Raw genomic sequence first — 72,089 nt, forward strand, 5'->3', positions numbered from 1 at the left:
TTTCGACATATTTGGGTATGAATATAGTTTTATATCATTATTTAATTTTACCTAGTAGTAAAGTTGAATGATGTGACGTAAGCATTAAGATACAATTTTCGTATTCATAAAAAATATATAATCAAAATGATAATAATTCATTGCTAAAAATGATTTTACTCGAATTACGTAAAGTTATTTGAATTGCAACAATTTTAATCTAAATTGTAACTTAATTTTATGGCTAGGAATAAAAATTTTATACCACCAATAATTGAGTTAGCACAATTTGTATAATATAAAAGTATTTTTTTTCCAACTTCATATAATTTATCATTTTCTAAATTTTCATTGGATAATGATATGAAATTATTTTATCTTGTTATTATATGAAATTCTTTTTTTAGATAAATATATTCAAGTAATGAGTATAAATAATTAGTTTTCATTGATATATTGATTGTTTTACTTTTTCTAAACAACTCGCACAACAAAAATACAAGTCCAATAAATATTCAATTTGCTTTTTAATTATTCTTTCTTATAGACAGTCACATCCTAACTAAAATAAAATAATAATTTTTTCTAATTACAAAAAGTGCAAGATTGATCAGCCATTGATAATTTATTTTCATGATTAAGAGTTGAGTTGTAATTTATTTTGTTTAGAATAAAAAATGGTTAGAAACTAAATCAAGCATTTACTTTTATTTGTTATTATTGTTAACAATGGATATAGTGTTCTTAACAAAGACAAAAATTAAATTATAAAATAATTCTAAGATTTTCACATATTAATAATATAAATTTTTGTGTGTAAATATTTAGTAGTCTATTGTACATTATTAGCCCTTATTAGTAATAGCTCAACAAATTATTTAAACTTATAAATTTAATTGATGGTCATATAAAATATTTTATACTATTAATATATAAAAAAATTAAATTTTAATATACTATTAACATAAAATAATTTTATCTATATATTCAATCATGTAATATTATATTAAACAAAATAATATTTTTTATTTATTACATAAATAATTATTCAAAAAATATATGTAATTAAATAATTATATAAAATATTATATTTTATATTATGAATACCAATTTTATAAAATAATATAAAATTAAATAAAAATTCACATATAATTAATTATTTTTAAATAAAATTAATATTAAAAATGATTAGATAATAATTTAGTTAAAGAGAATAAATTATTGAATCCCGCTAGAAAGTCAATGGATTATTTGTACAATGTGTATAATGGGCTATTTATTTGGCTTAGTATGAGTTAAAAAATGAATATTCAAAATAAAATATTACTAATTTCTCAAACATATTATACCTATACTATCCAGAATAACCATCAAAATACCATAGATAATAAACATATGATATCCTACGGAATAGAATCTCTCTAAACTCTATTCTACACATTATAGTATTGTACGGATACTCTATTCTTGAATATAAAACTTCACGAGAAGATAATAGTGAATTTTTGCCAAAAATTAAATTTAAAATTTATAATAATATAAAAAATTAATTATTACGATACATTATGCATTATTCACATACACATTCTGTGTCTGAGACACCTCTTTCTTGTTGAGAAAGGCTGTACTCTCTCTCTCTCTTCTCACCATTTTCAGATCTATCTATCTCTATCACTCTTTCTCTCTCTCTATATATATAGGTAGAGAGAATCACAGGACCCAATTACCGAAAGCGTTCTTTTTGTGAGTGCGTTTTTCTTATTTCTGCCGTGACATTTTGGTCAGATCACTCAGTCTTCGCTTACAGTTACAAACTATGCATCTCTACAATGCATGGCTTCCACCGCCGCTCGCCGCCCAAACCGCCGCCGAGAGGGACTCATTCCGCCGTGTCATCTCCGACGTCTCCGCCTCCTTCCGCCCTGACGATCCCGAATCCGTCTTCTCCACTCTCAAATTCATCTCTGTCCTTGACCTGTCAGTTCCATTTTTTTCCCTCTCTTATCTCTTTCTTCTTCCACTTCCTTAGTTCCAATTTTTTACACCTCAATTTCTCTCTCTGTCACTCACTTCAATCAAATTCGGGTTTTTGTGGTTGTTTATTCAGCTTTTCGATTCAAGTGTGTGTCTTTCTCTATCTTTGACCTTAAATCACTGCTAATTTTCATTTTTTGTTTGTTTGAAGTTGTTCTTATTATTTTTGTGGATGCCTTAACTAAGAAAATCTTGTAATCTTGGTTTGATGCATTTGGTTTTTAAGAGATTTATCATTTATGCTGTTGCTCTGTGTAGTTTTGTGTCTTTTTTTGTTGATTTAGTTATATATTTTGGTGTTTTAGGCATAAGTAAAGGGGGGGGGGGAAGAAAAGGCAAAAGGTTTTGCTTGTGATCGTGGTTATAAATTATTTGAGTTGGAGATGTAAGTCACTGGAGAGGAAATGATTGTGTTTGTGTTTTTCTTATGGTTCTAGGAGTGTTGGATTTATGGTTGTGTAAGCTAGTTGCAATTTTGTTAGGGGGAGAATGATGTATGTTGGAGTTGTTTATGGATATGAGTTTTTCTGTTTTCTCTGTCTTGCGGTGGTACAGGATTTCTGTTTGTGGTGGGTTTTGCAAAGTGAAGCAATAAGTTGAAGAGAGAGAAGGAATTATTGGTCTCAATATGTGATAATGTTTTTTATTGTTATGTTTAGCTAGTTGAGTGGGAATTGAGATGATGAAATTGGACAAATTGAAATGAGAAGTGCAAGAAATGCTGTTACCACTTACTAGTCAATAAGACCCTCAACGTTTTCATCCAAGTCATGTTGCAATTATACTAATTACATACAAAAGAAAAAGTTTTGAGCTTAAAAAGGAATCTGCTAGTGAATCACTCTGTTTGAAAGTTATATGCTTGATACTGTTGTCACCTAAACTTTAACTAGCTGTGAATAGGCAAAAGGTGACCTTGTTTAGCAAGTGTATAATACTGTGTACTGCTTATCTGCTATCGAGTATCGACTAGTCCTGTGAGATTCTTATTTTCATCCATTGCTTATTTATCGTTTCAAAAGCTACGGTATAACTAGACAACTATTTTTATTTATTTATTTTCCCAGTTATGGCTTGTATCTGGGTGGAGTTAGTTGCCGGATGGAGGGGAATGAAACCTGACTTTTGCATGTCTTGTGCAGTTTTATAAAGGCCAAAAGTGATGTAGCTTTGGAAGATGTCGAAGCCCTTATTCAGATGGGCCTTGAACTATTTCACTTGTCCCGTAACAAGCTTTATGCACAGGTGCTGCATTCTGTCTCAGAGATGTGGAGTTTTTGCATTTCAATACATCTCTTCATGCTCTTAAACGATAATCTCATTTTTTTGTCCATTAGGTTAGATGGGGAAATTTGTTAGTCAGACTACTCAACAAATATAGGAAAAAGATTGCATTGAGTATTCAGTGGCGGCCTTTGTATGATACGTTGATCAGCACACATTTTACTAGGTAAGTTCATATGAATATTGTTTATTAGTTGTTTAAGAATATCCTAGAACCGGAATCTGTCATTTCTTAGTTAACTACTTAACTCATTGAAAGCAAAGGATAATAAAAGAAAGGAAGCAGAGTCTTAATACTTAATCACCGATATGTGGATGAACACCTAAATTAGCTGATTTGAAATACTAGGATATATATTAAACGATTGATTCTTTTGTATTTATAGTAGATTATATTAATATTTGGTGCTGATCGCTTTTATTGTTTTCTTGTTACAGAAGTACAGGTCCAGAAGGTTGGAGAATAAGACAACGACACTTTGAAGCTATAACTACCCTTGTTCAGTCCTGCCGGAGATTCTTCCCATCAGGTTCTGCCTTTGAGATATGGTCTGAGTTTAAGTGAGTGCTCTGGCATTGTTTCTGTATAACGTTGATTTATCCTCATGAAAGCTTTCTCATTCTGATTTTATTTTTGTATTCTATGTTGATGCTTAGCTAAAATTGTTATTAAAGTGAATTGCCTTGTTTGAGCCATCAGCCACATAAGGATTTATTATTCATTTATTTGTTTTTTAAGGTTGTTTTTTTACTATATTATTTATTATCTAATGATGAATTTTCTTGTGCTTAATGAATAAATTTATAGATCTTTATTGCAAAACCCATGGCATAATTCATCCTTTGAGGGATCTGGGTTTGCAAGACTATTCCTTCCTATGAATGTGGACAATCAGGATTTTTATTCACAGTAAGAAGCATATATTTCCTTCTTTCTTTTTTTCTTTTTAATTTTTTTTATTGGCTTTCTGCGGAATTAACTTTTATAATTGAGTTGGCAGTGGTTGGATTGAAGAATGTATAGACTTGTGGGGATCTATACCAAATTGCCAATTCTGGAACAGTCAATGGGCAGATGTGGTAGCCCGGGTCATAAAAAATTACCACAATCTTGATTTGGAGTGCTTTCTGCCTTTGCTTTTTGCCAGATACTTGAATATGTTTGAGGTGAGCATATAAATTCGACTAGCAATGCTTGTCTTATGTCTTATTAACATTAGGTTAATACTGGCACTAAGCAGATTAATTGAGAATGATCACAAAGTATATATACGCCATCTCTGTCTCACACTATGGAGATTGTTTCTTGTTTTATCCTTTTTTAACTTATTGATAATCTCTCTGTTATTACAACTAAGTTATCAACTACAGAACACATAAAAGATGCTTTATACCTTCCTTTATGTGTTATTTTGATATTGCAAAAAAAAAAAAAAATCTTGGTGGTCTTTTTTATCCGTTGTTCTCATGGCAATAAAGAATTTCACTATTCAATTGTACCTTGTATGCTATTCATACCAAACTTTTAAAGGTATTTAGTGAAAGTTTTTCATAATTAAGTTATAGATAAATGGACCAGTGGGAGTAACACTTTGAAGCTGTGAAACGATTAATTTTATTCAAGTGTTGGTTGTGAATATATATGTATATAGATTTCTTGTAGGGGTTAATGCTGAATGCCACGTCTTTGGATGATTATGTGTTCCAATCAGTAAATTGGGTGTACCTGCCATGAATTAATACAGGTTATGTCATGGTAGATACTCCTTGTGATCTGACAGTTACCCACACAAATTGTATTAATACACCAAGGACACACTAAGCAAATTCCCTATATTTCACTCCCCAAAACTCCAAAATTATCCCAAGGTTGCCAGACTGCCTGTCTGCTCTCCTGACCACGATCTCCGACAACATAACTTAATCTCAACAGAAATCAGTATGCTCAGTATACAAAACAAGCTTTGAACCCACTTCAATCACAATCTTTTATTATTCTCTACTCGGCTTCCTTTGCTACCACCTTGGAGTAACTAATAATTTCACATTTTGCAACCTAGATTTTTATTTACTATATTTTTCTTGTTTTGAGAAGAAAAGAAAAAAGAATAGGCCTTAAAACAAAACCAGAATGGCGTAGCCTTCAGTACCAGCCCAAAACCAAGCACACCATACATGGAGGATTAACATTGTTACACCGAAGAATGTCGTAGAAGCTAATGGAATTTGCGACCCGTGTTTTATTTTGTGAAATAGAGGGAGTAGTAGAACTTGAAGAACAGCTAAGAGGGGCAAAGGGGTGGAGTGAAGTGGTTATTGTTTGCCATTTCCCATGAGTGGAACTGCGGCTACAGGTTGTGGATGGGGGAGTGAAATTATGGAATAGTGGATTTTGGGGGGTTGGGCATTGGGAGTGGAGGGGAGGGGCAGGGACTGTGTGGACTTCAGGAGAGAGGGGTTCTGGGTTAGAGAGGGAAGAAAAACTTTACCATGAATCACATGTGATTTGGTGTACCTATACTCTATCATATCTTCTCAGTTGGATAAGGTGGTTCATCAAGCTCCATTTTTAACTTGATGCATGGCATCACTATCCTTGACTGCTAGATTCTTTTACTTAATTTCTGATTACATCGAGGGTAAAAACAAAAATGCACAGTTTCAATATAGCATTGTTGACTGTTGGCATGTGTCACCATGCTACTGCATCTGCCAAAGGCCATGAAACAAACATAGTTGTACTGCAGCAGATACTATAATTAGCTTCTCGAGTCCTCCACAATCCTTCTCATGCATATATGCAAGCATCGAAAGACAATGAGTCTTGTGATGTATCATTATGCCAATAGGAATTCCAATACTGTTTCTGAATTACATGACCAAGAAATGCTAATCTTAAACTTGTGCAGTTATTATGTTTCTCCTCTGTTGGATATAAAAATAATTCATCTGTCTCCCCCCTGTAGCTTAGGCTTTTGGGAGAGAGTTTATCGGGTTGTGTTAGAGCTTTTCTATTAAGAGGTCTCAAGTTAGATTCTTTTTGTTCCCCTGATTTTCTAAATAACAGTCAAAATTTTAACACATGAATTTGGTTAGTTTTTGGCATTAGCTGATTGCTCGTTTTATGCAAACTTGTAGTTGGTTCATTTGCACTGCTCCCTACATTTCATGTTTGTACTTTGAATCACAGGTTCCTGTGGCAAATGGCAGCGGATCTTATCCCTATTCATTGGATGTCCCAAGGAACACGAGGTTCTTGTTCTCCAACAAAAGTTCCACTCCTGCAAAGGCTATAGCCAAAACAATTGTAAGCAAATATACTGCAGCATACTTTTGTACGATTCTAATATTTGAAGTTTTGAACCGTGATACCACTTTCTTTTATTATTTTGATCTCTTGCATTTGCGATTTCAGGTATATTTATTAAAACCTGGTAGTTCATCACAACAGCACTTTGAGAAGTTGATCAACATTTTGGAGCAGTTAGTTTACTCACTCAGTGCTCTCATTATTCTGGTTTATTCAAGTTTTCCTTATTTTCTTCAGTTTGTTCTAAGTGTTGTTGTCGCCCCCCACCCTCTCCTTTTTTACCCTGCATCTATTTGTTCAGATACTATCATCCCTCGAATGGTGGTCGATGGACTTACTCATTGGAGCGATTTTTGTTTCATTTGGTGCTTCAGTTTCAGAAGCGCCTGCAGAACGAACAGTTGTAAGAATGAAGTGTGGTTTATCATCTGTTCTTCTATTACTGTGACATGCCTGTTTTATGCAACTGGACAAGTTCTGTTTGCAGGGGCACAAAAAATAGCAAACCAATTGAACAACATCTTGGGAAATCAGAGAGGGTCTTCTTTGTTAATTCTGTGCTAAAGTTAATTGATCGGGGACAATACAGCAAGAATGAGCATCTCTCTGAGACAGTAGCTGCAGCAACTTCGATATTATCCTATGTGGAACCCTCTTTGGTTCTACCATTTGTGGCATCTCGGTTCAGAATGGCCCTTGAGACGGTTAGTAGTGCTGGATGTGTTTCTTCTATGGTCAAATTTCATGTTATTTTTGGTCAATGATTTGTCCAAAGTACGTCATTCTTCAAACAAACAATATTTTATATTAGCCTGCCTTTCTGACCACATTCATTCTTCATTGCTAGATGACTGCCATCCACCAGTTGAAAATTGCAGTTATGTCAGTGGCATTTGTTGGGCGTTCACTATTTTTTACGTCCGTATCAGCTTCCTCAATGAAACAAGTTGATCTTGGTGGTGATGATGAAACATTAATTGATCTTATGGGGGTTTCATTATCGAATGCATTACTTGGCATGGATGCTAATGACCCTCCGAAGACCTTGGCTACCATGCAGTTAATTGGTTCCATCTTTTCAAATGTGAGCTTTCAACTTTTAGATATATTGGATAAACAGCTTTTTATTACTACAAAGAATATTTAATCGGCCCACACTGTAATTGCAGTTGGCTTTATTGGATGATAAGATTGATGACTTGTCATTTATGCCGATGATACGTTTCTCTGAATGGCTGGATGAGTTCTTATGCCGTCTCTTTTCCTTATTTCTACACTTGGAACCAAGCAGTGTTATGTAAGTAAAGGTGCAATATGTTTCTTTATTTGGCAATGATATTGTTTAACTGTATTTTGTGTATGTTCCTTGTATAATTGGATAAATGGTTTTGGTATATTAGAAATGAAGGTCTGCACTCTTCAGCAGCATCAGCGACTTTTCTGGTTGATGATGGTCCATACTACTTCTGTCTGCTTGAAATTCTGCTTGGGAGGCTTTCAGAATCACTTTATAATCAGGTTCTTAAAAGTATTATAATACCTAGTTTTTGTGGAGGAATATATTATTAGCTTACACATCATTGTTAAACAGGCTTTGAAGAAAATTTCCAAGTTTGTGAGGACAAATATTCTTCCTGGTGCTATTACTGAGGTTGCACTGCTCTGTTGTGCATGCGTACACTCAAACCCAGAAGAAGCAGTTAGTCAACTCGTTGAGCCAATATTAGCATCTGTGATATCCTCCTTGAAAGGAACACCACACACTGGATTTGCAGGAGGAACCTTTTATGCTTCTTCAACCAAGGTATCCTTTTTTGTTTGAAGTGATTACTTCCTCTGCAATTTTGCTGCAGGATTCTTTTGAAATCTGAAACAGTGAGAATTCTCTTCTCAGAATAGATCCACAATTTCACCAGCTCTTGAGGCTGCAATCGACTATCAATTAAGAATAATATCAGTTGGCATCATTTTTGGCGGTCCGGCAATACTCCGCTATAAGGATCAATTTAAAGAAGCTGTCTTCTTGGCTTTTGACTCACCATCCTGGAAGGTTTTATTCTCTCTCAACCTTGTTAATAATGGTCTACTAGTACATATCTGACCTTGGTTATTCTTATTCTCAATGACAGGTTAATGGGGCTGCTGATCATCTTCTCCGATGCCTTCTTGGAAGTCAGGTTTATTATTATCCAATAGATCAGTACAGGTATGTATATAGCTGGTTGTGTGAGTTTTGTTGTGTTTTATTAGGGTGTGTTTGCGAATTCTAGGGGAAGGAAAGTGCATGTTTGGTTGGCATTTCTGTTTCTATTTTCAGTTTTCATTTTCAATCTTCTTTATTTTTAAGATTTGTGAAGGAAAAAGTGAAATCAGAAAACAGGATTTTAGGGCCTGTTTGGTTGCAATTTCAATTCTATTTTCATTTTCTGTTACATTTCGAGTGTTTTTTGTTTTTAGAATTTTGTGAAGAAAAAAAAAATGAAAGCATGAAATGGGTTTTATTGTTTTCACAAACAGACCCTTATTGTTTTCACTGTTTTTTATTCTTTTTCCACAAAATTTGGAAACCAGAGAACACTGAATATGAAAACAAAAAATAAAAAACACAAACCAAACAGGTTTAGAGGAGAAGTTGGGGAAGTGAAGGAAAGTCAGCAGGTGTTTAAACCTCCTTTTGTTCATGATTTTAATATAAATAAGGAGGAAAATGAACGGTTTTATCATATATATCTCTTACGATTCTATCGATGACTAAAATTTATTGTAATTAATATATATGGATATAGATGATATTACAATAATTTGTTAAGGATAAAAGGTTAAATTAAATTAAAATCTAATGAAAAACTCACCAATTTTGAGGAACTTGAAAATAGGGGCCTTGGGGTGGCAAATTGGGGTTGGAGGGTTAATACTTACTAGAACCTCCAAAACACTCCCCCACCAAATAATAGAACTCATGAACAAGGTCAAATAATTGAAAGGGTTTCCCTCTGCTTCTAAACCAAACCCGCAAAGACACCCTTAGTTTTCTTTTTCCTTATTCTGTGGTTTTGTTTTTCTTTTATCTGAATGTTATACATTTGGTTTTGTAGATGTGTTCTCAGTCATCCTGATGCTGCTGCTCTAGAAGAATGGATTAGTACAAAAGATTTTACTGCAGATGAAAGATTGACCCCGAAGTGGCATATTCCTTGTGATGAAGAAGTTCAGTTTGCAAATGAGCTTTTAGACATTCACTTTAAGTTAGCTTTGGATGATCTGTTAAGAATATGTGAAACTAAAATGCATGTGGATCAAGGTATATTACACATGCACTTACCTCGATTAGTTATGCATCATTCTTAGCTCATGATTCAAGATTTCTTATTTGCATTCCTTTTTGACAGAGTCAGAAAATTAGCACAATAACTCATATTATGTATTCTCAGTTTTTAAAATTGTGGAGTTTGTTGAAATATAATGAGAGATTTTAATGTTAAATAGTGGTTAGTAGTTTAGATTGTGCGTTTATGGAGAATATTTGAGTAGGTGTTCCACATTTATTACTCTTCTTTCTATATATGTTAGCATTCTCTCATGTAACAATACAATCTGCATACAATCTACACACATCACATAGGAGGAATGTATTTTTCCTCTCATTTCCCGAGCTACTATTTACTCTATTATTTTCATAGAAAATCATGGATTTTAACAGAGTTGCTTTTTTTACTCCTTGAGAGATGATGCTTTGCTGGTTACTCGACTTGATTGGATACTGGTTATTGTTATGGAAGTGGCTAATAAGTCTATCTATTACTTTTCCCACTGTTATCTTGAATGTCATGTCTTGTGCAGGGGATGAGAAAGAGCACTTGAAAGTGACTCTCTTACGAATTGAGTCATCATTGCAAGGACTTTTTTCTTGCTTGCCTGATTTTGTCCCAAATTCAAGGAATGGGATGGCTGATGATTCAGATCATAAGTTTCTAATTGCTGGAGCAACAGGTTGTACTGTTGGCAGTACCGCTTTGCGAGAAAAAGCTGCCGAGATTGTACATACAGCCTGCAAGTAAGGATCAACATTGACGCACCTCTGTACAGTGTACACTATTCCTTCAACTTGTGTGCTTGTACTTTTTCATATATCCCATTGATCTCGTTTACTTAACAGGTATATTCTGGAGAAAAAATCAGATGACAGCATCCTTTTGATACTCATTATACGCATTATGGATTCTTTAGGAAATTATGGTACTCAATGTTTCATTTCTGATTACTTATCAAGCACTTCCCAAATTCTGTGGTATACGCACGCCTAACTTATTCTGCTTCATTTTATAAACAGGTAGTTTGGAATATGATGAGTGGTTGAGTCACAGGCAGGCTTGGAAGTTGGAATCTGCTGCCATAGTAGAACCTCCGGTTAATTTCATTGTGTCAAGTCGTTCTAAAGGAAAGAAAAGGTTTAATACTTTCACACACTTTGATTTGATCACTGGAACTATGTGCTATGAACATTTCTAATAAAACTCTTGATTTCCTTCCCAGACCTAGGTGGGCTCTTATTGACAAGGCATTCATGCACAATACGTGGAGATCTTCACAAGCATCCTATCATCTTTATAGAACAAGTGGGAATTTCAGCCCATCAGATCATGTGACCCTTTTGGTGGATGATTTGTTGAGTCTCTCTTTGCATAGCTATGAAACAGTGCGCCTGTAAGTGAGCAACTTCCATTACTAACTATAATATAAAGGTTTTTATGTTCTAATTTTTGTTTTAGCAATTGATTTAGGTTGGATCATATTTATACTTTTTTTTTTTTAGTTTGGTAACCTATCTTTGATTATCTAACAAATTAGAATTCTATTAAAAGAGTAAAATAGAAGAATGAAATCATTTAACATTTTGTTCATTTACTACTAACTAGCCTTAGAAAGTTTTACAATGTCGATCATGGGTGCTTAGTATGATGTCTTCACTATTCTTCTTGTTGTTTCCTTATCTTCTCTGTTAAAATTGTGGTCTAACAAAAGTAATATAGAAAAGAATATTATGCCCAATGACATCATTGTAAAATTCAAAGTATGTTTTGATGAGCTTGTTAATGTTTATCTTGATCTAAAACTTTAGTCCAACAATTTTTTACTGTTACTTGATGTCACTAGTGTTTTTGTGGCTGATTTAATTTGATATATGGTGCTAGGCTTGCAGGAAAAGCTCTAGTGAAGCTAATCAAGAGATGGCCGTCTATGATCTCTAAGTGTGTTATCACCCTTACCAACAAGTTGCAGGATTCCAATGCCGAGGAATATGCAGTGCTGGGTTCTTGTTCGGTCCTTGCCTCACAAACGGTTCTTAAACATTTGACTACGGTGATGATCGAGCATTTTCTTTAAATTGTCTTTCTGGGTGGTTATTAGTTTCATGTCTCTTATATGCTTTATTTGATTCCAGGATCTGAAGTCATTCTCTTCATTTATCATGGCCATTCTCTCAAGGTATTTCCATTTTCATTGTTTCCCATTGTAGTTAGAAATTGTTGTGCTATGGGTAATTTGAGAGACTAATACGTTGCTGGTTTCTCCTTGAAGTTCTCATCATGAATCCTTGAAAGCTCAGAAAGCAATTAATGAGGTAGACTTATCCCCTTCAGATGATTGTTGACTTGTATTGTAGTTTTATTGTCTTGATATAATTTAATAGTTCCTGATTTTCAACAGCTTTTTGTAAAGTACAACATCCAATTTTCTGGAGTATCTAAAAGCTTTTTTAGGATATCAGACAAAGACAACCATACTTGTGGGCTGGGATTTTCAGATTTGGTTTCTCAGATTGGCTCTATGAGTTTTGATTCCACTGGCTTGCATTGGCGGTAAATGGCAACTCATTTGGCCTTCTTTCTTTTCATATTTGACTAGGTTTTAAAGTTGTTTAACACTCACGATAGATTGAGATGGCCTGACACATGCTTTAGGCTCTGTTTCTTCTCTACTTTTGTTTTATCTTATTCATCTTTAGTTTGCTTTCTGCTTTACATCTTTTTGACTTGTATATGCTTTCTATTTTATAATTTTGCACATTCAAAGCCTTGGCTCAATAAAATACTTTTCTCTTTCAGGTATAATTTAATGGCTAACAGAGTTTTGCTCTTGCTAGCTTTGGCTTCTCGGAACCACCCAAATTCATCAACTAGAATCCTGAGTGAAACAGCTGGTTTGTATTGCTTGTTATATACTTTTGAATCCTCCTTTGTGCTATCTTTTGTGCATTGTGTTTACTATTTATGCTTTTGCTCGTATAGGCCACTTTTTGAAGAATTTGAAAAGTCAACTTCCTCAGACAAGGATACTTGCAATTTCGGCTTTGAATACACTCTTAAAGGAATCACCGTACAAGCTGTCACCTGGTGAGAAATCTGCTGTACTCGAGGATTTGCAAGGCAATGCCAAGTCATCCCTTGAAGAAGCTTTAACTCACACCTTTCAGGAAGAGGGTTTCTTCAACGAGACACTCAATAGTCTTTCTCATGTTCATATCATAAGTGATTCTGAAAGTGCTTCTAGAGGAGGTCATGGAGATTCCAGTTTCCAAAGCTTGGCTGACAAATCTATAACCCGCTTCTACTTTGAATTCTCGGCTTCATGGCCACGCACTCCAAGTTGGATCTCATTTTTTGGGAGTGATACATTCTACTCAAGTTTTGCACGTATTTTCAAGCGGCTTGTACAAGAATGCGGCATGCCAGTTGTAGTGGCGCTAAAAGGCGCTGTAGATGAGTTTACAACTGCCAAGGAGAGGTCTAAACAATGTGTAGCTGCTGAAGTATTGGCGGGTGTGTTACACTCTGATGTTGATGGTCTATTGGGAGAGTGGGAAAGCTGGCTCATGCCTCAGTTGAAGAATATCATTCTAGCACAATCTGTTGAATCAGTTCCTGAATGGGCCACTTGCATACGGTATGCAGTTACTGGCAAAGGGAAATATGGAACAAGAGTTCCTCTGCTGAGGCAGAAAATTCTTGATGCTTTGATGACACCTTTACCTCCAACAGTAGCTACCACTGTAACAGCCAAGCGATATGCTTTTCTGGCAGCTGCGCTGATAGAAATATCCCCACAGAAAATGCCAGCTGCTGAAATCCAGCTCCACAATATACTCTTGAATGAAGTTCTTGGTAATATGTGCCACTCATCAGCCCAAGTAAGCATTCCCTCTGGTTCTATTTAATTAGTTGATCACCTGATTAAATTTTCCCTTATGTAATTGTCCTAAATTCTTTTCTTTTCTTTTGGTGAGAAAATTTCTTCTATTTACTTTTTCAGAGTTCTCCCTTCTTTACAGTATATGTACTTCAACTATGTAATTGATCTTTTGTGGTTGTCCGTGCAATTTTAAAGCTCGGCTTATTTATTCTGTAGTTTTAGGAAAATCATGCCACTTTTTAATAACTCCACATCTTGTTATGCCAGCAGTTGATATATTGGTATATTTATTAAACCCCTAAGCTCAATATATTCTTAGTATTTATTCATTTATTTATTTATTCATGATGATGTTCTTAGTATTTAATTTAGGACAAGGATGAATAGCTAATATTTTACAAGCATATTCAGTCAGTCATTTGGTTGGTTATTCAGCCAATATGGTAAACAAGTTACCTTAGGATTGTAATTCTAAGTCTTGTATATTTCACAATGCTATCTCTTTATAAAACTGAATATCGTGTTATCCAGTTTGATGTAATTATATGTTTTTGAATTTGATATATTTTTAATTTTATACCATGCTGTTGAGGTGCCTTCACTTTTTTTATACCAAAGCATGGTCAGGTTTTATGCGAACATATGAAATGTCTCTCTTTTACAGCTCCTCCATGTTTTAAGTTGGGGATCATGGTAGAAACTGGAATGGGTGTAATATGTAATTAATGTGAAGTGCAATCAAATTTTGTGAGTTGGTTGTGTTTATGATCTATTTCAATTTGTATATGTAACAGGTGAGGGAAGCTCTAGGTGTTACCCTATCTGTTTTGTGCTCAAACATTCGACTATATCATTCAAGTCATCATGATGATACAAGCAGCAATGTTGATACTCCGATGAAAGATGAAAGCTGGGTTCAGCTTCTTACTGAACGAGCTGCTGAAGCAGTTGTTAACATTCAGAATGTTAGCCAATCAGACAAAGTAACCAATCCCATAGATACGAGATCTCAAAATGGGCATGCAGACAATGATTCTCAAGATGATACGAAGTGGATGGAGACGGTACTAATGGAATCATATAGCTGAATTTTGCTTGTATTCGTCATTCCATTCACTAATTATTTAAATTTTGAAATTTGTGCAGCTACTATGCTTCATCATCTCATCATTGAAGTCTGGGAGATCCTCTTATCTACTTGATGTTATTGTGGGGCTTCTTCATCCTGTTATTTCTTTGCAGGTTTGTTGTATAGATTTGACTGTACTATAACATTTTGTTTTATATCTTTCATTTGTATGGTTGCTTTGTATGCTTTTAATTGTGTTTGAACTCATGATCATCTTGGTTGTATTAGGATTTAATTGCATTTTCTTAGCATCTGTCTGATCAGAGTATTACTGAAAACACTGACCTCAATTTTGAGGTTGTCATCAACTTTGCAAGAGTTAATTGTAGCATGATATATATTGAATTGGTCTCCAGTCATCCTTAATTTTCTTCCAAAACTATGGGTTCCTCTTCTTTGGGAAAACAGTAGTATGATTGCCACTTAATTATATAACCAAATCTAGACTACAAGCATCTGAAATTCATTAATTTAAAATTTGATCCCCATTTGTGTTTGTGCTACGCAAGGATTCCCTGGGACTTCCGTTCTTTTTTTTTTTTTTTTGGTCGTAACGTGAGTGAAAAATATTCTCGAGACCAACAATCTTTCGTCTTACTTCTATACAATGTTGATCTTTTTCTTATTCTATTAGACCCTTGGTTGTGTTTATACTTGTGCATCTCATTTTCATTTCTTAACTCAGTTTCCTTTCACATAGAAGGTTTCACTTGAAATTTTTGTTTGGAAACCTAAAGCTCCTTAGCTGAAGTCTCAGAAATTTTCTCACTTTAATGAAGGCTACTATGCTTCTTGTAATGCACTTTAATATTTATTTAGATTTTTGAGAAGCTGTATTGGGAAAGTCATATAAGATTTTAGAGAAAATGACAAATAGGTCCCTGACCTTTTGTCCCGCGGACATTTTCGTCCCTGACCATTGAAAAATACTTTTAAGTCCCTGACCTTCACAAAACTTGGACGGATCAGTCCCTCCGTCCAAATGCCTCCGTCAGGGACTGATCCGTCCAAGTTTTGTGAAGGTCAGAGACTTAAAAGTATTTTTCAATGGTCAGGGACGAAAATGTCCGCGGGACAAAAGGTCAGGGACCTATTTGTCCTTTTCTCAAGATTTTATTTTTATTTTATATATATATTTGATTCCCTTGTCAATCAAATAAGAAGCATGTCAATGATCAAAATTCTGAGTAATTTTATTTTTTTTGTAAGGAAACCTCAAATAAAGATTTAGCAACAGTAGCAAAGGCAGCTTTTGAATTGCTAAAATGGATGATTGTCTGGGAACCTCACCTCCAGAAGGCTATCTCTGTGATTCTTTCTGCTGCCAGTGATCCTAATTGGCGAACTAGATCTGCTACTTTGACATATCTGCGCACTTTCATGTACAGGTATGATGATCTTCTGACAGATTTGCTGTGGCTTATAGCCATGACTAGTAATTATAATTATTCATTGATCATGTTTTTCAAGTTTTATTAAGATTGAAATTTACAAGACTATGTAGGACAAGTGATCCCTTATAGAAGAACAAAAACTATTAATGAAGCATACCTTTCGGGTGTCTCATCTTGCTCATTGATGATTATTTTCTATGATAGGCACACTGGTGTCATTTACTTAATGTAATTGATTCTACCTAGTGGTGTAAAACTTAGTTGTTATTGTAATTTATCTAGTCCTCTGGTTTCAGCTTGTAGGGTATGTTATTTTACTTTTTGGTCTTTCATGAAGCAAGCACAAATGAAAATTTATCTTTCTGTAACAGGCACACTTTCATTCTCTCAAGTCCGAAGAAACATGAAATTTGGGGTACTGTTGAGAAGTTACTAGTAGACAACCAAGTTGAGGTAAGCTCTCGCCTAAATGTTATCGAATATTGCAAAATATCTACTTGTGTAACATCAATCATTGATGGCTGCAATTGATAATTTACTATTGTTATTTTGATTGTCTCTTTTTAAATTGTCTCATTATGGAAGATTTGATCTTTGATCTAGGTAAGAGAACATGCGGCAGCAGTCTTAGCAGGATTAATGAAGAGTGGAGATGAAGATATAGCTAAGGATTTCCGCAATAGAGCTTATGTAGAGGCAAATAATGTATATAAGAGAAGGAAGTCAAGGTCATTCTTTTCCCTATGTTCCTGGAAAGATTAGTTGTTTTGTAGGAAACTTAGCTGCTAAAATGGCACCAGATCATTTCTCTGAATCAAACTTTCTTTATCTAATGTGCATGGTCTTGCAAAGTAATATATAGCTTTCACCTTTAAACATACATGAGCGTTATATATAGTGAGATATATAGTGAGATGGGAGTCACTGCAGTTTGTGCTGTAAAAAAATGTGTTACTTGTATAGGTGTGAAGTGAGTATGTTCAAGGTGATATTTGCATATTTTATGAGTTATGATTTTTTGTATTAAATAACTAAATGCTAATGTTTATGTGTAACATGATGTGAAAATTTCGTGAAGCAGAAAATCAAGTTCTGGTTCATCCATGGCCTCTGTTCATGGTGCTGTACTAGCTTTGGCAGCTTCTGTATTATCAGCTCCATATGATATGCCCAGGTTTGTCCTGCTATAATATCCATGTGATATGACATGCTTAATGCTTTATTTAAGTAAAGTGATGAATTGATTTAATTGAACTTAAAACTGATAGTGAACTAGGAAAATTCAATAAATTTTCACCAAATCTTAAAGCACCTAATATAATTAACTATTTTTTCAGTTGGTTGCCTGAGCATGTTACATTGCTGGCTCGTTTCAGTGGGGAGCCCTCCCCTGTGAAATCTACTGTTACAAAAGCTATAGCAGAGTTCCGGCGCACTCACGCTGATACATGGAATGTTCAGAAAGAGTTATTTACAGAAGAGCAACTCGAGGTAATTTATTTTTTCTAAATATTCTGAAGAGTGCCTTTCAGAAAAAATATTTTATTATTTCCGCTTCTCATATTTTTTTTTACCTTATTTCCATATATTTACAGATCTTGGCAGATACATCATCTTCATCATCGTATTTTGCTTGACCTTACAGTCCAAAGATATTGCTGTGATAATACTAAAAATATCAGTTAGAGGAAAAAATACTTTTCATTTTGGTGTAACTATAATCTGTAAAAATAGCTCTTATTTACATTTGTACGATTGATTATCTTAATAATTTTATTTCTTATTCCAGTTTCCATAAGTTGAGTTTTTTTGACTTCCTCAGTTCTGTAATCTTTCTTACACCATTGGGTTCATTAGATCATCTGCTTGTAAATCCCACAAGACACAATCTGAGTTAAAAATATTGGATAAGTTTCTAATTTCTTTTGTAGCTTCGGAATCATCGCCATTTTCTTCAAGCTTTTCATGTAACTGGTTTTGCTGATCCACAGCTGTGCATGTGCTCCCAGTGCATACACTTTGGCTCCATGGTGAAGCATCCCCTTTACTCCCAAAAGGTACTGGGTTATACTGAAACCCGGGCATGGGTGGGAATACGCTGTATGACATTGCATAGCTTGCAGATGTAGCTGCACTGGAATCCCAATGCTTATTTGAGGGCATCATTTCAGGTTCTTCCTGTATTGCCTTTGATAATCCAAGCTTAATCTTTTCAACAGTGTCATCCTTTTCTTCCGGTTTACAGTTAATATAATCTGTGATGTTATTCCCTTGTGTCATAGTTGAGTGTTGGCCTTGGAAGCTAATTGGCTTCTTGGTCAGAAGGTGAAGTACCTCATCCTTGAAGCAGCCAAGTGCTGCTTCGGCAAGGTGCGCTGCCTGTGGCGGTGCCAAGGTTGTGGCGATTTCAGCCATTAGGTGTGAGAATGGCTTGTGTGTCACAGGGTCAATTCCCATGCCTGAAAGCTTCTTCTTCAGCTTGGTATTCCAGTGGTTTTTCACATCATTGTCGGTGCGTCCCGGCAGCTGTGCTGCTATCAGTGACCACCTGAAACATCAATTTAAGTAGATTATTTGTGGGCTTAAAGTATGATTAAGCTAAATCACCTGAGTTAAAGATAACCTTGATGCACATGTTAAACGTTCAATGTACCTGTTGCCAAAAACTGAGTGAAGCTTCACAATAGTTTGTTCTTCAGAATCAGAGAATTGGCCATGTTTGAGATCAGGACGAAGGTAGTTTGTCCACCTTAGCCTGCAGCTCTTTCCACATCTCTGGAGACCTTTATACATAATCAATTAACTATTAAAAGGGTTGTTTACATCAACATTATTACATGTTAATACCAAATCATTTGTTTTGTTAAGATTTTAGAACAGATAATTCATGACAACACGAATGGATTTAAGATAAGAACTAACCAGCATTCTTGGGGATAAGGCGCCAATTGCGGGTGCCATGTTGAGCAATGTAGGAGGAGAGCTTGTTATCTTCCTCCGGAGTCCATTGTCCCCTTTTCACATTGTCCTTCTCACAGCATGGAATGCGTCCCATTATTTTCTGTATTGGAATTTGTTAAATTGTTTTGAGAAGGGGCAGGTAAAGGGACTATAATAATGATAATGATAAATAATAATAACAATAATAATGGGAAGTGTCAAAAAGTTATAAGAATTGTCTTTCTTTGTTTCCCACACCAACCTCTTAGAGAAACACACTCTACCAGTCTTTCAATTCTTTGAGACAAGGCAAAAAGGAAATATTTTCTTTTGCTTTTTGTTTTCTTGTGTGCATATTTTTGGTTGTAGCTCCCTATTCTTTTTATATATAAAGGGGGTTATGTTATGGCAATTGAAATTGCATGCAATAGGGGTAACATGGGTAAAGAGGCCCAAAGAGCATCCATCAAAGGCGCATGATTATATTAAAGAATTCAACGCTATATTGTGCGTGTGAGAGAGGCAGGTAGCTCACCCACAAGATGCCGCAGTCAACACCTCCCTTTCTCTTTCTTTCTTTGTTGACCGCTTTGTGATCATAGTTTGTGCGCTTTTTTCAATGCACATGTTGGGTAGGTTTCTGCTTTGATCACACAAAACCACCTCATCTTTCGGTTCTTCATTAGCAAGAGTGGCATGGCAGGGTTAGATCCAATCCCCATGCTTGTTAAGGTTGTTTCACGTGCGCTGTCTCAATCATTCTTTGAGCAAACTCCTAGTTATGGTTTTGGATTTTTTTTTTAAGTGGTCATCCTATGCTTGCTCGTGTGTTGGATGATTGGATCTCACAAGTAGGGTTACGTTGACATGCATATCACTTCTCGATATATCTTGGATGTTCATTTTCACCATTAATTGCTTAGTGCTTACTACCTTGTAGCTTGTAGTGTAGGCTCGTGTTTTACATCTTATGTATACTTTTAAAATGATTGCCATTTGCCAAAGGATTCCAATAAAGTCGTTAGTTAATTTTGTTCAAAATTATATTTTTATGTAATGACTATGTTGAAATACAAGATACATTAAAAATGGCTTAAACAATATATGTATATACCTATGAAGTATGGACATTTCGCTGAGTTGCCGTGTTTGGGTGTCGGATATATTTCAAACACGACATTTACCGACACTCGTCCGACACGCGTGTTTGTTGTATTCCGTGTCTTAAAAAAAATAGAAAATTTTTTTCCAGACACGTAGTCTAGTCTTATTTTTAACATATATTTTTTAAATAAATTTAGATAATATAGTATATATTATTAATTATTAAAACAAAAAATATTTTAAATATTTGATATAATTAAAATAAGACATTAAAAATAATTTAAAAAAATTAATTTATATTTTAATATCAATAAAATATTATTACGATTTATCTAAAAAATACTTTACATTTTACATTTTATATGTATACGTGTCTCTGTATCTTATAAGATTTTAAAATTTGCGTGTCGACGTGTCCCGTATCTACAAATCTACAGTAATTGGTTGACTGATTTTTAGTGGGCACATATTTATTTGAATCGATAAAGATCTTTAACTATGGTTTTGGCTCGAAACTACATTTGGGATTAAGTAAACTCCCTAAATATTCCGTACAAGCGACAAATATTCAAATATGAGAGGAGGTCTGTTTTTAACAGAGTCATTGATTCACCTAATTTTTCTTTCAGAACATTTTAAAGCATAAGATCTTTGGAAGTAATAGGGGACTTGCGGAATCGATGTATAAGTAAAGCGATAAGTTTTGATATTAACCGCTGAATCGTGACCCTATATTGCAAATTTGCCATGTTAAAAATAATAATAGCTTATAATATGCCATTTCTAAATCAAGATGCTTGGTGTAATTGGCGTTTGGCTGGGTTTCTTAACCATCTAGTTAACGGGTTTAAAATTGTGTATAGAAATAGTTATTAATTTTTTACTAGTAGTCATGTTCTTTTACTGGTTGAAAAGAAAAATACTAGGTGTACAAGTATTTCTTAAATCAAATTTTTAACAAAATTTTCGTGGAATTTTTTATTTTTATAAATAAAATAAATGTGATAATTATCAAAATAAATAATTTAAAAATTATTTACCGTTTTAAATTTTAGGTGTAAACGAGATGGCATTGCGTGTATCTCGTTTACATTGTAACCGAGATAGGACACGTCAGCTGCCACGTATGTATTTCGTTTACACTATAAACAAGATACATGAAATGCTCATCTCGTTTATAATGTAAATGAGATAGATAGAAAACAAAGTGGCAGCAACTATAAAAGAATGTGTAATCCTTAGTATTTTTTACGAACATTTTCTATCCTTTTTTTATCTGATTTTTCTCACGAAAACAAGCTATTAATGGCCAGTAATAGTCCATACATAATTGTGCTTGTTTATGTCGTATGAGAAATGGGGACAACGAGGTGACCTTTGAGTGCGAGGATCCGATATTGTTTCGCACTCAGCGTGTGAATACATTGTCGGAATTGAAGAGTTTGATATTGAGCAAGTTCAGTGGTACAAAAGTGAGGAAGATCGGAAGGATAGCGTATAGGTTGCTGGCACCCATGGGTAACGGAGTCTTTCGGTTTTGGCTATTCGGACTTTAAGGGGACGAGCATGTGCGCCTGATGTTTGACATCCATGGGAGGATCATGGTGGAGCAGGTAATGGAGCTTTCCACCGAGGTGGGACATAGTGGTGGTGGTGGTTCGGTACACGCGACCTATGTACAAGACGACCGACCTCTCGCACTACCGTCGATTCATGTTGCCATTCCAGTGGATGAGACAGAAGAGGGCGAGGAGGAGTCGGACGAGGATTACGTGGCGGACAGTGCGAACGAGAATTATGGTGCGGACATGCCTTATCTCATTTACACTACGTGGCAGCTGACGTGTCCTATCTCGTTTACAATGTAAACGAGATAAGATCCTGAAATTTAAAACCGTAAAATATTTTCAAATTATTTATTTTGATAATGATCACATTTATTTTATTTATAAAAATAAAAAATCTAATTTTTGTGTGCTTTTTTTTCAATCCTCTTCCTCTTTTGTTATTGTCGTCATCATGTTCTTTTTTTTGTACGCTTCTTTCTTTAACGTCGTTGTCGCTGCCGCCACCGTTGTCTTGTTGTTTAATTTTTTCTTTTTTTTCTCTTCATCCTCTTTTATTATTGGTCCTCGTTGTTTTCATCTTCTTCTTCTCTTATAAATGTTTAGAAAAATAGAGTATAGAAATTTGTGCGATGTGCAAAAAATTGTATTATATACAGAAATTTGTACACTATACCAATAAAATATATACAACACATAAATTTTAATGTATAGTACAAAAATCTTGGTGTATAGTATAAAAATTTTGATGTGCAGCATATAAACGTTTGGAGAACTACATACAAAATATTGACTCATCCATCTAATAAAATATATTCACAATAAAAATTTGTGTACTATGTGCAAAAATTTATGTCTAGGATTAGATACCCAATAGTAGCTGGGTTGTAGTGAAATTAGAGTATGTGTGTGAGTGGGGGTGTGTGTTTGAATAAAAAAAGGTTATTTATCATCTCCTCTAATCATCTCTATGGTGGTCATTGCTGTTCTCTACTGAATCCACAGTTCCACACAAAAGGGGTGGTTTTTCTCTTTGATCTTGCCTCGCTTTGTCACTTAGTATCCTTACAAGTTAACTAAGATCTTAAGTTTTTAGTTTATTTCTGAAATACATTCTAAGAAACTAGATGGGATCAAGGTGACACATGCTCATTGCAATGAGCACTCAACAGATCCAGCAAATACAACTACAACTGCCATTTACCATTGTTTTGTATGCCTCAAGTATACACCTTGCCCTTTGATATTAGAAGACAAACTTTTTGTATTCTATTTTTTCTTAACTTTCAGTTTAAATACTTAGAAAAGAAAGGTACACAAAAGTTTGTGCATATAAACATTCTTCCTTTCAATTTGTTACCACAATGCTAAGAGTGAAGTGGAAGTGGAAGTAGGGTCATTTCTTTTTTTTTTTTCAGTTAAAGACTTAGAGCCCTACAACGGGTCTCATTTCCAGGCTTCTGAGAGTGACATTTATAACATTGGGCATGTTCAACCTTATGCTTCTTCCATCACATAAAAAAAATGCATCTTATATCTATCTTTCAGTATTACAGGTGAAACTAACTAATTTCCCAAGACCAATCCAAAAAAAAAAAAACAATGTAATTTTAAGTTCCAGCAGCTCAATCATACATATTAATGAGACAAAAGCATCAAAACCTTCAATTCAATACTCTCTCTAATCATAATGCTTTATGCTTTCTAGTCCTATGTCTAATGACTAATGTTTTTTTCATATGAAAAGTAACGGGAAGAAATTTCCAATTTTGGGGAAAGATTCTCTCAGCTTAATTTTGCACTTATTATTCCTTCAATGGATCCAACAAGAGTAAACATTCCCACCACAAAACAAACAATGCTAAAAGTTCTAAGCAAGACCCACTTCGTTGTCCATGGTTGAATGTTGCCCTGACTCAAGTACATTTCCACTGGAAAATATATCGTTAATGGCCAAAAGATTATGCCACCAAGAACCCCCAAGATCTGATTGAAATAGGGAAAGAGCATCCCAATGATGGTTGTGGACACAACATAAGCAGTTCGGAAAGTAAGCCGAAGGAAGTTTAACGGAAAAGCTGGCAGAAAAGGAAGTTTCAAGTTATATGTTTGATTCACAAAATCGCTGTCCGGGAATTTGAACCGAAGCCAATTTTCAACATTGGCGAAGAGTGGCTGGCTATACACCTGCAACAGATCAACATAAATGTTGAAGAATGTGGGATAACAGATGTATGAAATGGAAGCACCATAATAAAAACTTTGGGGGTGCTATCTTTATATGTACCTGATATGCACCAACAAGATGAACAACTATACAAGCATTGGCAAAGTCTACTAGCCAGTGAGGCCTTGCAAATTCAAACCCTGTTAAAAGGTTTCCCGGTGTGTCATTGCCGAAAGCTGCATATCCAGCACAGCCGCAACAGAGGTAGAAAAACGTCGTGATAATGACTGCTATTAGCGAGGCCCTCCTCATGGTTACGTTTTCAGGAGGAGGTGACTTCAAGGTATCCTTCAACAATTGTACGGATTCACATTAGCCTTTTATAATCATCAAGTTCTGCTAAAGGTAGCATGTTTTGTTATTGTCCTGAGACAAATGGGACTCAGATATTTGGGACAAACATGTTTGAAAAATCAATCATGCTACATGTACACAAAAAATTAGCTACCAAATTAGCCATCCATATAGAATATATGTTGGAATACAAAATACACACACACACACACACACACACACACACACACACACACAAATACATGGTAGCTGATTTTTGGTGTGTACATGGTATTTTTGTTGAACAATAAGAAAGACAAAGGGTTGTCCTTTTCTCAAAACAACTTTGAAGACAATCTCTGTACATTCAAAATAGAGGGAGATAAAAGACATGTCCTAGGGGCAATTTGAACTGAATTTATGAGCCCCAAAATAGAAGGGACATGAAGGTAACATCTCTACCATCCCACTGTCTCTGTTCTTTCTGTTCCAAACGCTACCCTAAGGATATTGTAAAGTTACATTCTGAGCATCTGATTTCATAAGGTGCGTACCTGTACTTCTATAAGAATTACTGAGAATGGATAGGAGAATGCTATGTCACCAAGAGCTTGAGCAACCAGCCACATCTTTTGAACATCAGTAGAAGTAGGAATTCCTTCAATGGTACCCTCAGCATATCCTTTTTCTGATCCCAATGTAATGGTTCAAGACAAATGTCATAAAGGGAGTCAAAGTAGAAGAAATTATTACTAAGAAAGATTGAATTCTAAATGGGCTAAACAAAAATATGATTTATGATAGGGCACTATTTGATCTATGTAGCCTACCCATTTAATGGTACAAGGCTTAATTGTTGTTGTATTGGTTCAAAACAAAATAACAAATAAATACTGATGAGCATACCTACGGTTTGCTTGATGGCGAACCCCATTCCTATGAAGGCATAAGCAAAGGACATAACCGCCGCGACAACCGAAAGCCACTGAATGTTATGGAAGTTTGGTATCTGTGAAAGAAGAATCTGGATAACTCCAAATATAAGCATGTAGTATGAATCCCCAAACTCACATGCACCATTCCCGTTCTTAATGTGACAGTTTGATTCTTGGATTGCTCTGCAGCAACAAATACAAAAAGCAGTCTAAATCAATAAAATTATTGTTTAGCATTTAGCAATATTGGTAGTCAGATTCTGTTGGAGTATAAATAACATATCATGCTTAAAATAAGTGGCACTAGCAAGGTTAACTGCATTTTATTCCCTGAACTTTACACCATGTGCACTTTAACTCCCAAATCAAAAATGTAAATTTGGGTCCCTTAACCTTTGCCAAATATGCAGATTACCCAACATAAGTGCATTATACTTCTTTTAAACTTTGAATTATGTGCAAATTGCTCCTCGGAGCTTTTCCTATATTTGCAACTTTGATACCTTAAATATGTGTTATTTTTGTTAACAATCAATAGAAAAATTACCAACATGGTTAAGTTGTACACCTTGAAATGTTTAAGGGATCACTTTATACTTTTGAAATCAAGGTTAGAATGTACTTGATGTAAATTTGAAAGAGGTAAACGCAATCAACCCGGCATTCGCATTCCTTGATTAAACGTAGGAAAAGTAAAGTAGAAGCAAGGAAATATGACAAAACAAGAGGAACCAGTATGATTAACCAAAGGACACACCTCATGCTGATAGCTGAAGTAATAATGTAGGCGATTCCAAAACCATATAAGCTCACATTCACGAAAACACCACAGAGCCTTCCAGTTCCAACTCCTGTAACCACAAAATGATCATCATTTCATGGTAATTTTGTATATACAGTTAAGAGACTCTTCTAAATGTTCTGTGACATTTTATCAAACATAATGTGTGCACTCAATAGTTCAAAAAGTTTACACTTGATACATTGAGACACAATGTTCTTGTTCTTCAGCTTATTGGTATTGATTAAAGAGGTCAAACGTAGAAGAAAACTTTGCTAATTGAATAGGAACACATAACCTACCATAGCTCCATCACTATAAATATCACCATGGTTCATCTACCATTGCTATCATCACCATTCACCAATTTCACCATGATGTCTTTCACTGCTACCTTTCCTTAATCATGTAATCTCAATGTTAAACTATATTAATAGAGCAATGATATTTATCATTATTAGATTAGCAGAGATAAATTGTATATTTATCATACTACTACTTTTTCTTGGTATCAATATGTGATTATTGAGAGTGTTAATATTATTATTATTTTCTTCCTTTTGTAAATAAAAACACACAATTATTTATATTACACCTTACAACATTATTCCTACTGTATAATTGCATCATTGAGGAATTATTGAATCTAATTCTAATAGTTCATGAATATATTTTATCTATAACATGAGCAAAAGAAATATTTGGAGGAAACATTAATCTCTAAGAGATAAATCAGAGGGAGAATAGAACTTCAAAAAAAAAAAAAAAAAAAAAACTGTATATTCTAATATTCTATCATAAAAGGACTAACACTTGATAGTTTAGAGTTGAATTTTTTTTCTTAAAAAAAATAATTGTACGCAGACAGATCGGAAATCAGAAATATATATACACACATAAAATTTTCACGTGACATGACCATGTGCATAGATTTGTGTTGATTATATTAGATTAGTCATATTAACGGCATAAAGGTTCTATCTTATAAATCAATTATAAAAAATGTACACATAATATAACTTAAGCCATACGAACAATTAATCTGAATCATAACAATCATTCATTTGGGTTTTCTTTTTTTATATATAAAGTGCTGTAACTTTCCAATATACTTTCGTAAGGAGGAGGAGAACTGTGAAGGCAGGGTCATGATCCATGTGGCAGTATTTAATATTATTAAAATTAAATAAAAATAAAAATAAAAATGAGAAAGAGACCGATGAAAAAAGTAAAACAACAGAAGCTGAAGAAATGGTTGCCGTGACATTAACGCATTAGGCGGAAAAAAGAAAAGAAAAAAAAAAGAGATAATTATTTTATATTCTTGCTGGAAAACTTGTTCTTCCTCCCGCTTATTTATAGCCATCCGATACGGCGATACCAAAATTAAAATGCCAAGTCAAAGGGCAGATTCGTAGATAACTATAATTTAGGCATTTAGCTTCGTGTTATATATTCTTTTAAAATAAAACTAACTAAAAATAGGTAACGGAGATTCACAAAAAAAAAAAAAAAAAGCTTTTAATCCAAAGTTAAATGAAAGTAAAATTAAAATTTTAATGATCTAATACATATAAAAACCAACCATAAATTAAAGTCCGTAACACTTGATAAAATTTATTTAGATGATACGAAAAAGCGAAGGTTCACGGGTCTTGATTAAGAAGGGAATAAGCTTAGGTATGAAGATGAAATGGTAAAAGTAACAGCATGGAAGTGAAAGCATACCCTGATGAATATTAACGGCGTCAAGATAAGAAGAACTCCGTTTGGGTCCATATTCAGGGTCAGGGGAGCGATAAGTGTTGCTGAGAAGAAAAGAGGAAAGAAGAGTGATGGAAGCGAAGAGAAGCATTGCGAGAGGGCCTCCGATCCATCCAAGCTGGGCTATGCTCCATGCGAGTGAGAGGACTCCTGAGCCTATGACACCTGTCACTATGTGCGCCACTGCTGTCCACACTGTGCCTGTTCTTTTCGGCTCCGATTCCGCATACTGGGTTTGCAGCAGTGGTGTGCTGTCGTTTGATGCACAGTCATCTGCCATGGCGTTTGATGTTGTTAGTTACAACTGATTCATTCAGAATCGCTGGTTCGTGGAATTTGGGGATTGGAAGCACAGACTCCAATGGGTTACAGAAACGTGCAATAGCCCAACTCCAAAACTTATATATTATACTAACATCTCTTCTCTTATCATTCCTTATGGTTGCGTTGCGCTTGCTTTATTATTATTATTATTAGAGTAAAGTAATATTTCGGTATCAAAATTTTGGTTAAATTTTAATTTAATTTTTAATGTTATTTCATTTAAAATTAATATAAATAATTAACATATTTAAGAGTTATAAAACATAAACATTTTATGAATTATCAGGCGCGGAATAGCCTCCTAATTTTAATTTTTTACATGTAAATAGGGCTGGAAGTGAGTTAAGCCAGCTCGAGCTCGACTCGTTAACAGCTCGATAAGCTAAGCTCGTGAGCTGGTGAGCCAAGTTTGAGCCTGAAATTGAGCTCATAAATTAAATGAGTCGAGCTTGAGCTTGGATAAGCTCAGCTCATTAGCTCGTGAGCTGGCTCGATTATACATATATATAATAACAATCTTAATTATTTAATATTTATATTTATTTTTTACATATAATTTTAATATAGGACATAAATAAAAAAATTATAATTTATTGATAGATAAACAATATATAAAATTGATCTTTTCAAATATTTTTAAAAATATATAAGTTATAATTTATTGATATAAAATTATAGATTATGTATCTATGTTTCTCTTATTTGAGCTAGCTCGTGAGCTCGAGCCAGCTCGTGAGCTTTTGGTGAGCCGAGCTTGAGCTTAAGAAATAAGCTCGATTGTTAATGAGTCGAGCCGTGAGCCAAGCTCAATTTTTGTGAGCCGAGCTTGAGCTTGGTTTAGCTCGGCTCACTTCCAGCCCTACATGTAAATTATATGTAAATTTCAGTTCAGCCCTCTTTAAAATTTTATTTTAGTCTTATTTTATTGTATAAATATTTTTGGCCCCCTCTAATATTTTATCTAGCTCTGTCTCTATGAATTATCGTATCTGCATGTTGGACACATTTCAGACATAATACTCGTCGATATTCGTTCGATACGCATATTTGTCATATTTAGCCGTATGTTAATAAAAAATAAATGAATTTTTTCGGACTTTTTTGGACACATCTAAATACTATTACGTATCGACGTATCTAACCTTATTCTTAACATATACTTTTGAAATAAATTTAAAAATAATATATTATTATTTATTAAAAAATATTTTAAATGTTTTATATAATTAAAAATATTAAAAATAGTTAAAAAATTATTTTATGTAATATTAACTTAATTCGATTTACTTCTTTTTTTTTTTTTGGTGACTTATTCGATTTACTTCTAATATAACATATAAATGCAAATCGAATTTATTTGATTCGATTTACATTGAAAAAGTGTAAATTAAATTTACATAAAAAAATCAAATAAAACATACATATAACGAAAATTAATTTAAAATATTTGTGTAATTTTTTTCTCATGCAATTTATCTAAATAAATTACCCTTATTTAATGGGTGGAGTATTTTTGTTGTGCATGTGGTGTTATTATATCAATTATGTTCAATTATATTATATAGATCCTAAAAATCAATCACCAATTATCTACCATATAAAATTATATATTTGAAATTTTTTTAAAAAGTTTGATTATGTTGTAAATATATTTGATTATTCTATTATTATTATTATTATTATTATTATTATTATTATTATTATTATTATTATTATTATTATTATTATGTTAAACATTTAATTGTTCTAATAGCTGATAATTACTTTATATGAAGTGTGTAAAATAACATCTATGAATATTCAAAAATATAAAAGAACTCTTTTTTTGTATTCGTGAAGGATTTTAATTATGTTTATGATATTTAAACCAATACGTGAATTTGAATCCATTTGTAATTTTACAATAAATCAAAATTAAATTTTAAAATTAACTTCGATTGTTAATGAATTAAGTGATCATCCAATATATATCCAGCTTGGCCATCACACTAGACTCAATTTTCATTCTTATCCATAGTATCATCATGTTCATGTCAGCATTTAGCAAAATAAACTAACAATAAAAATTAAAATCAAAACTTTGAAATATGTTTAGGATTTAGTAGGAACTAAAATAAAAATTTAACTCATTTTATGATGATTATAAATTTATTTAAGCCTAAATGGAATTAGTATCAAACATTAAACATTAGTATAAATGTTCAAACCCAAGCTCCTATATATATATATATTATTATTATTAGAAACATTTGGGAATTCCATGAAGATCAAACATATATAAACAGAAAATGAAGCCGTTAATAATAACCGAAATAGGGGTGCACATGGGTCGGTCAAACCGGATTTGATGTGACTTATATTCGATCCGAAATATACACTGGGTCTATTTATTAGACCCGAACCCGATCATAGACCCGATGAAACCAACACACTTTCGGGCCATAATTATACCGAGTGAAAATCGGGCCGTTAACGTTACATTACGTTGATACCTTCTTGTAAGTTAGGGTGTAAAAATATCCAAATTTTCAAGACTCAACCATTATTTGACATGGTAAAATTCACTTAGAAAAATATAACAAGAACCAACATTTCTTCAAAATTAAACCATAACCACAATCAATATTAAAGCATAACCACAATCAATACTAATATTGTCTAATAACACCAAATATTTACATCAATACAAATAACACAATATTATGCATTAGTCTAAAGTCTTATGCATTCTAAACATAAAATATTAACTTATAGTTTTATAATGACTAATAATACAAAATATTAAAGTTTACAATACTTAAATTCCACATAAGAATAGTCATGATCCATCACTAATAACACAAAATATTAATTGTGTAAGATGACCGGGCCACCGGACCAAATTCGAGTGACCCGAACTATGGCACGGATCCGACCCGAAATAATGATTGGGTCTATTTTTGAGACCCTTATCTGATTCTAAACCCAATAAAATCACACTAAATTAACTTCTAAAGTGTTCATAACCGAACCGAATCTTTAAATCGGGCTGACTATGTACACCCCTAAACCGAAATATGATGAATTGCAAAATTTAGAATTAATGTTTCACTTCTCTTCTTCATGATTGTGGAACATTGCAGAAGCATCTATCCTTTATAAATGCCATTCAAACATGTTAAAACCTGGAACATACTCATTGGTTGATGTTCCTTATCAATTTGTTTTGTCTGCTCTACGATGTGGCATTATTTGCCTCGTCACCATATTCTCTTTGTCAATCAACAATCATAATTAATAATAATTATACAATTGGTGGCTATAGTGTTACTTAATTCAATGAACCTCAAGGCTCTTCACATACTTTCTGATCACACTCATCAGATCCCATGTTTTGAATCTCGATAATAGATTCTTTCAAAATTTTATACTTTAGTTTAATCATCTATTTTCGTACGTTAGGATCTAGGAGTTTAATTTTAATATAAAGATTGATAAAATTGAATAGATCTAACCTAAAAAATAATATTAGGGATCTAGTTCAAATTTAGTATAATGATTAATATAATTTAACCTGAAAAAATTGTTTATAAATAATGTTTACCATTTCATGTTTCATATTTTTATTTTTTTTATTTTATGTAAAATTTTAGTTTTAAGTTTTAACCACTTTATTCCTCATATGTATACAGAAACGGACAAAACAATGGGAAGATAGTAAATAGTTTGGCTTTTGCTTCAGATAGGTGCATGATTGGAGTTGCTTTTTTTTTAATTTTCTTCAATTTATTTGGAGGATCAAAGTTTTGAATTTGGCTTCTAAATAGAGGGTTTCAGTTTCTGATAAGGATCTCTAACTCCAACGTGTTATTTTAGGTCACAAATTATGTAATATTAATGGGACCCTTTCAGTGATAAGTTCTTCAAAGTTACCAACAAAGCAAAACAAAACAAATCTCAAACAGTAGTGTTAAAGAATATAATTTGTAATTATTAATTAATTATTATTAATATTTTTAATAGTATAAAATTATATCTAATAATATAAAATTATATATTTTTTATAATTAAATGTTAGTTACATTTTAATAAAAGTACTGATCTAAAAAATTGTGCAAGTATTATTGATTAGTCGAGTTCTTTTCAGTTATATAGACTATTTGGCGATAGAATGATGTCATATTTCAAAACAAGATAATAGGGGGTAAATAATTCATACTATTGATGGCTATGTTGGAGATGACACAAGAATTCGTTTGTTTTTTATAGTTCTTGTCTGTCTTTTTTTGCTTTACTTTAGTGTTTTGATCTTTTTTTCAAAAAAATAAAAAAAAAATAAAAGTACTGACCTAAAACTTTCAAAAATTATTTTTAACGTGGGAGTGGAGATAATGTTTTAGTTAAATATTGATATTTAAAATATTACCGTATTATAAAAATATTTATCACGTCTTATATATTTACTAGGATATTGCTACGTATTCAACACGTCCTCACTTATTAATTATTACAACACATCCTTCACATATTAACTTCTCCTTTACAAAATTCATCCACATATAATTACGTCAAATAATTCTATTTCTAACAAAAAATACTAATATTTTTTTCATATAAAAAAAATAGTGTAAAACTTTTCCAATCTCAAATTAATGAAATTATGTTTCACTGCGATACGCAATTGTAGTTTTCAATTGCCATGTCAGGGTGTTCATCGTTGTTTAGTTTCGTTTTTCACGAATTCTGTGAAAGTGGAAAAAGAAAATTAAAATATTTTTAATTATTCTACCCTATTTGGGTTAAGCATAATTAATTAGTTCATGAAACAGTAATTCTTTCTTAATTACGAAAATAGGATGAGCGTGTTTTGTTAATTTTTAATTATAATGCATGTTATGGTGTTTATATTATAGTGGTTATAGTATTTAAATATTGTTAAAATTAAAATTATTTTATTTTATTATTATTTTAAAAAAAATATGATTTTAATTTTAATAAAATTTGTATAGTCACTGTAATTATTATTATTATTATTTATGAATTACAATTTTTTTAATTCGATAGGTTAAAGATTAAGTCGTCGTAAATCTAAATTTTATTTAAAAAATTTTTGTTTGTTAATAAATTATAAGATATAAAGTGAAATTCAAAATTCTAACATTTATTTAAACGAAAGAATAAATTAATCATTGGACTAATTAGATGAGCTTGTATAAACTTAGCTTTTCTTTTTGTGGTATTGGGACAGAATTGGAGTCCAGAACTATAGAATTACAGTTTTACAAGATAAAAGTTTCATTTGGTTAAATATGACTGACTTGTTATTATTGTCCATTAAGATAGTGTTAGATTTATCAATAAGTTAAGACATAAACACAGAAATATAGATATTAAAAATATAGATGCAAATTATCAGTGTATATGTATTGTGTTTGATAAAAATTGAACAAGACACAATAAAAATTGTAAAAAATCTATATTAATCCCATAATAAATTTTTTTAGAAAAAAACCATTCACCATCGCTGTCAGTAATCACTCTCTCTATCACCATGAATTCATCATTAGACACATTACCAAAAATCAATTAGCGGAAAATAACTAAAAAATTTCACAACAATCAGTATTTGGGAGTAAAGAGAAAGACAAGAATCTCATTTTTTTTAATAAACAGAACGAAAAACAAAAGGGGACAAATCAATAGTGAGGTAAAAATTAAGATAGATTGCATAATACAGAGTGACAAAAAAGAAAAAAAGACAACGCGAGAAGAATGTATAGTGGCGCATTATAATAAACAAAAAAGATGAATCCAGTAGTACTCATAATTATGTTATCGAACAAGCAACAATAATAGCACGTTGTGATCGACAACAAACAAGATAAACCTAAATTTGATAATAAGTAGAAGCGAAAAAGAGAGATATAAGGAATGATGGTTTGAAAAAGAAAAGAGAAGAAAGAAGAAAACAATACAAAGAAATAAAAAAAAAAAAAAGAGAAAGGAAAAGAATATATCATGCAAGAAAAAAGAGAATTAAAATGAAAAAGAAGAGAAAAGGGTCTGAATCTCCGAATAACAAAGAATAAGAATAAAATTAATTTGTCTCATATATTGTGTTTTTGTGTTTTACATTTAATCTACTACACAAAATTTGTGTATTTATATATACTCGTATTTATTTCTGTCGTAAAATATTTTATGTCTTAACTAACAAAATAATATTCATGTACTACCGTCTATAAACACTAATCAAACGTGGCCTAAAGCCCTTTATTCTTCTTGTTGTCCGTTGGTTTTTTGGACACGTTTTAGTTGTCCATTAAAAGCCCAATAAAAATCACTAAATATGACTGAACCTTTTGTTGATCAAAACAATAAGACTTTGATTGGATATTGCAAAAAATAAAAAAAATAAAAAAAATAAAAAAATAAAAAAAAAGTTGAATTATTTATATGTTATTTGAATGAATAGAAAATAGATAGAAAAAAAATAAAGAATTTTTTTTTTTGTTTAGATGAAAAGAAAAATAAGAAAAAAGAAAATCATAATAATATAAAATTATATTAATATCTTTATCATAAAATAAAGTATAAATATTTGTATTTATTCATATTTTATTATATTTTATAAATATTATAAAATATTATAATTTTATATATTTTGTAAATCATGTTGCTTGTATGCGAAGTTTGTATTCATAGGTTTTGATGAATGACAAACCAACAAACGACATGAAAGACAAACCAACAAACAACTTGAATAAACAAGCATATTGAAAGATCAACCAACATTCAACGTTGAGGAATGAAGAGTTGAAAGCAACACAACAACAACAAGAAACTCAAGTCCACAACATTTGAAGACAAGTATAGTGTCTTAGGACTTAGGTAACTTCCTGTTAAGAACCAATTGCTAAATCTCTCAACACACACTCACAAAATGTTTTGATGCATATCTTGCAATTCGATGCTAGCCAAATGGTTTAAAAACTTGTTTTCAAAGGTACAAAAGCATAGGAATTGACTCCAACAAGTTTGAGATCAATCCTAAGTAGTTTGAAGTGATTTTAAGCCATTCTTTAAGGTTTGCATCGATGCACACTCATCTTGCATCGATGCAAAGCATGCAACGACTTGTTGCATCGATGCAAAGATGTTTGCATCGATGCAACCTAGCTGAAAATTCAAATTTCAGCTTCAAAGACACATTTGCATCGATGCAAAGTGTTATGCATCGATGCAAAGTGTTATGCATCGATGCAAATGATTCAAAAACATAAAAAACGGCTAGTTTTAACAAAACGGCTCCATCCCATTAACTCCCAAACGTTTCTAAGGTTTGGGAAGTCTATAAATAGATGGATTAAAGCCTTATTTTATAAATGTGAATTTTTGCAAACTATCTTGTTCATATTCTTTCATTCTACACATTTTTAAGGTGTTATAATACACAATTTGAGAGAGCAATATCAATTGGTTCAATAGTGCTAAACTTGTAATCATACACTCTTCTAGAGAGTACTCATTTCATCTCAACAATTCTTTGAGAATTGTTTTCTTGTAACACTTTGTAAGTTGGAGTGTGATCTCCAAGGTTGAGTCAAGAGTTATAAACACTATAGTCGGTGAGGATACCAAAGAAGTATACTAAGTACTCAAGGCAAATCTTAGAGAAGGAGTCTCTAAGTGGAGTGGGTTAGTATACGAGTGGTGATCATATACCGTGAGGTGTTAGAAACTAAGGACTCGGATTGTAAAAGGTTTTGCGCGAGCACCTTGAAGCTTGGCAATAGTGGAACTTCTCAATAGCGATTGAGAAAGAAAGTGGACGTAGGACAAGGATTGTGCCGAACCACTCTAAATAGCGTTTGCATCTCTCCAAACTCATCTCTTCTATATTATTGTCTTTTACCTTTGAGCAAATAAATTGTGATTGAAAAGTAGCTTCGTAAGTACTTAAGAAATAGCTTAAGTCCGATTGGTGAAAAGCTTGATCAATTTATTTGAGTTGGTGTCTATTGGAAAGTAAAAGCTCCTTATAAATGCTTAGCAATTGAGTTAAGCTCTTGGAAAAATACTAGTACAATAACACTTTTGTATATTGTCTTTAACTTTCGCAAAAAGATTCATTGTTGTTGCAATACTCAATTCACCCCCCCTCTTGAGTAATTGTGCATAGGTTCTACAAGTGGCATCAGAGCTTAACCCTTTGAAAGACTTAACCGTTTAAGGGAAAAGATCATGGCAAGCACAAGCTTTAACAACAACAACACTAGTGAAGGTAACTCAACCGCTAGACCTCCTCTTTTTAGCGGAACAAATTACTCTTATTGGAAAAATAAGATGAGAATTTGGATCCGTTCTCAAGATGTGAGAATTTGGAAAGTGATTGAGAATGGAAATCACATTCCAACAAAGACAACAAGCGCTAAAGAAGGAGAAGTCTCCGTCTTAAAGCAAGTACCGAAAGGAGAAAGTGAATATAATGACGATGATTGGAAGAAAGTGGCAATGAATGATAAAGCCATCAACTTCATTCATTGTGCACTTAACGAGCATGATTATATGAAGATCTCTACATGTGAAACCGCTAAAGAGATTTGGGATAAACTCCAAATCACTTACGAAGGAACCGACCACGTTAAAGAATCAAAGGTATTTATGTTGGTTCATGAATGGGAAAATTTTAAAATGAAAGATGAAGAGAGCATTGAAGAAGCTCTTGAAAGACTCTCCAAGATCTTCAACAACCTAAGCATGCTTGGCACAAAATACAATGATAAACAAATTGTGACCAAGGTGCTTACAAGCCTTACACCAAAATGGAACTCCAAAGTGAACGCCATTGTGGAAGGAAGGCTCTATGATCAACTTACATTTGATCAACTACGAGGTAATCTTCTCACCTATGAGATGACTATGCTAAATAGACAAAAAGGTGAAGAAAGCAAGAAGAAAAGTCTCGCCCTTAAAACAACATCACTACAAGAAGAGAGTGATGATAATGAAGAAGAAGGAGATGAAGAATTTGCACTCTTATTAAAAAGATTCAATAAGTTTGCAATGAAGAAAAACTTCAAGAGTAAAACAAAGGTACCAAAATGCTATGAGTGTGGAGAAGTTGGACACATTAAACCCAATTGTCCAAAACTTCAAAAGGAGGACAAAAACAAGAAATTTAAGAAGAAGGAGAAAGCATACATATCATGGGAGAACGAGGATGAATCCGACTCCGATGACGACGAGGTTGCAAATCTTTGCTTAATGGCAAGCGAAGAAAAGGTTAGTAATGACAACTCCACTTCTTTTAATTTACAAGATGAATATGATGCCTTACTTGAGGTGTACACAAAACTTACCCAAGATTATTCTCTCCTAAAGAAAAAGAATATGGATCTTTTAAAACAAAATGAGATGTTGAAAAATGAGAATATCAATCTTGGAAAAGATAAGTGTAGCACAAGTAGTGATCCATACAAATCTTGTAAAATGCATGAAAATGAAATTAAAAATCTTAAGAACACTTTAGCTAAGTTCAATGAATCTTCAAAGAACTTAGATAAAATGTTGAAAAACCAAAAGCATGTTCATAATAAGGAAGGTTTAGGTTTTGAAAAAGGAAAATTTAAAAATACTAAAACTCCTATTAGGCAACCGCAAGCCCAAAAGGCAAGCATGCCTAAAAGGAATGAAGCCTTTAAACATCCTCCTCAACATGCTTCATTTAGAAATTATAATCACAATGCATATAGATCAAAAGATGTTGCATTTAGGAAACAACCTAGGCAACCATTTAGAAACATGCATAGGATGCATAATCCAAATGTCATATGTCATTATTGTAATAAAGTAGGTCATATAGCACCCGTATGCTTTACTAGAATTAAACATATAAACTTTCGTAGTCAAGATACGAGATGGGCACCTTATGGGCATTATGCTCATACTAACCATCAAGGACCCAAATTTACTTGGGTACCTAAATCCCAATTTTAATTGTTTTGTAGGTACGTGTTGGAGCTAAGGATACAAATTGGTATGTTGATAGTGGATGCTCCAAACACATGACCGGCGATGAATCAAAGTTCACCGCAATAGAGCCTACAAACGGAGGAAATGTGATCTATGGAGACAACAACACCGGCAAAGTAATCGGCGTTGGAAAAGTTGGTAAAAATTCTTCTACCTCCATAGATAATGTTATACTTGTCAAAGGTCTCAAACATAATCTCATTAGTGTTAGCCAACTTTGTGACAAAGGAAACTTAGTTACCTTTGACTCAAAATGTTGTTTGATAAAAAGGCAAGACACTAATGAAATTGTGCTAATTGGACACCGTGTTGACAATGTATACATGATTAATATAGATGAAGTTTCCTCAAATGATGTGAAATGCCTTGTTAGTAAAAATGATGAAACTTGGTTATGGCATCGTAGAGTAGCTCATGCTAACATGGACCATCTTAGCAAGTTGGTCTCTAAAGAGTTAGTAATTGGCTTACCAAAGCTACGTTTTGAAAAAGACATCCTTTGCGACGCATGTCAAAAGGGAAAACAAGTAAAGGCCTCTTTTAAATCTAAAAACATTGTTTCGACAACAAGGCCATTACAACTTTTGCACATGGATTTATTTGGTCCTTCCAGGACTATGAGCTTTGGTGGCAATTACTATGCTTTAGTTATTGTTGATGATTACTCTCGATTTACATGGACCTTGTTTCTAGCAAACAAGAGTGATGCATTTTGAGCATTCAAAAGATTAGCCAAAGTTATTCAAAATGAAAAGAATTTGCATATATCATCTATTAGAAGTGATCATGGTGGAGAATTTGAAAACAATCTTTTTGAAACTTTTTGTGAAGAAAATGGCATTGAGCATAATTTTTCCTCTCCTAGAACACCACAACAAAATGGTGTGGTTGAAAGGAAAAATCGTCATTTAGAAGAAATGGCGAGAACTATGCTCAATGAGGCTAATATTCCTAAGTACTTTTGGGCGGATGCGGTTAGTACCGCGTGTTATGTTATGAATAGGATTATCATTCGACCTATTCTTAAGAAAACACCGTACGAATTGTACAAAGGAAGAAAGCCAAATATTTTCCACCTTCACGTCTTTGGCTGTAAATGCTTTATTCTAAATAATGGAAAAGATAACTTAGGCAAATTTGATGCTAAGGCTGATGAAGGAATCTTCTTAGGCTACTCTTTAACTAGCAAAGCTTTTAGAGTATATAATAAACGCATCATGACTATGGAAGAAAGTATTCATGTCGCTTTTGATGAAACTAACCGTTGTTATGCTAGAAAAGATTTTGATGAAAATGTAGAAAACTTTGATTCACTAAATTTGAATGGTGAAGACAAAGAAAAAGATTTAAATAAAGCCTCTACAACAAAGGATAATGTTCAAGTTGAAGAAATTGCACCATCACAAGCACAAATAAATGCACTTCCAAAGGACTGGCGTACTTCAAAGGATCATCCTCTAGACAACGTCATTGGTAATGTTTCGAAAGGGGTAACAACTCGATCCTCTTTTAGAAATTTATTTACATATAGTGCTTTTGTTTCTCAAATTGAACCATCTACCATTGAGTCCGCAATTGATGATGAACATTGGGTTATGGCAATGCAAGAGGAGCTTAACCAATTCAAACGAAATGACGTTTGGGAATTGGTGCCTAAACCAAGTAATCAAACAATTGTCGGAACAAAATGGGTTTTTAGAAATAAACTCGATGAAAATGGTACAATTGTTAGAAACAAAGCTAGATTAGTAGCTAAAGGTTATAATCAAGAGGAAGGCATTGATTATGACGAAACTTATGCTCCCGTAGCTAGATTAGAAGCTATTAGGATGTTACTTGCTTTTGCATCCTCTTATAACTTCAAACTTTATCAAATGGATGTTAAGAGTGCCTTTCTTAATGGTTTCATTCAAGAAGAAGTATATGTTGAACAACCTCCCGGTTTTGAGGATTATGAAAATCCTAATCATGTTTTTAAACTCAAGAAAGCTCTTTATGGTCTTAAACAAGCTCCAAGAGCTTGGTATGAACGTTTGAGCAAGTTTTTAATAGAAAAGGGTTTTAGAAGAGGGAAGGTTGATACAACTTTATTTATCATGATTGAAAACAAAAATATTCTTTTGGTACAAGTTTACGTCGATGACATAATATTTGGTTCAACTAACGAATCACTTTGCAAGTTTTTCTCAAACCTCATGCAAAGTGAATTTGAAATGTCCATGATGGGCGAACTCAACTTCTTCCTTGGTCTTCAAATCAAACAAGGAAAAGAAGGAACTTTCGTTGGCCAAACCAAATATTGCAAGGAATTGCTCAAAAGATTTGGAATGGACAATGCTAAGGCAATGGACACACCAATGAGCACTACTTGCTACCTTGACAAAGATGAACAAGGTAAAAACATAGATGTAAAGAAGTATCGAGGCATGATAGGATCATTGCTTTATCTAACGGCAAGTAGGCCAGATATCATGTTTAGTGTATGCATGTGTGCGAGATACCAAACTAATCCTAAGGAATCCCACTTAAGTGCGGTGAAAAGGATTATGAAGTATCTCCTAGGAACATTAAATGTTGGATTGTGGTATCCGAAAGGATCCACTTGTGATTTGATTGGTTATTCCGATTCCGATTTTGCCGGTTGCAAATTGGATAGGAAAAGCACTAGCGGCACTTGTCACTTGCTAGGAAACTCTCTTGTTTCATGGCATAGCAAGAAACAAGTAAGTGTAGCCTTATCTACCGCCGAAGCCGAGTATGTAGCCGCCGGTAGTTGTTGCGCCCAAATTTTATGGATGAAACAACAACTTGTGGACTATGGACTCATGCTTGATCACATTCCTATCAAATGTGATAATACTAGTGCAATAAATTTAACCAAGAATCCGGTTCAACATTCAAGAACCAAGCATATTGAGATTAGACATCACTTCATAAGAGACCATGTTGAAAAGGGTGATGTGGTTATTGAATTTGTCGAAACTAGTAAACAACTAGCGGACATCTTCACTAAACCTTTATGTAAAGAAAGTTTTTTTAACATCCGAAATGAACTTGGTATCTTGAATTCTAATCTAATATGATTTGGTTGAATTCATTGTATTTATATTGCTATTTTATCTCTTACTAACTTAAGCATTGGAGATATCCAATTAGCCATTGTTTTGTAGGTTTATGAGTTGATAAATGAGTGATTAATCTTGAGGTAGATTGAAGAATTTGAAGATTATAAACAATGGAGGATCAACAAATTGAAGTTTATAATAGTTTAAATGAGTATATACATGATGGAACTCAAAGGATTGAAGAAAGAACCACCAAAGGATGAAAATTTGGTGATTTTGGGCAAAATGATGCATGTTGCATCGATGCAACCAAGCTTTGCATCGATGCAAAGCACACGACGTGCTATGTGCATCGATGCAAAGCCCATTGCATCGATGCAAACAAGACCAAATTACATAAAAACACGTAAATTTGGCATTTTTGTGCAACAAAACCCCACTTTTTCATCATCTTCAACCTCACAACTCATATCTCCACCTCCAAACCTCCATTACCTCCAAAACAAGCTCACATATAGCTTCATACAACTCACAAAACTTAGATACCCACTACAAACAAATTACATATTTGAAGTCCCCACATTCTCCTCTACAAAACCCATAAAACAAAATCATCCACAATGCCTAGAATCAAGAGAACCGTCAAGAAGTCAAAAGGTTCTTCAAGTGTGGTTCCACCTCCAAATAATCATCCTTTGGCAAGGTACTTTGCTTCTAATGAAGATCTTCAATTCTATGAGGCAAGGCTCGCCGGAAGAAAGGAAATTCCTCCGAGGTATTTGGATCCGACCCTTCTTGTCATTCATAACTTTGATACTCTTAAGGCTATTCTAGTTCATCAAGGTCTCATGGATTTTGTTCAAATTAAGAGTAAATTTTATCCGGATTTAGTTGCCATAGCCTATAGTACACTCATGATTGAGATTGATGAGGAAGATGAATTAAGTTTCACATTATTCTTCAAGATAGGAAGAAAGGATTATAGGCTAGATGGTGATGAGTTAGCCACCATTTGGGAGCTGCCAAATCAAGGTGACTTGTTTCAAGGTGGTAAAACCCCAATTGATGAATGGGGTTATTCAAAGGACAATGCCATGCATTTGTTCAATCTTGTACAAGGAGCTCATTCCAAAATTAGTTGCAATTCAATGAGTGCGGAACATAGAACTTTGTTATATCTAGTCACCTATGTATTGCAACCTAGAATATCCGGGCATGCGAATGTAAATGATGAAGATTTGATTGTCATGTGGGCTATGATGAATGGAATTAAGATTAATTGGCCATACTTTATAATACAACATATGGTTAGGCTCAAGATGAAGGATAGGAATGGTGGATTAGGATTCCTTTGCCTATGGTCTAAAGTCTTTGATTATGTTGGTATTGATGTATCAAATGAGATTACCAAGGAAGTACCACCTCAATCTTGTATCAACACTCATATTCTCAACAAAATGGGAAGAAGAAATGTTGATGAACAAGGTCCTCAAGAGGAAGCTCCTCCACAAGCACCTCAAGCTCAAGAACCACCCTCCTTGGTTGATATAATGAGAGAATTACAGTCCATCAACCAAAACATCCAAAGGATTGACGTAGAGCATGGTAGGCAACTTGAAGCACTTAATCGTCGTGTGTCTCGTGTAGATCGTCGCACGGGTCGCTTGGATCATCGTATTGATGACTTATATAAGCATTTCGGGATCCACCTACCATATGAAGAGGACACTGATGATGATGAAGACCAAGATTGATTGTCTCCTCTTCATCAAGTCACTTTTTATTGCTTTATGTTTATTTCATTATATGAATTGTTAAACTAACTCCTAGTAAGCTAAGGATTTCTATTATGGTTTTAATATTTTGATATGCTCTTCATAATTTTGTTTAATGATTAATGCTTGTATGCTTATTTGGTGAATAACTCAAAATAGGCTTGGTACCCCTATTTTAAGTTAATGAGCATGCTTTAATATATTTCACTTATTTAGGGGGAATTATGCATGCTTGTTTTATATATAAAAAGAGAAAATCAAATTCTTTTTGAAAGGGGGAAATATCTATTTTCATTGTTTTATGCATGCTTCTATGACACATTTCAAAATCCTTTCTTTTTGATAATGTCAAAAGGGGGAAGAGAAGTTTGAGGATATTTGAAATTTTAAACTTTTGAAAAAGAAGAAGTTTAAGGATTTGAAAAGAAGAAATAAGTGTGCGAAACAATGTTTTCAAAAAGACTTCCGCTAAGCAAAAACTTTGATATCTAAATTGTTTTCTTTGATAAACGCCCATTAAGGGAACAAATGCACATATTTAGGGGGAACTCCTGCAAAATTTTTTTTGTGAAGTCTTCTCCAAAGCTTTCTATAAAACAAAGTGCATTATTGTTGCTTTCAAAATCATTTATAAATGCATATCCTCAAAATTGGTTTGTCATTATCAAAAAGGGGGAAATTGTAAATCATGTTGCTTGTATGCGAAGTTTGTATTCATAGGTTTTGATGAATGACAAACCAACAAACGACATGAAAGACAAACCAACAAACAACTTGAATAAACAAGCATATTGAAAGATCAACCAACATTCAACGTTGAGGAATGAAGAGTTGAAAGCAACACAACAACAACAAGAAACTCAAGTCCACAACATTTGAAGACAAGTATAGTGTCTTAGGACTTAGGTAACTTCCTGTTAAGAACCAATTGCTAAATCTCTCAACACACACTCACAAAATGTTTTGATGCATATCTTGCAATTCGATGCTAGCCAAATGGTTTAAAAACTTGTTTTCAAAGGTACAAAAGCATAGGAATTGACTCCAACAAGTTTGAGATCAATCCTAAGTAGTTTGAAGTGATTTTAAGCCATTCTTTAAGGTTTGCATCGATGCACACTCATCTTGCATCGATGCAAAGCATGCAACGACTTGTTGCATCGATGCAAAGATGTTTGCATCGATGCAACCTAGCTGAAAATTCAAATTTCAGCTTCAAAGACACATTTGCATCGATGCAAAGTGTTATGCATCGATGCAAAGTGTTATGCATCGATGCAAATGATTCAAAAACATAAAAAACGGCTAGTTTTAACAAAACGGCTCCATCCCATTAACTCCCAAACGTTTCTAAGGTTTGGGAAGTCTATAAATAGATGGATTAAAGCCTTATTTTATAAATGTGAATTTTTGCAAACTATCTTGTTCATATTCTTTCATTCTACACATTTTTAAGGTGTTATAATACACAATTTGAGAGAGCAATATCAATTGGTTCAATAGTGCTAAACTTGTAATCATACACTCTTCTAGAGAGTACTCATTTCATCTCAACAATTCTTTGAGAATTGTTTTCTTGTAACACTTTGTAAGTTGGAGTGTGATCTCCAAGGTTGAGTCAAGAGTTATAAACACTATAGTCGGTGAGGATACCAAAGAAGTATACTAAGTACTCAAGGCAAATCTTAGAGAAGGAGTCTCTAAGTGGAGTGGGTTAGTATACGAGTGGTGATCATATACCGTGAGGTGTTAGAAACTAAGGACTCGGATTGTAAAAGGTTTTGCGCGAGCACCTTGAAGCTTGGCAATAGTGGAACTTCTCAATAGCGATTGAGAAAGAAAGTGGACGTAGGACAAGGATTGTGCCGAACCACTCTAAATAGCGTTTGCATCTCTCCAAACTCATCTCTTCTATATTATTGTCTTTTACCTTTGAGCAAATAAATTGTGATTGAAAAGTAGCTTCGTAAGTACTTAAGAAATAGCTTAAGTCCGATTGGTGAAAAGCTTGATCAATTTATTTGAGTTGGTGTCTATTGGAAAGTAAAAGCTCCTTATAAATGCTTAGCAATTGAGTTAAGCTCTTGGAAAAATACTAGTACAATAACACTTTTGTATATTGTCTTTAACTTTCGCAAAAAGATTCATTGTTGTTGCAATACTCAATTCACCCCCCCTCTTGAGTAATTGTGCATAGGTTCTACATATTTAATTTAAATTATTAATCTAATTCATATAATGTTTAAATATAAATTTTTATTATAATAATATATTAAAACTAAATTTATATTAATATTTGTCAATAATAATATAACTAAGGATAGTATTGAAAATACAAAATTATAGCATTTTTTTTTTGTTTTCTTGCTTGTGATAGAAAAAAAAAATCTTTTTAATGAGACCCACACAAAAATTTTCTTTCCTTTCTATTTTCTTTGATAACTAAACAAAAAAAAAATATCATTTTTCATCTATTTTTTTTCTATTCATTTTCCATTAAATCAAACATAGTGCAAAAAAAAAAGTCGATGTCCAGCTACATGGTGAAAGGTACTTCCTTCGATTTTGTTCGGTAGGTCGGTTACCGGACGGTTCGGGTCAGGACCTGGGATGAAGGAAAGGGCTCGTCTGGTCACGGTCTTCCAGTCCGGGCTGGGGAGGTCCCGAGCACGTCGTGTGAGAGAAGAGGGGGGGCACGTCGTGTGAGAGAAGAGGGGGGGTGCCACCTGCAAAGACACTCCGACGCTCTTGTCAGAATATGTGCAGGCGAAATGAGGGTGGTGTAGGGATGTGACGTACCTCGGGGGAAGAGCCATTCTTCCCCTTATATACATGTCAGTCCTGGGCCCCTCTGGAAGTCAGGCCCATATTTTCAGGGACGCTGTCCCATAGCTGTGTGTGAGCTGTATGGGACGCGTGTCAGGGTCGGTTGAAGGGCGCGTAGCCGGGCCGGGTGGAGCTCGGGTCGGGTTGACCCACAGGAGTCCTGGGCTGGACCGTAACAGTGCCCCCGACGCGCCAGTGATGGTCGCGAGGACGATCGGTGGCGCGTGATTTCCTTACTCGTGCGTTGTCGTCGAGTCGGCTGACTGTGGGAGAGACGCGTCTCTGGTGCGCGTGTCTCTTGGTCTGCTGAGGCGTTCGTTCGTCGCTTCGTTCTTCGCGTTGAGCATTAAATGCTCGTAATGATTTGAAAAAACCCCGTGCGCAAAGACCATTTTGCCCTTGCCTTCTTTCGCGCTTATCATGGTGGTTTTTAAACAGTTTTCTTTCCTCTTCCTCCCACTTTGCTATTTTCATCTTCTTTTCTCCCTGACATCCAAAGATTCTCTATTCGGGCTAACTTGTGCCTCTCTTTTACACTCCAGTTTCGTACTCCATTTTAGGTAATTTCTTGATCCTTCTCCCCCCATGTTTATATTATGCCTCGCTGTTGCGGTAGTTACTGTTTGTATGTTTTGGTTTACTTTTGCTGAATGGCCTTCCATTGGTGGGGTAGACGAACTAGGGGAGGGGTACCATTCCTGGGTAGGTTTTAGGTGATTTGCGTGATAGGTGTAGTTTTTAACTGTTCTTGGCCATGATCTAAGTTTGAAAAGGTGTAGTTTCTGGGTTTCTGTGGACTCCCGACCTCATAGTCTAACGGAGTGGTACCCCGATGTAGGTATGCCTCGCATCGTTTCCCGGTCTTCAGGAACTGGCGCGGCCTACGACCCGTACGCCTGGGTGACCGACGATATAAGGAGCTCACCCAACCAGATGGACTTGGAGGAGTTGACCGAGTTCCGGCAAGCCGGCTACTTGTGTGGGGGGAGTGACGAAGAGGCCAACTACGAGGCCATTGTCCCTGCCCCCATGAGCGTATTTATGAGCTCAACTTTCACTCCCCTCGTGTCCCCGATTGGATCTGGTTTTACAAGTCGATGTTCACACAAGTTGGCGTTCGGATACCGTTCTCCGAGTTTCAAATGGCACTGCTGAACCGGATATCCGTCCCCCCGTCTCAGCTTCATCCAAACAGCTGGGCTTCAATCCGTTGCTTCGAAATGGTCTGCGAGTACTTGGAGCTGCCGGTGTCGGTGGACGTTTTCCTCTTCTATTTCAATCTTACCAACCCCTCCAAACAGGGGAAGGCGAGAAAAGGGTTTCTTTCTTTCCGTTCTGCCCAGGGTAGGAGAATTTTTGGCCTTTTTGAGGACTCCTACCATGGTTTTAAAGATAAGTACTTCAAGGTTCGTCCCGTCAAAGGTCGTCACCCCTTTTGGTTGTCGTTAGAGGGGGAGTGCCTTATCCAGACTTATTGGAGTTTTGGTGCGGGATCGAATCCTTTCATCAAGGTGACGTACAAGAGGTTGTCGGCTGTAGATAAGCAAATAGCTGACGTACTTTTTGCCATTTTTGAAAAGAACCCCGTGAACCCACATCTTCTTATGGGTGAACGGGAGGCCGCCAGGAGCTATATTCGTGAGTTGTCTTCTTTGTTTGCCTATGTTTCTTTATCATTGTTTTTTCTTTTTCTGATTTTCTTTTTCTGATCTAACGACTAACGTGCCTGTTGTTCGTTGCAGTGGAAATGTCTGCCACCGTGACCGGTCTTGAGAATCTGATGAAGACCTTTTTTGAGGCAAGTGACGACGAGAATGCCGAAGAGAAGGATGTCGGTAAGTCGGGGGGTCCTTCAGGGGAGAAGGAGAATCAGGTTGTGCCTTCTCCCCAGGATACCGACGTGTCGGGGAAACAGGCTGCAGGGGGCCAGGCTTCCCCTACCCGTGAGGAAGGGTCCGCTGAAGGGCACGCGACTCTCACCCCCCAGCCGGATAGTGATATGGAGCTTATCCATACTCCCAAGAAGCGAAAGATGTCTTCCAGCCCGGAAGGGGCCCTTACCATAATGGAAAGGAACTTTGATGCTACCAAATTTATTGACTCCTAACTGATACCCGGGACAGAGGAGCATTTTCACGAGACCGAACTGTCCGGGCAGGCGAGGTGGATGTATCGCACCTTGCTTCGTGGGGCCGTGATAGCTCGGAAGGCTGAATTCGAGTTATCGGGAATGGAGGCGCTCCGGAGGAAGCTTGAGTCCTCTGTTAAGGCGAACAATGACTTCAAGGCTCAAGTTGAACTCCTCCAGGGTCAGCTGTCCGAGATGGGGGGAAAGCTTAGCGCTGCTGAGGAGAAGTCGTCGTTTGTTGCGGAGAGGTTGAAGGCGTCCGATGAGACCGTGGCCCGGCTTCTTGAGCGCGAGATGACATTGGAGGGTCAGCTGAACGCCGCTCAGGGTCGGGTTGTCGCCTTGGAAAAAGAGCGGGAGCAGGCCGTCTCGGAGGCAAAAACCGCTAAAGCTGAAGCCGCTGAGCTTAAGAAGAAGCTTAAGGTGACCAAGGAGCAAGGGAAGAATGCCATCTCGATGACCGAAGATGCCCTGAAGGCTCAGCTGAGGATCGCAGCTCCTGATTTCGACACGTCGTCAATTGGCGTTTTCAAGACTATCCAGGACGGAAAGATTGTTGACATGCCGAGGAAGTGAGGTCTTGTAACTTAGAATATTTTGTAACGTGTTTGTTGAACAACTTATTGCTCGTTTTTTGTTTTGACTCTTTATAGGTTATACTTATTTGGTCATTTGGCCGGGTTGCCGTTTATTGTATTTGTTGTCGTTATTTCTCTTGGGGGGCTTGCGCCCGTTTTCCCGTTTTATGATTGTTATGGCTTGGATTGCCGTGGTCGTGTTGTCGTCGCAGTTGGCTTTGGCCGTAACGAAGATGGCCCACGGGGTGATCAGTCCCGATCTGCCGTTTTAAGGCGCGCTCGTGTGTGGCGCACGTAGAAAAGAGGTAGACAAGTACGAAAATTTTTTTGACAAGTATGAGTTAATCGTTAGCTAAGCAAATTAATCAATATGGCGAATATTTGACAAGATAAAAAGGTAGATTGTCATGCAAACAAAGCAGGTATTTACTATTTCTTTAGGTTCTCAGGACGGCGAATCGTCTGGTCATGGGTAGAACCTTCTTAGGCTACCCGCATTCCATGTTCTGGGCACTTCCTTGCCGTCGAGTCTTTCGAGCTTGTAAGCACCTTTGCCGAGTACCTCCCTTACCCTGTAGGGACCTTCCCAATTTACCGCCAGCTTGCCTTCCCCTGGGGTCGGGACGCCGATGTCGTTGCGTCGCTGGACGAGGTCCCTTTCCTCGAAATCTCGTTTGAGGACTTTTGCGTTGTAACACAGAGCTATTCTTTGTTTCAGCGCCATTTCTGTTAGGTGCGCCATCTCCCTTGTTTCCTCAATCAGGTCCTTTTCGACCGCTTCGCTCATGCCCGCGAGTAGTAGTCGGGGGCTCGGTTCGCCGATTTCGACTGGTATCACCGCATCGACCCCGTATGTTAGGCGAAAGGGAGTTTCCCCGTGGCGCTTTGCTCGGTTGTCCGGTAAGACCATAGGACGGAAGAGAGTTCGTCGGCCCAGCTTCCTTTCTTGTTGTCTAGGCGCTTCTTTAGACCAAGAAGGACGACTTTGTTTGCGGCCTCTACCTGCCCGTTTGTTTGGGGATGTTCTACCGAGGAGAACTTTTGCTTTATCCCTAGGCCAGAGAGGAACTCCATGAACTTCTTGTCTGTGAACTGGGTCCCGTTGTCTGAGATAACGACTTCCGGGATACCGAAACGGGTTATCACCTGCTTCCACATGAACTTCCGACAGTTGGAGGACGATATCGTAGCCAGCGGTTCAGCCTCCACCCATTTGGTGTAGTAGTCGATGGCGACAATGAGGTATTTGACTTGTCCTGGGCCGACCGGGAAAGGCCCCAGGAGGTCGACTCCCCATTGTGCGAAAGGTCGAGTAGTCGTCAGAGAACTTAGCTCGGAGGCCGGTGCCTTGTGGAAGTTGGCGTTTTGTTGACACTTTATGCATCTTTTGACAAATTCCTTTGAGTCTTTCATCATTGTTGGCCAATAGTATCCTACTCGGATGAGCTACCTTGCTAGGGCTTTGCCCCCGATGTGGTGTCCACAACACCCCTCATGGACTTCTCTAAGCACGTAGTCCATCTGGTCGGGGTGCAAACACTTCAACAGGGGCTGGCTGAGTACCTTTTTGAATAGTTGTCCCTGTATAATTGCGTATCTGGCCGCCTCCCTTCTTAAGGCTTTGGCTGCCTTCTCATCTTCGGGCAACTTGCCGAGTTCCAGGAAGTTGGTGATGGGGTCTAGCCATGAGGGGCTTGACTTCGTCAAATGGAGGGCGACCGTTGGTTCCTTCACCATGCCTTGGATGAGGGACCGGTTACCCGATCCTGGCTTTGTGCTCGCTAGCTTAGACAAGAGGTCCGCCCGTGTGTTCCTTTCTCTTGGGACGTGTTGGACGATGACCTCCTGGAATTGACTCATTATTTCTCTAACCTTTTCCAAGTATTTTTGCAGGAGGGGGTCCCGGGCTTGGTAGCTTCCGTTTACCTGCGAGGTGACAACTTGTGAGTCGCTGCATACTTCGACCTTTGTCGCTCCGACTTCCCGAGCTAACGTTAGTCCGCCCAAGAGAGCTTCATATTCTGCTTGGTTGTTCGACACTGGAAACTCGAACTTAGTCGATTGTTCATAGATGACCCCTGCTGGGCTTTCTAGGATGACCCCTGCTACCCCGGACGTTTGGTTGGAGGCCCCGTCAACGTGGAGCCTCCACCGTGTGCCCGTTTCCTCGGGAGGGTCCCCCGTCACTTCAACCAGAAAGTCTGCCATTGCCTGAGCTTTGATCGCGTGTCGGGGTTCATATTGTAGGTCGCATTGGGAGAGCTCGATGGCCCAGGTCATCATCCTACCGGCCAAGTCAGGCTTTTGCAATACTTAGCGAATCGCCTGGTCCGTCCTTACGACTATACGATGGCTTTGGAAGTATTGTCTTAACCTTCGGGAGGAGACTAGGAGCGCCAGCGCCAGTTTTTCCAGCTTGCTGTATTTCAGTTCTGGTCCTTGGAGGACCCTGCTAACGAAATAAACGGGTTGTTGGGTCTTTTCCCCTTCTCTGACGAGCACCATGGCCATTGCTTCCTCGGTTACCGATAAGTAGAGATAGAGCGGTTCTCCGGCCCTGGGTTTTCCGAGAACTGGTGGTGCCGCTAAAATCTGCTTGAAGTGGTTGAATGCCTCCTCGCATGCTGGGGTCCATTCGAACGTCATTCCTTTTTTCATTAGATTGAAGAAAGGTAGGGCTCTTGCTGCTGACGCGCCGAGGAATCGGGACAAAGCCGTTAACCTCCCGGCAAGTCATTGGACGTCTTTGATACAGCCCGGACTCTTCATCTGGAGAACTGCCTGACACTTCTCGGGGTTGGCTTCCACCCCTCTTTGAGTAATCATGAATCCCAAGAACTTACCGGCCTCCATGGCAAACGCACACTTGAGCGGATTAAGCCTCATGCCGTGTTGCCGGAGGGACGAAAAAACACCATCAAGGTCACTAAGGAGGTCGTTGGGTCGTGTAGTCTTCGCGAGTATGTCATCCACGTAGACTTCTACTGTTTTGCCTATGAGTTCACTGAATATCTTATTCATCAGCCTTTGGTACGTGGCCCCAGCGTTTTTCAAACCGAAAGGCATCACCCTGTAACAATAGATTCCTCCTGGTGTTATGAACGCCGTTTTTTCTTCGTCAGGTCGGTGCATCGGTATCTGATTGTATCCTGAGTAGGCATCCATGAAGCTCAGGTACCGGTACCCCGCCGCTGCGTCAACGAGTGCGTCAATGTTAGGTAGAGGGTATCAATCCTTGGGACACGCCTTGTTGAGGTCAGAGTAGTCTACGCACATTCTCCACCTCCCATTGTGCTTTTTGACCAGGACCACGTTTGACAGCCAAGTTGAGTAGTCCAGTTCTCGGATGAATCCTGCTTCTAGAAGGCTGGCCGTTTGCCTGGCTACTTCTTCTGCTCTTTCTTGCGACATTTTTCTCCTCCTCTGGGCCACTGGCTTGGTTCCCGCCTTGACGGCCAGATGATGCGATATGAGCTGAGGATCTATCCCGGGCATATCGGCAGGCGTCCAGGCAAAGAGGTCGGCATTAGCCCTGATCATTTCCATCAATGGCTCCTTCATTTCGTGGGGGAGGTTCCTGTTTATGAATGTGAATTTATCGTCCTCCTCGCCGACCCTGAACTTTTCCAAGTCCCCTTCTGGCTCTGGTCTAGGTTTGTCGTCTATTCTGGCGTCTAGGTCAGCCAGGAAGACCCCAGACGCTTCTTTGGATTTTTTCCTGAGAGAGAGGCTGGCGTGGTTGCAAGCGACTGCCGTTTCCAAGTCGCCTTTGATGGATCTTACGGATCCGTCATCAGTGACAAACTTCATCACCAGCAGCTTTGTGCTAATGGCGGCCCCAGGTCGTTAATGGTTTTTCTCCCCAGGATGATGTTATAAGCCGTGGAGTCTCGTAATATTACGAAGTCCGCCATGACTGTTCGTCGCTTTTGCCCCTGTCCCACAGAGGTCGGGAGTGAGATGATTCCGTCCGGCTTGATGAAGTGGTCCCCCAACCCTACCACACCGTGCTGGTGGGTCGTCAGGTCGGCGTCCCTTAGTCCCAGGGCATCGAAAACGTTTCAAAACATGATGTTTGAGTCTGCCCCCGTATCTACCAGGATTCGTTTGACGAGGCCCGTTCCGACCCTGGCCGTGATGACCATGGGCGGACTCTCCGGTGCCTCGTCAAACCATTGGTCCTCTGGGCCGAAGGAGATGGGTGGGATACCTCGGAAACTTCTACCTGTCGAGGTGGAGACCACTAGGACCTTGGCGTCTTTTTTCTGTGCTGACTTTGACCTTGGGGCGGTATTCCTGGCCGTTACCACGTTTACCACCGTAAGGCCGTGGTCGTCACCCTCTGGTTCCTGCCGTCGCCTTGTTGGCCGGGATCTATCTTCGCTATCGTAGTCCCGATTACGTCTCCTTGGTTCCCGTATAAGGTGGGAGAAGTCAGCAAGTTTCCCATCCCTGATAGCTTGCTCCAGGGCGTCTTTTAGGTCGAAGCAGTCTTGGGTCTTGTGTCCGTAACCCTTGTGGTACTCGCAGTAGAGGTTCTTGTTTCCTCCCGTCCTGTCCTTCAGAGGTCGGGGCTTTGACAGTATCCCCTTTTCCGCTATCTGTTGGTAAACTTCGGTGATTGGTGCTGTGAGGGGGGTATAATTGGTGAACTTCCCAACTCGGGGGAACGGTTTGGGTGTTTTACTCGGACCGCCGTCCCTGGCATGTTCCTTTGGTCTTTCTCTGCCTTCATAGTGCCGGGCTTGGTTGTAGGCGGGCTGCCGCTTATTGGCAGCCACGACCCGACTGACTTCTTCGTCATTGATGTATTCTTTGGCCACGCACTGGATCTCTTGCATTGTCCAAACGGGCTTTGTGGTAAGGTGTTTCCTGAAGTCCTCATTCGAGAGCCCGTTCGTCAAGCATAGACTTGCCACCGAGTCCGTTAGACCGTCAATTTCCAGGCACTCGTCATTGAAACGGTCCAGGTATTTCCTGGTCGGCTCTCCGGGCCTCTGTGTCACCCCTAGCAAATTGATTGGGTGTTTGGCTTTGACAATCCTGGTCGTGAATTGAGCCAAGAAGGCGTGGCTGATGTCGGAGAATTGAGTCACCGAGCCCTGCGGGAGGTTGTTGAACCACCGTATCGCCGGGCCCGCCAAGGTGACCGGGAAGGCGCGACATCTGACCTCGTCTCCTACCCCTTCCAGGTTCATTCTGGCCTCAAAGGCCGTCAAGTGTTCCAGGGGATCTTGTGTTCCATCATACTTCATGTCTGTTGGCTTGTCGAAGTGTTTCGGCAGCCGGACCTCGAGTACGGAACGGTGGAAAGGGGTCACTCCTATTATTACTGGTCCCCGGGTAGTTCTCCCCGGCTCGTCATTCTCCCGACGGCCGTCCTCCCCGCCTCTGTTTGACGCACGCCGTCTGTCGTGTCGGGCGTAAATGATGGGTCTCGACTTCTTCTTCTGGCTCGTCCCCATCCCCCCGTGCTCTCCGACTCGTATTGGGGGCTGGGTGAGCGCCTCGAGCGGCTCCTTGAACGGGAACGGGTGGGGCTTCGCTCCAGGGTGCGTTGGTCGCGTTCTCTTTCGGCTAGCCGGCGTTCTAAGTCTTGCATCCTATGGCGCAACTCTTGCATTATCCTGGCGTGGTTGTCGCCAGTTCCTCCGAAGGGGCGTCTTTCGTGAGTCTGCGTCGCATCCCTCGGAGGCGACCTCTGCTGTTGTCGGGTTTCTGTCGAAACGGCGCCTCCCCCAAGCACGGGAGGCGCGGCCTCGCTGCCGGTCCCAGTCTGGACTAGTACGAAGTCCATGGACGATCCCCACAGACGGCGCCAATATTCGGTAGGTCGGTTACCGGACGGTTCGGGTCAGGACCCGGGATGAAGGAAAGGGCTCGTCTGGTCACGGTCTTCCAGTCCGGGCTGGGGAGGTCCCGAGCACGTCGTGTGAGAGAAGAGGGAGGGTGCCACCTGCAAAGACACTCCGACGCTCTTGTCAGAATATGTGCAGGCGAAATGAGGGTGGTGTAGGGATGTGACGTACCTCGGGGGAAGAGCCATTCTTCCCCTTATATACATGTCAGTCCTGGGCCCCTCTGGAGGTCAGGCCCATATTTTCAGGGACGCTGTCCCATAGCTGTGTGTGAGCTGTATGGGACGCGTGTCAGGGTCGGTTGAAGGGCGCGTAGCCGGGCCGGGTGGAGCTCGGGTCGGGTTGACCCGCAGGAGTCCTGGGCTGGGCCGAGCTCGGGTCGGATTGACCCGCAGGAGTCCTGGACTGGACCGTAACAGATTTTTATATATTGGACTGAATTCTTTTAATTTTTGTAATTAAAAATATATAATATAATTTTTATACTTTTAATTTTTTATATTTTTTATTTTATTTATAAAATATATAATAAAAAATTATACTTTATCTTTTTAAATAAAAAATTGAAAAGATTTCATTTAAAAAAAAAATCCAATACGTTAAAGTGGAATGACTCAAAAAAATATGATTCATACAATAAAAGTAAAAGAAACACAAAATGACTAACTTATTATTATCTCTTACTTTATCATCAACAATCAAATAGATCAGGGCAAAATTATTCTTTATAGTTCAACAACGACTTCATTTTAAAATCTTCAATGCTATCTTTTTTATTCTGAAAAATTCTCACATTTTGTTCCAACCATATATTTTAAATTACTGCAAATAATTCAATCAGTCACTTTTTTTTTTGCTCATCTTTTCTGCTATGCAATCCTATCTAACTCTCAAATAGTTCTTTGATCTTATCCAGTATAATCCAAGTTCTATCAAAATATGTCAACTATGTGCACCACATCTACCAAGTAAATTCACAACAAAAAACAAATAATGAACAAATTTTACATCCTTTTTACACAAAACACAGATATTATCACTTTGATGAATGGCTTCTAATCTATTCAGTCTCTCTTTGATATTCACCCTTCCCACTAAAATAAACCATGCAAAAAATTCAATTCTTGGCGAGACCAAACCTCTCCAAATTAAACTAATGAAACTATAACTTGACAACTTGTGACTTTTTTCAAAATAGTCTCTGTCTGCAACACCTGCACAAAGGAGTTAGTAGAAAAAATATATTTTTTATCAAATTTTCACACCATTCTATCCTCTCTACTAGTTGATAATTTAATTGGCCTTAACCTTTTAGGAAGTTGGTTAACAAGTACCAACTCTCATTGGAACAACTCTCTCCTCCAATGGAAATTCTATATCCACTCTGACCTATCCTAAAATCCACAATTCTTATAACATATCCTTACTGGTTTGAAACAGAGAAAAGTATCGAAAAAATCCCTTTAAAAGACCCACCTTGTAATCAATTATCTTCCCAAAATCGAGTTCTTCTCCCATTCTCAATTTTCATAAACAGCCGACTAATCATCTTGTCTTTTACCTGTTGCTCCTTGAAATTCAATGACAGATATTTTTTCATGGACCACTTTTTGAAGGTAGTAACTGATTTGATAATATTATATTGGGATTTAAATCATTACAAGAACATATAATCTTCTTCCATAAAGGACAATCTTCCTTTGAAAAACACCACCACCACTTAAACAAAAACGATGTTTTCCTAATCATCGCATCCTCCACCTCCAATCCACCTAACTTTTTCGTCGTCTGCACTATTTTTCATTTTACAAGAGGCATACCATTGTTACTATCCTCTTTATCCCATAAAAATCTTTTTTGCAATGCAATAAGCTTCTCTACAACTCCCTTTGACATTTTATATAAACTAAGATAGTAGACTAACAAACTATTAAACACAGACTTGATAAAAACTAACTTTTTAACTTTGTTAAATACCTTCGCTTTCTAAAGACTAAGGTTTTGTTTCATCTTATCTATAATCGATTTTTAGATCTTCACCAATCTAAGATCTCCTAAGGAGATTTCTAGGTATCTCACAGGTAGAACAACTTCTGTACATTCTAGTAACCTACACATATTTGTCACCCACTTTGACTCACAATTTTACCGGGATCAAATTTGACTTGTCAAAGTTAATACTCTGCCTCGACATGAGTTCAAAATACTGCAAGAGCTTCTTATAATTTAAAATTGTCTATGTCTTTGGTGGGCAAAATAAAAGAGTATCATCCACAAATCGAAGATGCAACAGTTTAATATTATCTCTCTCAACCAACAACAAAGATATACGCTCATTTTTTACTGTCTCTCCCACTATCTTGTGCAATATATCAATAACAAAAATAAACAAAAATAAAAATAAAAAATATTTTTTTCTTAAACTTCTTTCCATCTTAAACGGTTTAGATGATTTAATTTTATTATTATATTAAATAATAATCAAATTAAGTAAATTAACGGTTTAAGTAAATTTTAAAAATATCTTGATGAGCTAAATTTTCGTGTATTTTAATTATTATTATTATTATTTTAAAATGAAATATGATTTACTTTTTAAATACAATGAGTTGAAATATTTTTCTTTTAATTATTTAGGGTTATAGTTTATATTCGGTAATATTAATTAGTTAATGCAAAAGCAAAATTTCAAAAGTAACATTTTTTTATCAATATTTTAACTAGAATTAAGAATTTATTTAAATATGTACTATTGTAAAATAATTATTTAAATTTATTGTACTTTATTAAGCCATGATTAGTTTTTATAATAAAGAGGTAGTATATATGAAGTTTAAAATTCATATAACTAAAGGAAAAAAGACTTAAATATTATATTTTTAATTAATCTTTCATTTATATTAAATATTATTTTTACTATTTACTAAATAATTTTGATTCAACTTTAGAAAAAAAAAAGTATAGGGAGCAATTATAGTATAAGCTAACTCAATTAACTCCCTTTTCTAGTTATAATTTTAAAATTTGAAAAATTTAGTTTAAATCATTTCCATATCAATCCTAAACCACAAATCACTCAATGTAGGTGTCTTTCGTCTTCTCTCTTCCGCCCCTCCTCCCGTACATCACACCTTGGCGTCTGCCTCCTCTTGCCCATCACGCCATCGTTGTGTCTCCGATGCACCACCTTTGTTCCCCCTCCCTCGCATGCAGCCGCCTCTCCCCGCACGTCCTCCATCGTAGTTGCTCCACCTAGTCCGCCGTTCACGCAAGGGAGCTCGCGAAGGAAGAAAGACGCCACCACGCCACCGTTGCACCATTCAAAGTCCGCTCGCCCCTCGTCCATGAAGGTCTCAGCCACAACCACTACTTCCACCGCCATTCACGCAGGGGGACTCGCAAAAGAAGAAATAGCGAGGAGATACTTGCACCGTCCACGCAGTGCCATCGACCACCTCGTCGTTGGCCACCTTGCATTTAGTTGTCGCCCTCCTCTCTGGATTACACCCACTAAAATGGTAACCACGTCCATGTAATGTCGTTTATAGGTTTTCTCTTTTCTTTTCTTTTTTTCTATCTCCCCTTCACGATTTATGTAAATCCCATAAAATTAACGAATAATTAGTCAATAAATTAATTATTTTAAAAAAATTAGAAAATTAAATTTTATAGTTTAAAGATGTAGAAATAATTAAAATATATGAATTTCAACACTAATTTTAAAGATTTTGGCTCAAAGTTAGACTAACGGACTAAACTGGTTGAACCGGACCCATATTGGGCCCAAGGCCCAACCTATATCAGCTCCATTCATAAGCCTTCAGCTCATTAATCACACAAAAGGAGGGGAAGCAACGTTGGATGAGAAGAGGGGGAAAAGGGTTTGGGAAGAAAACTATTCACTTCCGTTTTCAATCGCTCGTAATTTTTGATTTGGAGTTTCGATTGACGAGCCGTTTGCGACCACACATTTGTCTTGGGCTCCTCTTTAATTCTATTTAAATTAAGTGGTAAGTTTCTCTATAATTCATGCCCAGTTTTTTGTTTCCCCCTTTTTCACGAAATTAGTTTGAGTTTTGAGTGATTTTGATGATTTTGGTGGTTTAGGTACAATCTAACATTGGATAATTGTTGAATTATACTCCAATCATCAATGGATAAAGTAAAGAAACTCTAAATCCTTTTGGTTTGTCTAATTTTGTGTACCCTAGTGCTAATTTAGTGAATTGTATAAATTAGATCGGATTTATGTTAATTTGGAGTTTTAGTTGGTGAATTGGAGCTCTTGGAACAACCATTGGTGGCTGGAATTATCGGAGTTGATTAAGAATCTTGAAGATTGAATTTTGGTGGTTTTGAGCTTAGGAGAAAAATTGACCAAGGTATGATTTTGGTTTCTCGTATTTAATATATAATGTCTTATGAAAACTTAGGTTAGATGACCATAGGATAGGTGTGGATGCATGAATGTGATTAAATGCTTAGTACCTTGCTAATAATTGTTGAAATAGGTTGAGTATTAGTGGTGATTGGTGTGGTGATGAACATGGAATGCTAAATGATGATTTGGAGATGATTGATAAGGCGATAATGATGTATATGTGCATATGATGAATAAATGATGATTTTGTTGGTATTTTAGAGGGATTTATGTATGAGATTATGTAAAATTGAGGTATGATTGATTGTGGTAGGATGTGGGAATTGTGGTGCTGTGAATGGTAAGCTGTGGTGCTGTTTATATGTATAGAATGTTGATTTGAGTTTGTTTTGGTGAAAATAGAGGTTTATGAGCTTTTGTGAAAATCTAATTTTTGGCCAAAATTTGGCTTATCATAACTTGGCTTTCAGGCTTTCAAATTGTTTCAAACTTATTTTATAGGAAAATTGGGTCCGTGAAGTTTACGCTGTTCGAAGAACGAATGAAAAATATTTTGAAACGAAAAAGTTATGTGCATCGAAAGTTTGGTATGTAAAGCTGAAATTTTGCAGACTTAACCATTTTTGACTGATCTACAATGCATGCGTACGCAAACCCCTCCATACGTGGATGGACGTTTCTGTTTGGCATGCATGCGTACGCGGATGAGGTAATGCATATGCGTGATGGGCAAATTGCACTCCCACATGTACGCATGACCTTTGTTTTCAGCAAATGGAATGTTAATGTTTTAAACATGATTTTAAACCTCTAAACTTCTAATTTCACTCTTTTAATCCTAGATCTTAGTAATAGACCTAGTAATGAGATGAAACTAAGGTAAAGGAGGTCTCTTGGGGATGAAGTAAGGTTAGAAAAATGATGAATTTGATATGAGAAGATAGGTGGCATAAATATATGTATATATATACTTCTTAAATTATAAAACTGATTAAAGAAAGGAATGAATATTTCATCTGAGCACTCTTTCTTGAAAGTGCGACCCCAGGAGATGGTGAAAGGTGAGGATCCTCTTCTTTGTTCCTCCTGGTATTGTAAAATCGTTACCAGCGAGATGGTAGGGGGTTAGGATTTCCTTCTTTGTTCTTCCTAGGCATATGAGAACGTACTTCTTGGGTAGACGCAAGAGTTGTGATTTCGCCCTACTTGTTCGAAGTTGGTTAGTATAGAGGCTCCCCGAGTAGAAGCAAGGGTGTGGTTCGTCCCACTTGCTTCGGGTTATGATAAACTATGTATAAAAGTGCAAATATATGATATATAAGTAATGTTATGGCCATAATGAAAGATTATGAATGAATATGAATGAAATGAGGCTTATGCACTTATGTTATCTGAGATACGAGTGTCCCTGGGTAAAGTACCATGACTTACCACCACGTGTTCCAGGTTAAGACTCGATACTCTGGTGAGCCTACGACGTAAAAGGTGACCGGGCACTTATAAATTTCCGAGAAGGATACCCCCATTGAGCAATTTTATATATATGAGAAAAAGCTATGCATAGACTCTTGGGGATGCACGTCGGGGGACAGTCCAGGGTTTAGCAGCCGGACTTGTCGGGTTGGTTTGATAACCGATAGATGAGACTCATTAGCCATAGGACAGGCATGCATTATATGCATATTGTTTGAATTGATTGCTTGTGTATTAATTGGAATTGTCTAAGTGATTATAATATGCTATTTGTTATATTTGCTATCTGTATTACTTGTATTCTACCTGTATTTACCATTGTCTGCTTGTTTGTCTTTGTAATTTCATGGGAGATAGAGGAACAGAAGAAAGGCGGAGAGATTTTGGGTTCTAGTTAAGTTTTAGTTAGGTTTAGGAATCCCTAGAGGACCACCCATTCATGGTTTCTGTTTTAGTTCTTTAAGCTTTATAATTTGAGTGTCGACATTCTAGGATTGCCTCTGGTTTTCCCAAGACCTTATATCTTATGTATACGACACCTTTACCATATTGAGAACCCCCTGTTCTCATTCCATACGGATATTTGTGGTTTTCAGATGCAGGTCAGGCGGCACCTCGCTGAAGCATTCTGGGAGCTTCTAAAAGCGAAGATTCTTTTGTAGTATTTAGGACTTTAGTTTGGTTATGATGTATATATATTTATACTTTTATCTCCACTACATATGTATGTTATGTTTTATCCTCTTAGATGTTGTATTTGGAGAAACAGGTTCTGTAGGCTATCTTGTGGTCCTTTGGGATTCTAATGTGTATATCTATATATATGCTCTGTCCGGTTTTAATTTTGCGAGCCGGGTCAGAAGCTTTGCTATCTGTATCTTGGAACTCTTTTGCATATATATTTTCATGCTTATTTTACTCTTATCCAGCTTCGTTACGTTTATCGCTTACATGAATGATGCGTTTTTCTATTTAATGCTTTGCTTTAAACTTTCTTTCAAAGGCTCCTAGATAAACCTTCTTTTTAACTATATTATGTATATTTATATTTTATTTTTAGAGGTTGTAGCGCCTCGTCACATCTGTTTTACATCTTAGGTGTAAAGCTCTGTGTAGTAGGGTGTTACAATTCATACCACTACTGACCACCGCAGCACCTCTTCCTTCGCGAACGCAATGTCCTTTTGCAGTGTGTTTCTGTTTTTTTATAACTATTTTTCGGACGATTCTTTCTAATTAAATGGTGTTTCTTTTACAGGGTATCGAATATTTATTTCTAAATAAATGGATGATTTTTTATGTGAGTTATTGGATGTTTGTTTCCTAGATTTTGGATTTTTTTTTTTTGCACAGAAGAGGGGGAGGACAGCGTGTTTTTTTTTTTAATTTAAAAAATTGACTCAAGTTGGCTGATACTCTAGTTGCGGTGTTAAACAACACTAACATTAACAACAATAAAATATACTTTTAGAAAAAAGTTATTTAATTGCGTAATGTTTATTTTAATTTATTCTCACACGAAAGAAATGATGTATTATTGAATAGAGTGACCTAATAAACCTTTCAATGAATTTTCTGTCTTATGATTCCTTCAAGTGAGCCCACAAACCCCATTAAGGTCACAAGAAAGCAACCAAAGCTAAATATCCTAAGAACAATCCATTTGCTACTCCATACTTCAATCTTTTTCTGAACTAAGTACATCTCCACTGGAAAAAGAATTGCCAATGGCCAAAAGTTTATGGCTCCTAAAACTCCAAGAACTTGGTTGAAGTAAGGGAAAAGAATTGCAACTCCTGTGGTTGAAATCACAAAAATTGTTCTGAAACAGAACCTGAAAAGATTGAAGTTAAAAGGGGGCAAAAGGGGTAGTTTCACTTTGTAGAAATTGTTCACAAAACCATTGTTGGGGAACTTTCTTGATCTCCATCTATCAGCTACATTATATATTGGCTGACAATAAATCTGTTAAGAAGAACAGTAATTAATTAAGTTGCATGAAGGGAAAAAAATGGTAAAGAGATAAAAATTCTTTCTAACAAATAGTTGGATATCTATTTAGAAGAATATGTCATTTTATTTTTATTATTTTTTAAAATAAATTATACATTTTTCTTTATTCTCTCTGCACAAAAACCTCATCATCATAATAAAATTGTCCATTAATTAGTATGATGTAGGTGAGCAAACAATTAAAGGGTTAAAAAAAAATAGAGATAATAAGAATCAATTTGATTTCCGAAGTTTTATAATTATGAATTTAGTTATCTATCTGGTTAACATAATATTTGAAAATCTACTATGACAATTTAAAGATTAGTTAACATTTTAAAAATGAAATTATTTAAATAAAAATATTTTTATATAAAGATGATAGTTAATACATTAACACATATTATTTAATTAAATATATCATACCATTTAATGTGATTTTAGCCATTATTATACAAGGACATATACATGTGAATACTTCTCAAATTCAATTTGACGAGAATGAAAGTTATATACACATGTAAGTTCTATTAAAAACTTTTACTAATTAAGAAATTGATGCTAAATAGTAAATAGTTTAACCAAAAGCGTTTAAGGTGTGTTTGGAATATCTTGAGAATAGAGTTCTCATAAAAAAAAATTTTAAGTTTAAAATACAATAAAAGTATAATTTTTAATTCTCAAAAGAATTTCAATTCTTACATTAATATTCAAATTAAATCATACCAAAAAAATCTGATTTGTAATTCTGTATTACTAAAGATTAAAATGTTAAAATTGTCCCTAATAAACAAATAAAAAAAAGGCAAAAATAAAAAACCCCAAAAATAAAATAGTAAAGAACACAAAATTCATTTAATTCATGTAATTAATTGTTCTAAATCATTAATTTAAATTTAAAATAGAATTAAAATTTACTTCTTAATAAAAATAAAATTCTTTTCTCATTTTAATATTTCCAAACACATTTTTAATTTTGATACTTAAAATAATTTCATACGATTCATATTTATACATTTTAAGTAATATATTTAAAAAATAGTTATTTTTGTTTACGCGACAATATATATGGTCTATTGTCTATGACTCTATGTAAAGTTACACTAATAATGTAACAAAGTTAAATTTAAGGTAAAAACTCAGGTGAAGTCGACTTCATATGAAATTGATACCTAAAAACCATTAGATGAAATTTTAGTCAAATCAGTCAAATTATTTAACGACTCTCAAGTATCAATTTCACGTAAAGTCGACTCCACCTGAGTTTCCACCTAAATTCAAACATTAGCAATAAAGGTACCTGATACCCTCCAACCAAATGAACAATAATGCAAACATTAGCAATGTCAACAAGCCAGAAAGGCTCATAGAAGCCAAACCCAGTGAGCAGGTTTCCCGGCGTAGAGTTTCCGAAGGCGGCGTATCCAAAGCATCCGCAACAGAGATAGAAGAATGTTGTGATCAAGATTGCAATCATCGACGCCTTCTTCATGGTTTGGTTTTCCGGTGGAGAAGACTTCAGTGTGTCCTTGTAACAACAAAATTCAACATTTTCTTAATTTCAGCATTAAATTGCTGCTTCTTTTTTTCAAAAGTGGTACCAACCACTAATAAGTAATAATTACTACCTAATTTGAATATGAAATACCTGAATCTCAAGGAGGAGAAGAGAGTAGGGATAAGAGAATGCGATGTCGCCAAGTGCTTGAAACACTAACCATATTTTGTCTGCAACGTTATTAGTTGCTACCCCTGTTATGCTACCCATAATTCTTCCATTTTCTGTAAGTGTCACCAAATTCCAATCATACATTGTTATTTGATTAAAGTTATCAAATCAAATTACCTCTATCCAGGGAATGGATCTCTCAATTTTTTTTTTAATATTGTTGTAAAATAATTTTTTATTATACACTTTTTTAAGTGAGACTAAAAAATATATATATATATATGAAAAAAGATGTTAAATAGTAAAAGATTATGCTTGACAATTTTTTTTTTTAAAAAAATTGAAACGATCTATTCACAATCTAAAATGTTTATTAGTTATATTTTTTAATAAGCTATAGTATAATTAAATACATGTATAAAGTATTTTTATATTGATAATATGAGTTTACAACATCATCTATCATATTTATGCGTTTAGATTATTTTTTAAGTAGTAATAGGGGTGAGCACGGGTCGGGTTGGTTCGGGTTTAAGATAAAATTAGAACCGAACTAATTGAATTGTAATTGGTTTGATTTGGTTCAGATTTATATTTTTTGTGTGTGTACCTAAATCAAACGGTTCGGGTAATTGGGTGTCCAATGAACAAAAATTTATAAAAAAAAAATTTATCTTAAAAAATCTGTAATTACAATAAACATATAACATTAATATAAATAATTCAAACATGTTAAACACCAAATGCATTAAAAATTAAACACATTAAAATTCAAATATATTAAACACTAAAGACATTAAAATCCATACATATTAAAAGGTATATATATTTTAAATTTTTATTTAATTAATATATGGTCAGATCTAAAAGTTGGTTTGGGTTCCGCATTCCCATAACCGTTACCCCAACTAATTACTAGAGAGAGTCATTGGTTTGGTTTGGGTTAGACTCGATTACCCATTAGTTCCAGAGCCAATATAATTTATTCGGTTCGGGTTTGGGACGAGTAATCAGGTACCGCGACATGTGCTCACCCCTAAGTAGTAAGTTTGAATCTCCGTCGAACTAAATTTCAGTTAAGAAGAAAAAAAAAAAGTTTAATTACTTTGTTGGTCCTATAATTTCACCAAATTTTTAATTAGGTTCTTATACTTTTTTTCTTTTTAATTGAGTCCTTACACTAATTTTTTTTTAATTGGGTCCTTAAACTTTTTTTTCTTTTATTTGGGTCTCTACACTAATTTTTTTTATTTAGATCCTTATACAATTAAACCAATTACTGTCAAGAAGGACTTAACTGAAAAAAAATTGGTAGAGGAACCAAATTAAAAAAAAAAAAGTATAAAGACCTAATTAAAAATTTTACAAAATTATAAAAACCAATAGAATAATTAAACAAAAAAAATCATAATATCATCAACAATTGAAAATAACTGCTCCAATATATATTTTTTCACCATATTTCCTACCCAATAATTAATTAATGCATTAATTTGAATGAAATTAATGGTTTCAAAAGTCAATGATGGGTATACTTCTCATATGAATTTAATTTTAATGCATTGTTAATGTAAAATAATTTTACACATGTATCTAATTATGTAACATTATATTAATAAAAATAACTATTTTTTATATTAACCATTAACTATGTGATTGGTTATCCAAAGAACAAATGTAATTACACTACGGTATAACACTGTTAATATATCAAAATTAAACTCTTTTTATATTATATATATATATATATATATTTTTTTTTTTCAAGAAAAGAATGTGTGTGTGTGCATATGTATGTGCACCCGCTTAATTGAGATGGGGTAAAATCTATGGATTCTAGATTAACCCAAACAAACTAACAAGTATGTAAGATCTTTAAGAATACATGAAGTTTCTATAATTTAAAAGTTTGTGATCTCATTTAGTTGAAAACCGATGAGATTGTAGACACTTTGGAAATAATGAAACCAACATTAGCAAGTTAACATTAAATAGTAATAATAGAAGAGATGGTTACTTATAACTGTGGCGATGCCAAGTCCAAGTCCTATGAATGAATAAGTGAAGGACATAATTGCAGCAACAACTGAAACCCATGCCATGTTATGAAGATCTGGTATGAACGACATCACAATCTGGACCAACCCAAACATCACCATATACAAACTATCTCCATACTCACAAGAAGCCTTATGTCCTTCCTTATGATAACAATTTGATTTCAGAATTGCCCTGCACAAGTGACGTTAGTCACTGTTAGGATTTGGTTGAATTAGTCCCACATTGCTTAGGATAGCAAATGGAGTGGGTGGCCTAGGCTATAAATATGAGGCTAAGTTCTCCATTTGTTTTTGCACCAGTCAGAAACACTTTAAGCTTGTATCTGATTTTTCTTTTCCTCTGTACTCTTTGATTAGAGAGTGTTGTGAGGTGTAGTTAGATATTTGCTTTGAAAGAGTGTGGGTGTACTGGGGTGCCGGTGAGAGAAAGAAGTCTATGTGTTGTAACAATTTTCACATAGTGATATTCTCTGGTTGTCATTTGACAACGGCCGTGGTTTTTTCTCCGGTAATTGGAGTTTCCACGTTAAATTCTTGTGTTGTGATTGTGTCTATTTTATTTCTCTGTCAAAGGTGTTTTCTCAAGGGGGAATTGTGTCTTATTCCCAACAAGTGGTATCAGAGCTTCGGTTCGGTGGGATTTATTCTTAGTATGCTCTGTGGTTGCAGCCTAGTCTGATCTTCCACATCAAAAAAAGAATTTTGTCCTGTGGCTTGAGGTTGATCTTTGGTTGCTGTTGTTGTTGCTGGAAGGCAGTGTGACTCTGTGAGAGTGCAGTTTGGAAAAGGTTCTGGCTAAGGAAAGACTTGGTATTTAAGTGTGTCCATTGTGACCCACCTCTCTTTCCTGGGGACCCTTCCTAGTGCACGGTCTACAGTTGAGTTATAATATTCCAGTATACGGTTGCAACAATGTCAGGATATTCAAGTGCTGTGAAGCTTGAAATAGAGAAATTTGATGGAAGAATCAATTTTGGCTTGTGGCAAGTACAAGTCAAGGATGTGTTGATACAATCAGGTTTGCACAAGGCGTTGAAGGAGAAGATCTCTGGTTGCTCTCTCTATGAGAGAAGATGATGTTCTCTAGAAGACAAGAAGTATCCTCATGGTATTACCGCACTGCCATGGATAAGGATAAGTTGTGGCAATCGGGTCCACAATTGCACACGGGCATTGGTTGGCGTTGAGATGCAAGGTGTGTGGCGGAGTTAGGTCGATGGCTGAAGAACTTCCAGGAAAAGCCAATTTGGAAGTTGCACCATGAATTTTCAGCAAGGTTTCGATCTGTACCAAGGCGAAATTCTTGGAGTGGTCTAATTCCAAGTGAGTATACTTTCATGGTGGAGTATGATAGTTCTCTGAACTATGATTGTCGGTATAGACAATGGCAGCAAAGAATTGTCGGTGTTGACAATGGAAGCTGAAGATGTGTGACTATTTCAATCAAGGTGGAGATTGTTAGGATTTGGTTGAATTAGTCCCACATTGCTTAGGATAGCAAATGGAGTGGGTGGCCTAGGCTATAAATATGAGGCTAAGTTCTCCATTTGTTTTTGCACCAGTCAGAAACACTTTAAGCTTGTATCTGATTTTTCTTTTCCTCTGTACTCTTTGATTAGAGAGTGTTGTGAGGTGTAGTTAGATATTTGCTTTGAAAGAGTGTGGGTGTACTGGGGTGCCGGTGAGAGAAAGAAGTCTATGTGTTGTAACAATTTTCACATAGTGATATTCTCTGGTTGTCATTTGACAACGGCCGTGGTTTTTTCTCCGGTAATTGGAGTTTCCACGTTAAATTCTTGTGTTGTGATTGTGTCTATTTTATTTCTCTGTCAAAGGTGTTTTCTCAAGGGGGAATTGTGTCTTATTCCCAACAGTCACATCCGTTCTTTTTAATAACCATTCAAGCCGTCAATATTAAAAAATATATATTTTTATTGATGTAAAATTATTTTATGCATAAAACATTGAATTTCAAATTTCATATACCTTAGACTGGTCGCTGTGGTTATGACATATGCTATACAAGTCCCATATAAGGCCAAAAATTGAAGGAAACCAGCAAACCAAGTACTTTTATTACCTGGAAAAAAATTTAACATATACACCATATGAAATCATAATTTATAATTACCAATGTAGTTCTTTTAAAATTATTATTAACAATTAATGCTATATAAAATTTTGATAGTACCAAGATTGGCTCTAACAGCATCCATGTAAGAGTAGTTTCTTTTCCCAGTTATAGGATCCGGAGTTCTGTAACAATCAGATAAGAGACATGAAGAAACATAGGTTATAATTGCAAGACAGAGCAAGGTAATTGGCCCTGCAATCCATCCTAGCTGTGAAGTGCTCCAAGCAAGAGACAGAACGCCGGAGCCGATCACCGCCGTGATGATATGAGCCACGGCACTCCTTACGGTTCCTGGGTTATGAATTATGATACATTTAGCCTCTATCTCAGTGTCTCTGTATTCTCTGTTTCGAGACATTTAGAAGAAAAAGAAAAATTTTACCTTTTCTTTTGACATGTCCATCATCATCATAAGCACCTGTGCCACTTCTTATTTGGAGAGAGTTCATCACATCCATCTTTTAACCAAGCTTATGGTTATGGAGTTTAATTAGGCCTAAGCTTGGAACATTAAAGAGAAATTGAAGGTGGGGAGCACTATATATGAAGTTGCATGAGATGATATTAGGAGCTGATTATAATTATATTTTACCATCCTAGTTGAGTTTGGGTTTACGATTTAAGATTGTAATGGAGAGCTAGCTATCATTTTTCTAACTTCAATAATGTTTTTGTTTTTATTTTTATTTTTATTTTTGGTAGATACATGTTTTTTATTTTTTAAAAAGGGAGTGCTAGGTAAACAATGACTATTTTGAACAATATAAACAATCACCAATCAAATAAAAATACACTACACCATAATTTAATGCTACTAATTAAATTTAGAGTGAAGTACCAACCCGGTCCCTGTCCATTTTCAAGAATGACAACACGACCCCTCAAAATAAAATCGATCCACTTCGGTCCCTGTCCCTTGATTCCGTCACACAACGCGGTCCTTGTGGATATTTTTCTGTCAACTCTGAACGGAAAATGCTGGCGTGTCATGTTCAGAAATGGACAGGGATCTAATTATCTCTAAATTTAAATTGGTTAGGGGTTTATTTGTCCTTATAATTTTTTAAACAATATTTTTTTAGATTATTTTTTTATTTATTATATTAATATTTTTTTCAATAAATTATTAAATATATGGTATAATAAGTACAAACTAATTAATAAATTATTCAAATTTAAAAATATCATTTATTATCAAAATAAATAAATCATTCTCAAATATAATTTTTAAATACATAAATAATAAACATTAAAATTCAATTAATACATTAATAATAATAACCCTATGATATACTATTAGTATTATGATCTAAATAATTTTTCACAATAAAGTAAAAACTAATGAACACATTACTTGATATATAGTAAAATATTTTTTAGTAATAACAAATTTAATTTTTTATCTCTTTAAACTAAATTAATAATTCTATTTGATATCTTTATACTAAAATACACTATGAGTAAACTACTAATAATACTAAATGAAATAATATATATATATATATATATATATATATATATATATCATATTTAAAGTATCAATAATATTATTAATCTATTAATAATACATATGATCATAAGGTTATAGATTGATAAAGATTTATCAATATAAGAATAATATAGATTAATTAAAATTTTAAGTATATTAAAATTCAATTAAAGAGATAAAAAATAGAATTATTTCAATTAGTATTTAATTATTTCATTAAAGGTTATATATTTTAATTATTTCATTTAGTATTAGTAGCTTATTTATAGTGTATTTTAGTAGAAAGATATTAAATAGAATTATTAATTTAGTTTAAAGAGATAAAAAATTAAATTTGTTATTACTCAAAAATATTTTACTATATATCAAGTAATGTGTTCATTAGTTTTTACTTTATTGTGAAAAATTTTCTAGATCATAATACTAATAGTATATCATAGGGTTATTATTATTAATGTATTAACTGAAGTTTAATGTTTATTATTTATGTATTTAAAAATTATATTTGAGAATGATTTATTTAGTTTGATAATAAATGATATTTTTAAATTTGAATAATTTATTAATTAGTTTGTACTTATTATACTATATATTTAATAATTTATTGGAAAAAAAATATTAATATAATAAATAAAAAAATAATCTAAAAAAATTTTGTTTAAAAAATTATAAGGACAAATAAACCCCTAACCAATTTAAATTTAGAGACAATTAGATCTCTATCCATTTCTGAACCTGACACGTCAACATTTTCCGTTCATAGTTGACGGAAAAATACCCATAGGGACCGCGTTGTGTGACGGAATTAGGGAACAGAGACCAAAGTGGATCGATTTTATTTTGAGGGGTCGCGTTGTCATTCTTAGAAATGGATAGGGACCGGATTGGTACTTCACTCTTAAATTTAAGATTAATTTACTCTTTTAACCCTATTAATTCACATTGTTTACACATTATTCAAAAATGTTGTTGGTTACGTATACTTTTCCTTAAAAAAATAGCTAACATGTATCTTAAAAGCTCATTATAAATTTATTATTAGTAAAAAAATTTTAAATATTTTTATTTAATAAATATAAAATAAATACTTTAAAAGTTTTAATTTTTATATTCTCAATAAAAAATTTTTAATTTATAAATTTAATATGTATTCTTAAAGCACAAATTAAATAAACCCAAAAAAAGAGTTTTATCCGTATTATTATTCATGTCTGTAGGTAACTTTACCATCTTCGTATAAATATCAGCAAGATTCACATTTTATTTTTGGTAAAACCCATCGGTAGTGAATTTTAACCTTTTTTAAAGGGAAAAAAATCATATCAAAACTAGGAATTATTCAACCATGTTATGTTATATATACGTAAAAGATTAATTATCAAATTAATTATTTATATAAAATACATGTTAAAGTTTTTTTAAAAAAATTGCATGAAATAAAAATTAAACTTTAGACTATTTGATCATAAAAATTATAATATTATATTATAAAAATATTTTTTTAAATTTTAAATTAATAAAAAATATATGAATAATTATATTGTATTGCAGAATAGATGCTAAACTTAATTATGTTCATAGCTTAATTAAGTGCAGGCCCACATCAATTACGAATTAAATTGGCTTAATGTAATTTGTAATTTTATTTTATGAGTATAATATTTAATGGTTTAATTACTCTGTTAGTCCTATAGTTTCGAGAAATTTTTAATTAGGTCCCTATACTTTTTTTCTTTTAATTGAGTCCTTGCACCAATTTTTTTTTAATTGGGTCCCTACACTTTTTTTTCTTTTTATTTAGGTCCCTATACTAATTCTTTTTTTTTTAGTTGGGTCCTTATAAAATTAAGTCAATTACTACTAAGAAGGACTTAATTGAAAAAAAAAATTAGTGTAGAGACCCAATTAAAAAGAAAAAAAAGTATAGAGACCTAATTGAAAATTTCACAAAATTATAGGGACCAACAGAATAATTAAACCTATTTATTTTAACTATTCTTCTCTCCTATTATTTCAAAATTGATGCATTCCAAATAAATGATCATTGAAATTACTAATTAAATAACTATATTTTTTTAATTTAATTTTAATATATTAATAATATAAAAATAATTTTCATTATAACGTATTAAAATTAAATTTCTTTATGCGTAAAATATCAAATAAAGTTTCTACTATTAATGAACATTGACAAGAGTGGAATTTTTTTATTATTATTTTTTAATCTTTTGGTGTATAAAAGAAGGCAACAAAATCTTGTCAACAAATTTGAAGATGTACATTAATCACAAAATTTAATTTTGTATTCTTCTATAATAGGAAATATTTTATTTAAATAATAACTTTAGAATGTTGCTAGTATATATGTATCCGTGCGATGCACGAAAAATATTTAATATTTTATTTGTATTTA

At 35.1% G+C, this 72,089-nt stretch overlaps 4 protein-coding genes across 5 annotated transcripts; 1 reads left to right on the forward strand and 3 right to left on the reverse strand.

Moving 5' to 3' along the window:
• The first annotated feature begins 1,531 nt into the window (after positions 1-1,531).
• On the forward strand, positions 1,532-18,251 carry LOC112720080 (proteasome activator subunit 4). Of its 2 annotated transcripts, none has more exons than XM_025770888.3 (35): positions 1,532-1,956; positions 3,156-3,258; positions 3,351-3,463; positions 3,736-3,858; positions 4,106-4,207; positions 4,299-4,464; positions 6,488-6,604; positions 6,713-6,780; positions 6,909-7,010; positions 7,095-7,311; positions 7,455-7,691; positions 7,777-7,904; positions 8,008-8,125; positions 8,199-8,411; positions 8,502-8,657; positions 8,737-8,813; positions 9,703-9,908; positions 10,448-10,661; positions 10,764-10,843; positions 10,938-11,055; positions 11,141-11,311; positions 11,800-11,968; positions 12,051-12,094; positions 12,188-12,230; positions 12,317-12,468; positions 12,715-12,809; positions 12,898-13,796; positions 14,593-14,862; positions 14,945-15,040; positions 16,137-16,315; positions 16,693-16,774; positions 16,925-17,049; positions 17,403-17,495; positions 17,659-17,812; positions 17,917-18,251. In XM_025770888.3, exons 1-35 carry the CDS (start codon positions 1,796-1,798, stop codon positions 17,956-17,958), a joined length of 5,433 nt encoding a protein of 1,810 aa, XP_025626673.1. In that variant the 5' UTR covers positions 1,532-1,795; the 3' UTR covers positions 17,959-18,251. The 2 variants fall into 2 exon arrangements, with proteins under 2 accessions (XP_025626673.1, XP_025626674.1); XM_025770889.3 differs by having other exon boundaries at positions 1,558-1,956; positions 3,356-3,463.
• On the reverse strand, positions 18,081-19,668 carry LOC112720081 (transcription factor MYB80-like). The gene is made up of 4 exons (XM_025770891.3): positions 19,524-19,668; positions 19,244-19,382; positions 18,975-19,104; positions 18,081-18,869 (listed from the first exon to the last, which is right to left on the reverse strand). The coding sequence occupies exons 2-4, from the start codon at positions 19,374-19,376 to the stop codon at positions 18,158-18,160; spliced, it is 975 nt and encodes a 324-aa protein (XP_025626676.1). The 5' UTR covers positions 19,377-19,382; positions 19,524-19,668; the 3' UTR covers positions 18,081-18,157.
• A 3,750-nt stretch (positions 19,669-23,418) lies between these two features.
• On the reverse strand, positions 23,419-28,738 carry LOC112720083 (probable amino acid permease 7). The gene is made up of 6 exons (XM_025770892.3): positions 27,875-28,738; positions 26,123-26,216; positions 25,337-25,548; positions 24,985-25,118; positions 24,218-24,445; positions 23,419-24,117 (listed from the first exon to the last, which is right to left on the reverse strand). Exons 1-6 carry the CDS (start codon positions 28,188-28,190, stop codon positions 23,716-23,718), a joined length of 1,386 nt encoding a protein of 461 aa, XP_025626677.1. The 5' UTR covers positions 28,191-28,738; the 3' UTR covers positions 23,419-23,715.
• Positions 28,739-61,810: 33,072 nt separating this feature from the next.
• LOC112723770 (probable amino acid permease 7) lies at positions 61,811-66,196 on the reverse strand. The gene is made up of 4 exons (XM_025775198.3): positions 66,011-66,196; positions 63,973-64,106; positions 63,625-63,852; positions 61,811-62,297 (listed from the first exon to the last, which is right to left on the reverse strand). Exons 1-4 carry the CDS (start codon positions 66,150-66,152, stop codon positions 61,896-61,898), a joined length of 906 nt encoding a protein of 301 aa, XP_025630983.2. The 5' UTR covers positions 66,153-66,196; the 3' UTR covers positions 61,811-61,895.
• Positions 66,197-72,089: the final 5,893 nt, after the last annotated feature.

This window comes from Arachis hypogaea, chromosome 11 (assembly GCF_003086295.3).
Source record: "Arachis hypogaea cultivar Tifrunner chromosome 11, arahy.Tifrunner.gnm2.J5K5, whole genome shotgun sequence".
Taxonomy (NCBI): domain Eukaryota; kingdom Viridiplantae; phylum Streptophyta; class Magnoliopsida; order Fabales; family Fabaceae; genus Arachis; species Arachis hypogaea.

Coding starts and splice junctions, on each gene's coding strand:
- LOC112720081 (XM_025770891.3), bottom strand. CDS start 19,376: ATGGGACGCATTCCATGCTGTGAGAAGGACAATGTGAAAAGGGGACAA. Junction 19,105..19,243: donor CCTTATCCCCAAGAATGCTG/GTTAGTTCTTAT, acceptor TTATGTATAAAG/GTCTCCAGAGATGTGGAAAG. Junction 18,870..18,974: donor CACTCAGTTTTTGGCAACAG/GTACATTGAACG, acceptor TTGATGTTTCAG/GTGGTCACTGATAGCAGCAC.
- LOC112720080 (XM_025770888.3), top strand. CDS start 1,796: ATGCATCTCTACAATGCATGGCTTCCACCGCCGCTCGCCGCCCAAACC. Junction 4,465..6,487: donor GATACTTGAATATGTTTGAG/GTGAGCATATAA, acceptor TTTGAATCACAG/GTTCCTGTGGCAAATGGCAG. Junction 6,781..6,908: donor TTGATCAACATTTTGGAGCA/GTTAGTTTACTC, acceptor CTATTTGTTCAG/ATACTATCATCCCTCGAATG.
- LOC112720083 (XM_025770892.3), bottom strand. CDS start 28,190: ATGGCAGATGACTGTGCATCAAACGACAGCACACCACTGCTGCAAACC. Junction 26,217..27,874: donor CGCCGTTAATATTCATCAGG/GTATGCTTTCAC, acceptor TTGTGGTTACAG/GAGTTGGAACTGGAAGGCTC. Junction 25,549..26,122: donor ACTTCAGCTATCAGCATGAG/GTGTGTCCTTTG, acceptor TTGTTGCTGCAG/AGCAATCCAAGAATCAAACT.
- LOC112723770 (XM_025775198.3), bottom strand. CDS start 66,152: ATGGTGATGTTTGGGTTGGTCCAGATTGTGATGTCGTTCATACCAGAT. Junction 64,107..66,010: donor TGGCATCGCCACAGTTATAA/GTAACCATCTCT, acceptor TGACACTTACAG/AAAATGGAAGAATTATGGGT. Junction 62,298..63,624: donor ATTTGGTTGGAGGGTATCAG/GTACCTTTATTG, acceptor TCTTCTTAACAG/ATTTATTGTCAGCCAATATA.